General features: G+C 37.0%; 5 protein-coding genes across 12 annotated transcripts in view; 1 reads left to right on the top strand and 4 right to left on the bottom strand.

The window, feature by feature from the left end:
• Positions 1 to 8,531, top strand: part of LOC105052379 (type I inositol polyphosphate 5-phosphatase 10) — a 12,942-nt gene extending 4,411 nt beyond the window's left edge. Inside the window, exons 2-14 of one of the 5 annotated variants that reach the window (XM_029266818.2) lie at positions 1,516 to 1,832; positions 1,919 to 1,984; positions 2,753 to 2,865; positions 3,041 to 3,116; positions 4,221 to 4,289; positions 4,382 to 4,469; positions 4,575 to 4,679; positions 5,411 to 5,981; positions 6,086 to 6,279; positions 6,385 to 6,493; positions 6,727 to 6,875; positions 7,281 to 7,493; positions 8,229 to 8,531. In XM_029266818.2, the coding sequence (XP_029122651.1) occupies positions 2,836 to 2,865; positions 3,041 to 3,116; positions 4,221 to 4,289; positions 4,382 to 4,469; positions 4,575 to 4,679; positions 5,411 to 5,981; positions 6,086 to 6,279; positions 6,385 to 6,493; positions 6,727 to 6,875; positions 7,281 to 7,488 (1,599 nt within the window). In that variant the 5' untranslated portion in view covers positions 1,516 to 1,832; positions 1,919 to 1,984; positions 2,753 to 2,835 and the 3' untranslated portion in view covers positions 7,489 to 7,493; positions 8,229 to 8,531. The remainder of the gene's footprint in view (positions 1 to 1,515; positions 1,833 to 1,918; positions 1,985 to 2,752; positions 2,866 to 3,040; positions 3,117 to 4,220; positions 4,290 to 4,381; positions 4,470 to 4,574; positions 4,680 to 5,410; positions 5,982 to 6,085; positions 6,280 to 6,384; positions 6,494 to 6,726; positions 6,876 to 7,280; positions 7,494 to 8,228) is intronic. The other 4 variants (XM_029266819.2, XM_029266817.2, XM_073244422.1 and 1 more) reach the window with 4 other exon arrangements.
• A 3,528-nt stretch (positions 8,532 to 12,059) lies between these two features.
• LOC105052421 (protein ETHYLENE-INSENSITIVE 3-like 1a) lies at positions 12,060 to 13,935 on the bottom strand. The gene has a single exon (XM_010933216.2). It carries the CDS (start codon positions 13,875 to 13,877, stop codon positions 12,060 to 12,062), a length of 1,818 nt encoding a protein of 605 aa, XP_010931518.2. The 5' UTR covers positions 13,878 to 13,935.
• Positions 13,936 to 28,123: 14,188 nt separating this feature from the next.
• On the bottom strand, positions 28,124 to 34,321 carry LOC105052380 (non-specific lipid transfer protein GPI-anchored 2). 2 transcript variants are annotated; one of them, XM_010933168.4, is made up of 4 exons: positions 33,841 to 34,321; positions 33,411 to 33,491; positions 33,115 to 33,237; positions 28,124 to 28,484 (listed from the first exon to the last, which is right to left on the bottom strand). In XM_010933168.4, the coding sequence occupies exons 1-3, from the start codon at positions 34,193 to 34,195 to the stop codon at positions 33,116 to 33,118; spliced, it is 558 nt and encodes a 185-aa protein (XP_010931470.1). In that variant the 5' UTR covers positions 34,196 to 34,321; the 3' UTR covers positions 28,124 to 28,484; position 33,115. The 2 variants fall into 2 exon arrangements, with proteins under 2 accessions (XP_010931470.1, XP_010931469.1); XM_010933167.4 differs by having other exon boundaries at positions 28,124 to 28,521; positions 33,841 to 34,320.
• A 1,772-nt stretch (positions 34,322 to 36,093) lies between these two features.
• Positions 36,094 to 48,657, bottom strand: LOC105052381 (mitochondrial import receptor subunit TOM40-1). The gene is made up of 11 exons (XM_010933169.4): positions 48,350 to 48,657; positions 44,934 to 45,015; positions 44,749 to 44,848; positions 44,527 to 44,622; positions 44,392 to 44,442; positions 42,640 to 42,705; positions 40,676 to 40,777; positions 38,011 to 38,079; positions 37,843 to 37,926; positions 36,663 to 36,758; positions 36,094 to 36,436 (listed from the first exon to the last, which is right to left on the bottom strand). Exons 1-11 carry the CDS (start codon positions 48,513 to 48,515, stop codon positions 36,380 to 36,382), a joined length of 969 nt encoding a protein of 322 aa, XP_010931471.1. The 5' UTR covers positions 48,516 to 48,657; the 3' UTR covers positions 36,094 to 36,379.
• Positions 48,658 to 63,791: 15,134 nt separating this feature from the next.
• LOC105052383 (uncharacterized) overlaps positions 63,792 to 72,089 on the bottom strand; it is a 9,167-nt gene continuing 869 nt past the window's right edge. For 2 of the 3 annotated variants that reach the window (XM_010933173.4, XM_010933170.3), the window contains exons 3-12: positions 71,697 to 71,774; positions 71,314 to 71,429; positions 71,106 to 71,159; positions 70,028 to 70,115; positions 69,850 to 69,942; positions 67,538 to 67,578; positions 67,057 to 67,110; positions 66,650 to 66,813; positions 65,721 to 65,790; positions 63,792 to 64,112 (exon numbers count right to left, since the gene is read on the bottom strand). In XM_010933173.4, the coding sequence (XP_010931475.1) occupies positions 63,987 to 64,112; positions 65,721 to 65,790; positions 66,650 to 66,813; positions 67,057 to 67,110; positions 67,538 to 67,578; positions 69,850 to 69,942; positions 70,028 to 70,115; positions 71,106 to 71,159; positions 71,314 to 71,429; positions 71,697 to 71,774 (884 nt within the window). In that variant the 3' untranslated portion in view covers positions 63,792 to 63,986. The remainder of the gene's footprint in view (positions 64,113 to 65,720; positions 65,791 to 66,649; positions 66,814 to 67,056; positions 67,111 to 67,537; positions 67,579 to 69,849; positions 69,943 to 70,027; positions 70,116 to 71,105; positions 71,160 to 71,313; positions 71,430 to 71,696; positions 71,775 to 72,089) is intronic. The other variant, XM_010933172.3, reaches the window with a different exon arrangement.

Here is a 72,089-nt window from a genome sequence, read left to right as displayed (position 1 = left end):
GTTCCGTATTTGATGTCTCAATAACTTCTTTGAATTGACTATTTTACCCCTACTCTCTTTGTTACAAAGAAGGACCGTAGGGGCAAATCCGGGAATTGGAGTTCCTCGAATCGTTGGTCGTCAGGAGCTTGGAAAGTGGGAAGTCCGCATCAAAAGGGCTCCAAACCTCCTTAAAAAAATTGACGCCGTAAATTATCTTCCGTTGGGTTCCGTTCTCGAGACAACTCGTGGGGCAGTACGACTTCCCTGAGCCCACCCCCACGGCCCCGCCCTCCTAAGTAGCTGCATGCACTATTTATCCCCTAAATCAAAACCAACCTGCCGCGTTGGCCTTTTATTTATTTATTTATTTATTTAAATTTTTTTAGAAAACCTGCCGTGTTGGCTTGGGAATAAAGCGGGAATAAGCTTTGAGACTTCGAGTGGCTGTGGAGTAAAGAAGGGTTCAATGGATTCATGGCCCCTATTTAGTTTCACTTTAGTTGTTCGACGGATAGAGGCATGTTCTACTTGACGATGCCAAAATCCAACTTGATAGAATTGGATGAACTGAGGAATAATGATTAGTCGGCTTGTGATCTGCTCAGATTGGAATGTCTGTTTGCAGTAAAAGTCTGGCTTGCAAATAGCGAAAAAAGACATTGAAAGTTGTTGGATTTGGTCTAATGATAGATCCTTTAATGTCCAAGTTAAACTGAGTTTTGGTGAAATATGAAATAGTGGAGACCTTAAAGTACGGGCTATGTAAAGTAGAATAGAATGAGAATAAATATATTTAGATGTCCGCTAAATCTTCATTATATAGAAATATATGTTGTGACCATTGAATATGCCATAACCATCCGATCGTGCAAGACGGGTTGTAACCATTCTGCAATATGTCTCATAAAATGTACAGATTATAATTATCTTTAATGTACTTTAATTAAATGATATATGGTACATTATTATTGATCAACATGTCTAGTCGATAATGGTTGCAAATGATAAATCTATATTATATCAATATTTTTGTAATTTATTTCATTCTATTCCACAGAAAACCACTGTTTTACGGTGGAATAGAAAAATTTGGCCTACGAGCACTTTTTAAATTTCTAAAAAACTTTTATTCCATGAACTTTCAACATGGAGCAAAAATGTTCCCCAACAAATGGTGGAATTGACTTATTCTTATTCTTCATTGTTCCTTCATTTCTTATCTTATTCTATTCTTCATTTAATTTTGATTTTATAATTGTTCTATTTTTGCAATGAACGGGGCCTTTGCATAGGGGGAATAAAAGGAAAACTTTTAAAAAAAATAAGAAATAATTTATCCATCAAATTTACTTATAAAAGCTGTCATAATTAAAAGATCCCACCCCACGAATGCTTATCAACCTTTTTATTTTTATGGACAAAAGCAAAACGTTCTAAGCTTGGCAATATTTCAAAAATTAAATCCAGACATAATTAGAATTGTCTAACTATTCTTATCCCACTTTTCTTGTTGCCGAATGGCATAACATCCAGAGCGAGTGCACCAACCAAAACACAAGGTAAACAAGGTCCCATTTATCAATTTCCAAAACGAAGGCCTGCCTACGCTATCGGAGTTGGGGAGAAGGGGAAGCGCAGACGGCGTTCCCCATGCTATATTCCTCGAAGACCCCCGATTTGACTGCGTCTTCGCGCGACCCACTGCTCGCCACGTCTCCTCCTCACGTTGCCAGAGTGCCGGCGGCGGCCCCGAGGCGGAGGTCGCCGTCTTCGATGCCACAGGGCCAAGAACATTCGGGCCCTCTGCTCTGTTATTTGGATTACCCTGTGGTTGCTTCCAAAATGTCCAGGTAACCGTTTTTTTTGTTGTTCTACTGTTTCTGAATAGCTGGAGGCTGAAGCAAGGGGTCTGGGATGGTTTGGATTCGTGGGGTAGGTGTGAAGCCACTAGAGAGGTTTTGAAGAGGATTGAAAGCTTGTTTCTGGGATAAGTGAAGCCAAGGTAGGCTTATCTCTTCTAAAGATGGAATTTTGGGATTAGATTTCGACACAATACTAGCAGCGGGTGTTTGGGTTGATGGATTCTGTTGTATTGTGCATTGGATTTTTTTTTTCTCAGCTTGTTTCTGGATTAAATGAAGCGAAGGAGGGTTTTGCGCTTCTGAAAAAAAAAAAATGATAACTTGGAAATTTGGTTTGACTCGTTTGTTGGCTATGTGAAATGTTGGATCTGTCTTACTTTTCTGAAAATGAAATCTTGGTTCGAATTTTTTGGAGCTAACAGGATGGCGGGAGTCTGGGTTAATGGAGTTTTTTGTTGTATTGTAGTGGAAATTTGTTTCTGGTTATTTATGGACTAGGGGAAGTCAAGTTCTGCCTTTCTCTTATAAAAATGAAATCTTGATAGATGAAGGGTGTTTATTTTTAGAACTAATTTTATGCTCTGCTTTTGTTATGGTGATTTTTTTGCATGGTGGAATTGAATTTGCTCTGAAAGTGTATGGCCTAGCGCTTTATCATTTTATGCAAACAATTTGTAGGTGCTTTCGGGACCATCGCCGCCCTCCACCAATGCTGGAATCTGCTGCTATCCATGTTTTTATAATTTAGATTTGATTCCATTTGAGGCTATTTACACAAGTTTTTGTATTAGCAGCAGGACAAATGACTATTCTGAGGCTTCTGTTACAAACTACTTATTGCTATACTTAACCTCAATTCTAAGCATTTTTGGTTTTTTGAGTTATATTTCATAGTTTGACGTTTACAGGTACTAGTTTGGGGGAGTGGATTGAGAGGGTGCTTGTAGATTCTGAATCAGCACCAGCAAAAGGAAGTACAGGTGTTGAACAAATGACCTTTAGAAATGACAGAAGAAAGAAGGTATGTGTTATTGGCTCATTGTTGCTTGTGCTCTTCCTTCCTTTTAATTTGAATAATTTTTCCAACATGATAATTTTCAAGGAATTGGTTTGGAGTCGACATATAATCAAGTTTTTCCCCCTCTTTTGAAGTGCATGAGATCAATTTTTGAAATTCTAATGGGTGGTCATTGCAGTCTTTTTTCCCAAAATACTTTGGGATGAGAGGGAAGAAAGCATCAAAGAGAAATGAGGTCTCACTCAACTCGTCCGGTATGTTCTTATGGACTTAAGTTTGATACCTTAGTGTTTATGTATATTGATGAGTTGGTCTTGTTTTGCATTAAGGAGACATAAAATCTCTCTGTTATTTCAACAAGACAAGAGCAGCAATTTATTCTTTACAAGGAGACGTTTTGGCATTAAAATTTCTTCCATACCTTTTTGGCAATACCTAAAGTAATCCCGTTGTTTTGGAAGAGAAAAAGTGATTCTGAGAATCTAATACTATAGTTAGGCTGGAGAATAGGATTAAAAAATAAACAAATGATAATTGTCACTTTCTGCTTTGAGGGAGCTCCATCCAATTGCTGTCACCTATAGTTGAGTTTGTTCTCTTATTCCTTCACTCGAAGGCTGAAGTGACTAATGTAGGATCCTTCATTTATATCAAGGCATAAGTGATAAGATACAAGAGGCTGTTGAGACTTGAAACAGCCATTCAAGGAGTAAAATGACATCCATCAAAAAAGGAGTAAAGAGACACATAACAGTGCCCGGACAAAGATTGAGAATCTGTCTAAACTGCAGAGAGTTCATGGGTCTTCTAGAATAATTTATCTTGTAAGGCCAACATTATTCTTCTAGTCAAATGCAATTTTGATCGTGTTCAGATGGACAGTTCTTGTGTCCATAAAATGAGTACAGAGACAATTTCTTTTCTTTGGGGAATTTTTAATAAGACAGTTATTACATTTAGTTAAAACAGCAATTAACTTTTTGGTGGAAATATATGATTAACAAATAAGTGGTTCTAACATTTAGATGTTTTATCCCATTTAACCAAGGAAAACTGCACAGGAAAGTTGTGAAAAAAAAAAATCTCATTTCAAAAGGATAGAATGATAAAGCAGAGGGTATTAGCAGAAACTTAGAGAAATATAAAGCATATGGATTATGGAATCTTTATCTTGTCCTTAATATTTGTTCATGGTTACTCTTTTGGGCTTTGAAGTTTACATTCAAGCACGCTGATTTAGTAAATGTCACATTTAAAATTATTCATGGTAATATGTTAAGACATATTATCATCTTTTTACAGATTCTTACCTTACCTGCTTGTTCTCTAGTTATAACTAACTGTGCCCTTACAAATAGTAGTTGATGTCCGAGAGTGCCCATCTGTCACAACAACTGCCGCTCCTGCTCTCATGAAAAGCTTCTCTGGTATCTCGTTTTCTAGTTTTTATTCACATTTGACATCTCGTAAGTTTTTTCACATTCTCTGTAACTCGATTTCTTTATATTCCATTTTGAAGACATGAACTCTAATTCAAGGCAAGGGAGCTTAAGTTGCAATGAATTCTCTTCACCATTACAAGACGCTGTAAATACCCAGGCCCTCAGGTGCCACGCTAATTTCTCTATTTTATCAGTTTTTCCTTCTTTTATGTTTTGTAGTTATTTTCTCAGTTTCATTCTATGCTTCTGCTTTGCCCCTGTTCTCTCTAGGATATTTGTTGCAACATGGAATGTCGGAGGAAAACCACCTCATAGAGGGCTGAATTTTAATGATTTCATTCCTGCTGATGATCATTCAGATATATATGTACTAGGGTATGTATTGTAGTTTAAACTTGTGAATATATAATTACTACCTTCTTGATATTCATGTATTTTGATCAATCTTTTAAATTCCATGGGATGTGGGTGTCCCGATTTCTCCATGGAATGGGATGCCTCCTATCCCACCTGTTCTAGTGGCAATATTGGTCAAGCATCATGATAGCCATCCCTTTCCTTTTACTTCCTTTCTTTTCTTCTTTATTTATTTTCTTCCTTTTTTTCCCTCATTTCTTTATTTTTCTTCCACCTTCCATTATTTTTTTCCTTCTTCCTTTTGTTTCTTATCCCTTTCTTTTTTTCCTTCTTTTCCTTTTCTTCTTCCTTTCTTTTTTCTCCTTTCCTTTTACTGTTACTTTTTCTTTACCTTTCCTTTCTTTCCTCTTTCTTCTTCTCTTCATGTGTGGATGGGTTTCGGAGTTCCAACTCCTGTCCCATTCCCATTTTCTCAAAAGAACAGGATGCCTCTTGTCCCATTGGGACTTAAAATCTTGATGTTGATTCATTTCTCTTAACTTCAATTACAATTTTAACCATTTCCTCTTACCCTTGTTTAGTCATCTAACTTATATTCATTTCTTAAGGGTTATGAATATTTTTTGATGATATGCATATTATAGATTTCCATGTTTGTTGTTTTTTGCGTTTATAGATTGTAGCCTGGTCTCTGTTGTATTTTTATTGAACCATTCTGTTTCTCTTCTTTTCTTTGGTGATGTTATTAGTTTTCAGGAAATAGTCCCTCTGAATGCTGGAAATGTGCTTGTCATAGAAGATAATGAGCCAGCAGCAAAATGGCTAGGTCTCATCAACCAAGCATTGAACAGATCAACAGCGGATACGGACGTGCCATCTCCATACACCAACTCTTCTCAAGCTTCTAGTTTGAATGCTTCTGTTTCTAGAGATTTGAAGAACAGCAGTGATTCATCATTCTTCCAAAAGCAGTCGCTAAAATGTGGAAGCAAAACTTTCAACATAGTGCAGGGAAGACATCTAAAGACATGCAACTGCCCATCGGAAGTGGCAAGGACATACAATAGAGACTCTTGTTTCAGTTGTCCCCTAGCTTATATTAGTGATGATGACTCCTCTGATGAGGAAGAGGAGGGAACAAGTAGTTTTTCAGGTGCAGTCTCTGTTAGAGATAACCAACATCGGTATAGCCTCATAGCTAGCAAACAGATGGTAGGGATCTTTGTCACTATTTGGGTTAGAAGAGAACTAGTCCAACATATAGGCCATCTCAGACTGTCCTGTGTTGGGCGTGGAATCATGCGCTATCTTGGTAACAAGGTGAGAGTTGAGTAAGCCATGCTTTGTTATGTGCTCTCTCCTTACTTTTTTTTAGTTAAAGTTTCTTACCATTGTTTCAAGAGATTTCCTGTTTTGGATTGCAGGGGTGTATATCTGTGAGCATGTCTTTGCATCAGACAACCTTTTGTTTTGTCTGCAGTCACTTGGCTTCAGGGGACAAAGAAGGGGATGAGCTCAGGAGAAACTCTGATGTTACAGAGATATTAAAGAACACAAATTTCCCAAGGATTTGCAGAATACCTTGTCGAAGAATTCCTCAGAAAATTCTTGAACATGAGTAAGTATTCCCCTTTATAATTGTACTATCCATATATTAAGTCAGAAATTTGGAAACTGAAATTGATTTCCCCATTCCCTCCCTCTTTTCCTTCATATGACTCAGTCGAGTCATATGGTTAGGGGATTTGAATTATCGAATAGCCTTGAGTTACTCCGAGACCAGGAAACTTCTTGAAGATAATAACTGGGATGCTCTACTTGAAAAGGATCAGGTAATTACTCTTGATCACTTAAGTTTAAAATGGGGTTTTCAGCACTGTTATCAAAGTCAAATATAATCAAATGCTTCACTCAATGAAGTCTTATTCATTGTTGAGTTTCTTCCAAGATGATCTTTATTCTACTATAAATTAACAGACATCCTATAGAGTTTATTGATACCTTCCTCCAATATCCACAGAACTCCATATATTATAATTTCTTCGATCTGGTGTTCTTTTGACAGCTGAAAATTGAAAGAGAAGCAGGGCGAGTATTCAAGGGATGGAAGGAGGGGAAAATCTATTTTGCTCCAACATACAAATACTCCAATAATTCAGATGCCTATGCTGGGGAGACTGTAACATCAAAGAAGAAAAGAAGAACACCAGCATGGTATGCGAGACCCTTTGTTCTAGTGATTGTTTTTGTTTTGAGAAGCAAATGTGTTGCCCCATCTGTAACAAGACTTAGAAGAGGTTCAAACCTCTGACCACATAGAAACAAGCTTTAACATTTTGATCACTGAGATACCTGTTCTAATGCTTGTCTGAAGGCATAGCTTTAAAAATCACAATGATGCTTGAAATTGTTGATAAACAGCACATTCATTTTTCATGTAAATTCGTTAAATTAGCTTATTAGTTGATCACTGCATTTTGGGGCTACACTGTATGATTTGATATTGCTTAAAATTTACATAATATTGTTAATTATTGAAGCAATTCAATTAGTTATGAGAGGGAAATGTATTAAGTGCCACTTAACAACTATCACACTGGATGCTTTCAATGATGTCAGGTGTGATCGCATACTATGGCATGGTGATGGGATTGTACAGTTGTCTTACATTCGTGGGGAGTCGAGATTTTCTGATCATCGCCCAGTATGTGCAGTTTTCAGAGTGGAGGTAGGCATGCTTAACAGTAGTTTGAGCAAGCGTTTGTCCACCCCCAACATGAAAGTTGGTGTGGAAGAGCTCTTACCTCCAAGTAATAACTATTCCTAATGGATGTGAGTATATACAATCTTATACATACATTCAAGCACTCACATCTGATTTTTCTTCTTTTTTTTTTGTTAAAATTAGTCACATCTGAAAATTTTTGCTTCACAATTAAAATGTTTACACATATCAATGTACATGTATGACACCACACATACTTATAATGATACAATATTGTGCTTTTATGATCTTTTCAACATCATGTATGACTTCTTAGTTTTAATTTGGCTCAAGGTCAGCTTCTTAAATGTTGTTTAACCCATGTCATGGATCAAAAAAAATAACTATACCAAGAAAGGTGTACCCCGCCACCCACAAAACCAAAAAAGAAAAAAGGAAAAACGGTAAGTCTTCCTAATAGCTAGTTAGCCTTTAGGTTTTTAGTTAGTCCCTTCTAGCACATTGTTGCATCAGCAAAGATCTCAGCAGCAATTTGTGCAAGGTTGATGTCAGGTTAATAACTAGTCATAGAATGTTCTTAAGCTTTGATGTATTATAACAGGATAGATTAATAACTCATATACTGATCAATGCTTGCTGGATAGATCTATACGTACAAGAATTAATGAGAAAAAATATTATTTTTGGCCTAATCCTTTGGCTTATTGAAGCTTGTGGACTAGCGAAGGCAATAATTGTTGCATTCCTGTTTTATCTCTAATGTTTTTCTCCTTCTACGGTTACAATCATAGTAACGAATTTCTTTTTAGATGATACTAATCTGGTTCTCCACCATGACTCAGGTGTTGACATGTGAGAAGAAACAGTGCCTGTCACAGAAATTGTATATGTGAATCTGAAGAAACTATCACAGAGTCAGATACAAGTGGCGTAACTTATTACTAAGTACTAACAATATAATTGGTACGTGAGTTTGTTTGAAGGCTATACTTTCATTGGTGGTCTCTACCACCATTTTGCTAAAAAAAAGGTGAAAAGAGAAAGAAGGCTATGCTTTTATTATTATAAATGTTCTCTTCATGGATAAAATGACTCATGATGTCTTGATGCCTTGTGCAAGATTGTTTCCTTTTGCATTGACTCTACTTAGAAGGGACTGAAATCTAAGCTCATACTGGGGAAGACATCTCCTGTCTTGTTCCTCCTTTTTTTTTTTTTTTTGTGCCCCTTCTCTTGACTGAGAGGATATATGAATTCTACCTCTCAGCATATACTGAGTTTTCTTGGGGGGAGGAATGCATGCTTAATTGAGGCTTTTCAGAATGTACAAATTACATTTCAAAAGAAGAAAAAGGAAAATACAAAACTATGCGTTAATATTTTATCAAGAAAGGTAATATCTTTACTTCAGTGATAATGAAGAATTTCAGGAACAGCATTTTTCAATGAAGAATTCCAGGAACAGCATTTTTGGATCGTTTTCTTAATTGCCATATCCTTCTGACTCGATGGGATCCCTGTTCAGAAACTCATCTCTGATTGAGAGGAAATTAAATCTTTTTTAGCTATTATCTAAGCTAAAGCCTTGGATATAGAGTTCATGTCGATCAGTTATTCCTGATGAGGTCTAACCAGACAGTTTTGCCCTTTTGGATCAGGCCAGCATTTCTGAGTTCTGACTCAGGAGGATTGTATTTTTTCTGTTTTTAATATCACTTTCTCAAGGCTCATTACTTCTTCCTGGAGGACGTTGGGGAACCATGGTGAATTTAGAGCCATTATTACCGCATTAGGTAGATGCACCATTAGGGAGAGCATGCATAGTTTTTTTACCTTTTTTCTTTTTTCTCTTTTTAATGAATTGGGAAGCAGCAGAGCTGCCACAAAGAATTTATTAAATAAAACTGTACAAGAGAAACAGAGCTACAATAAGCAGAGAAGCTGCTGACCGAAGGAACAGAAAATAGAAAACAGGGAACAAGAAATCTAGAAGATCAATACAGAGTTTTCAGAGAAAACAGGGCTCCTTCCTGTTTTTGCTGATATATGGAGTGTAAAACCAACTTACAAGGAAAGACATTAGCCAAGCATTCAAACTGTCTGCACATAGGTCTTCCTTTCTAGAGCTGCAATCTAAGATCAAAATCTATTTTCAGTATAACAAGGGGAAGTGAGCGAAAACACAGCTTCAACCATCTGAAGGAAGTTACAGCATTTGTCGCAGGTTGAAAGGCTCTTTGATAGAATAAACAATTTGATTTGCTAAACTTTAAATTTGGAGGGGCATCAACAGATTGGAGTGGAGGTTTTAGGTCTGACATGAAGCTGTCTTCAGGTTCAGGTGGATATTTGAAGGGAGGTGAGATACCCATGAAAACAGCACTTAACCATAAGGAGAACAAAACAATGGAGATTGAAGAGATACACACACAGTCTGTTCTTTGAAATGGGGTTTAAACAGGTTCATTATATAAAAGAGGTAATCAATCCTGAAACAAGCTTGGCTCATTCATCACATGAATTAAGCTCGAACGAATCTCTTGTCAAGCCGAGCTGAGATCTTACTCATTTTCTGAAAAAATAAAATAAAATAAAAACCTATATTATGGTGCTAGTTGGCCCTACATTCCCTTCCTATTCGATCTCCTCAATGTGCATCTAATATCAATTATGAATCAAAAACCCCACCTGCTTGTCTTATTTATTTATTATTGTCTATGTGTGTATATATGTTCTTCTCAGGATCCCCTTATTTGCTGAATACTCATTCCCAACTATTCAAATGCATCATAAATGTCAAATAATATGCCATCAGCTAGCTGCATCACAAACATCCATTAAATATGATGATTCAAAATTAACTAGTCTTGGACAACATTATATTTTATCGATATTAGCATGATCATCCATTATTAAACCCATTAATTCACCAGCTTAGTTTATCAATAAACACATTTATTCACCATTACTGCTAACAATAGACATTACTGTAAACTATTAGTATAGCAAGTATATTGGCTGTCTAATAAATGTTGCATAAGACTGCAGATACTCTGCAATATCTATAAGAATTTCATAATTCAGGGGCTTTAAGTAACATAATATCCATTAAGGGACATATAGGTAAATTTTCTGAACATATTTTATCTATGGACTGCACACACTTGTAGTCCTCTTGTTTCTTAAAAACCTAAAATTTGGCCCATAGGATTGCTGGCATGCCAAATCGAGTGGATTGATCAAGGAGTTTGGTTAAGTTAAGAGGCAGGATTTGGTCTTGCCTCAGTAAAAGGACTTTCATAATTTTTAGTAGAACGAGAATTGTACAAAGAATAAAAGAAATAAATAATAACTCTTTGATAAGTAAAGCAAATATGATTATAGGAGAAAACTGATAAAAGATGGATTCAAAAGGAACATCTCAGTTATGGATTCACTGACCTATCAAAGCTGACAACAGAGGAGAGAAGAGCAAGCAATATGATGCTAACAACATAGTATCCTTTAGGGACTGAAACATAGTATCCATTAAGGGACATGGGGTTAAATTTTCTGAACATACTTTGTCTCAAGACTGCACATACCTGTAGTCCACTTGTTTCGTGAGAAATTTAACTTTGGCCTATGGGGTTGCTAGCATTCCAAAACGGGCGGATTGATCAAGGAGTTTGGTTAAGAGACTAGGTTTGGTCTTGCCTCAGTAAGAGGACTTTCATCATTTTGCTAGAATGGGAATTGCTCAAAGAATGAAAGAAATAAGTAATTACTCATCAGTAAGTGGAGCAAACTTGGTTAGATCCAAAGGGAACATCTGTATTATGGACTCAGAGTCCGAGAGTCAAAGCTGACGATAGAGGCGAGAATTGATAGAAACAAGGCTAGGTAGTTAAAAGGACAAAAAGAAACTTTAATTAAATGATATGAAGTTTCAGACCACAGATGTATAAGCAGCATTTCAGTGCAGGAATAGCTTACAGAACCATAACCCATCAAGCATTTTACCAACTATTGGGGCCTGCTTTGTGGATATTCATTCACCAAGAATTTCTATTTATATCCGATATAACATCTTGCAATGACTAGCCTGGACTTTGTATATTCAACTCTTTAACATTTCACAGTCCAATACCTTATAAGGCAAAATGATGGATAAAAGAAACCTCACATTCAGGAAATATAATGAACATTTAACATTACAAGGAATAGCATACAACTTAATTTGCAGAAAAGGCTAGATGTTTAAAAATTATAGGACAAAAAGGAATACTTTAATCAAACTATATGAAGTTTCAATGACCATAGGTACATAAGCATTCTATGTGGGAATGATTTATATCCAATACAACAAGCTGCAGTGACTGTTGTGTCTTCTTTGTATATTCAACTCTTAATACTTTACATTTGGTACCTCAAATTCTGATGTGTGACAGAAGACCTTTGGGATAATCTCAAAAGATGACCTAGGATGGAAATTTTAGTAAGCTTTATTCTGAAAAAGAAGAAAGGTGTTGGGGGGAGGGATGGTTCTTGCTTGCTGAATGTAGAGAAATCATAACCTGAGCCATGTATTGATGCTCGATAATGATGTCTAAAAACAAGTATCAAACTCCAAGAATGATGACACAAACCTGCATGCTGCTTTGTGTTCCAATATTTTGCAAGTCATCTGATAATTAAGACCTCCAACTATTTCCAAAGAACCAGGAAGAATCATCCTTTCTTATCAGCGAGCCCCCCTGGTTGGTAAAATTGAAAGGAGAATCATATATGAAGTCACCACCAAAACCACTGGGCTGGTTCTTGAATACTGATTCAGAAGCAATAGTTTGAGCAGGAAAACACTGAGGCGGCCGCACTGCTTCTATGCCTTGCCCAGCATGGTCATAAGAAGAATTTGTATCAATTGCAGGTTTCTGCAGAAGAGGGTACAGATTCGTAGTAGCTGGTTGCTGAAGACAATTTTGTTCCATCCTAGACTTTGGCAGCAGATAATTTGTACCAACATGTGGTGTCTGTAGAATGGTATTTGGATTCAAAACGGATTGCTGAAGACAACTTTGTTCCACAACCAAACCAGGCATTGCCAAAAGACGGTTTAGACCAACACTCGGTGTCTGCAGAACAGCATTCAGATACACAGTTGGCCGTTGCTGTGCAGGACCAGAATCTTCGACCGGTGGCTGCTGGAGAGAATTCTGATCCACACCAGTTTTCTGATCCATGAGAACTGACTGAAGAGGATTTTCCCATACAGAACCATTCTTGCTCGGTATCTGCTGCAACTCATCAGCCACACTCTCCTGAGAACCCTGCTGCAGCTTGTTATTATTCGGAGGCAAAGCCATTAGCCCCTCCTTCCTATCATCATCAGTATCAACAAGTCCACCATCTGTAACACCAGCATAAAATGCATCATCCTCAATATCAACATCATATTTAGTAGAGCTGCTGCTAGAAGTCACAGCCTCCTTGTGGAGGGTCAGTTGAGGAGCATCAGGGTGGAGCTCCATGTACAACTTTATCTCCTGATGAAGCACTGAAGACCAAAGTGTTCTCTCCTTTGCAGACATTTTGTCTTGGAGACACCTCGACTTGTGCAGAGTCCTCTGGATGTGATCGAAATCCGGGGAGATGTTCTTGATGACTGCAATGAGGACACTGACCTTCCAGGCTTTTTTGAGGTCATGCGGCTTCCTGTAAGGCACGGGCCCCTGGCCCCTGGACAACCCTAGCTGGGGCCACCAGTCCTCCTCCATGGTTGGCCACCATGGCGGCGGAACTTGCCGGTCCAATGGGAACCTCCTCTGAGGAGGCTCACACTGCTGCATCAAGGAAGACAGTAGGGACCCGAGAGTTGAATCCTGGAAACCCATCAGTAGCTGTGGAATTGAGACTGAGGTATACGTCCCATGCGATGGAATGTTATGCTCAAGCCGATATCTTTCGGCCGCCACTGGGCCATTGTGATCAAATCGCACCTTCTCCTTCCACCAACCTCTCAGATTATCGGAGGCGCCGGTTACAGGCTTTCCTTTCTCTGGGATAATACCATACACAAAACCCCGAGCACCACCTAAATCCATTAGTGTTAGCATGTACTCCAAGACCTTATCATGAGCTCGCGACATCTTTTTCCTCCGAGCTTGCTCTGTCGAATGTTTCTCCTCCTTTCCATGTGGTTGTTGCTGGAGCTTCCTCCGCCGTCGTTCTATCAACATGCTGGTGTGAAGTATACGTGTCTCCAGCTCTTCTATACTAACATCATCATCATGATCGCTAATATCTTCATCATCTGTATCTATATCATCAAAAACATCAGTGAGATAGTTTGGTGGTTTCTCCATGGGAACTCTCGCACTTTTAGAGGACCTAGCTTGGTTGGTAGAGGTGACTGGGCCACAAGCTATAGTCCGAGTGACCGATGGATACTTGGTGGTTGGCCTAAGACTTCCAGAGTACCCAGCATTTTCTGATGGTTGCCCTTGCATCATCTCAGACTCAGAGAGACAAACAGGCAAAGAAATCAAGTGATCCACAGAGTTTGGAAGAGTTGGAAATGAGATGCTTCCTGCAATACACAGGAAAAACTGCTTTTTAGTATGCCAAGAGACAATATTTATCGATGGGATGATACATGAAAAATAAAGAAACTTATCAAAATAGGATGAAAACATCTGACGCAAAGGTTGATTGTTTTTTATAACTGGTAAGATGGATTTTGAGCACAGAATAAAAGAGAATCCTGTAGTAGCTGTTTTTTATCATGCATGCTAAACATATAAACTTTTGATTGGAGCATAGATTTGTAATAATTTTTTTAATATATCTGAGTGTAGAAACCTTTTCCACAAAATGCCCATTTTTAATGATCAATAGAGATGGAGATTGTAAATCTTATTATTTGTTCTTATGTTTTTGATGGTGGTGCTGGCAAGCCACTTTGTGTCAATTAGAAAGGAAATTTGCATTAAGTGCAACATGCGCCATAAGATATTAGTATGGTAAAAGCAAAAAAGAATTATGCAGCCTTTACTTTCACCAGTATAAAAGCATAAACCATTTCACATATGCAAATGATTAAATTAGATGATCTTATTTTTACATGCTATAAAATTCAAAAAAAAAAAAAAATCCTCAACTGTAAACAGAAATTTAGACAACATCATATCTTTCTCTTATTTTCATAAAATGATTTCCTTCGTAACTAATAAATTAGGAGCTATAAAACGATGGCATCATGCAGGCCAGAGTAGTGTATGTTGCCATTGTAATGCAAGTAATATCAAGGCAGCAGATGAACCAAAAGAACAACATAATTCCAAAATAAAATAAGAATAGGGAAAGATAATGCTTTTCTTAAGGAAACCTTAGCAATGAAACTGAGAAAAAAGAAATAATATCACATCTCTTCAAGAGCAGAAGTTACTATATAGGAAAAAAAAGAGAAACATGACCTGAATTAGATATTAATATTGTATGCTGCATAAAGAATAAGGCTAGAGCATGTAAAGCCTTGTTCTCACATCTAAAGGTTCTAAACCAACATTAGAAGCATTGCCAATATATTTTTGTCTGATTAAAACTACAAACAGATTTTAACCTACCTAGCTTGGTCCGACAAGAACCTGCTTCCAACTATATGTTTTTCTTCTACTTTTTGTGAAAGGAAATAAAGTGGAGTTTTGCATCTTTATGTGAAAACTGGTAAAATAGAAGAATCACAATTAAATATTAATTCCACATATGAAAATGAGAGTAAGAGAATCAATCAAAAACATAATGCAATTACAAAATATGAATACAAAAAGAAAACAGTACAAACAAGAGAATGGCTCCTTTTCTTATTTAAAATATAAATCTAACTGAGGTTTCAGTTTAAACACATACACTATCAAGAACAGCAGAGGACAGACATTCTAAATGAGAGGAAACAAATCCATGTTAACTTCCAAGTGAGCAGACATTGCTACCTAACCTCAACACGAATGAAGAGAAGAAAAGTAGAGAAAAAAATAGGCGAACTTGAACTTTTGCCAACCTAATGTATTTATGAATGCCACTGCTTGGTGAAATATAATAAAAGAAACATAAGTATAAAGCATACTATGTTCTATAAAGGAAAAACATCAAATGAAAAAAGAGTAATTTCTAAGAGAAATGATTTTTTTTTTTTTTGAGTAAAAGGTGAGTAGTTGGGTGAACCCAACTACTCACCTGAAGTTTTATTCAGATATAAAGATCAAAATAATTATAAAGATGTGGTAAAGGATACTACAGAAAGAAGTGAAAAAATACAAGAAGAAAAAATAGAAAAAAAAGAGTACCTAACAGACAGTGTATAAACATTCAATACAAGAGTTCAAAAGCAGTCTCTTGCAAAAGACAGTGGGATCAAAATTTAAGAGGAGACTTAGGAATAGTATCCGATCCCAGAAAATATTAGCAGCAATTGGATCATAAGAAAATCATCATGCTGCCATCCCTTCATCATTGTTTCCAACCTCAGAAAATGCCCAACATATCATGAAAAACATCAATATAAAAGCTTAAAAGCATCTACTTCTAAGAGACAAGGAGATCCAGACTAAAGAGGAGACTCAAAGAGAGTAACATCTGTTCCAAAAAATAAAACAGCAATTAGATCCCATGAGAATCACATGTTGCCATTTCTCCATCCTTATCTCCAATCAAAGGTTCATCAAGAAGTGAGAGAGAGCCAAAGGAGTAAGATCCTGAATGATCTTAAGATGTGGTAAAGGATACCAGAGAGATGTGATAAAGGATACCACAAAAAGAAGTTAAAGGATACAAGAAGAAAAAATAGAAAAGAGAGTGCCCAACAGATAATGTATAACACTCAATGCAAGAGCTCAAAAGTACTCACTCCCACGATGTAGGGGGATCAAAATTTAAGGAGAGACTCGGAAAGAGTAGTGTCCAATCTCAAAAAGCATCAGCAGCAACTGGATCATAAGAAAATCACCATGCTACCAAACCATCATCATTGTCTCCAGCCAAAGAGAATGCCCAACATACTGTAAAAAATACCGTGCTGCCATTCAAGAGTTCAAAAGCACCCATTTCTAAGAGACAAAGCATTTGTTCCAAAAAATAAAGCAGTAATTGAATCCCATGAGAATCACATATTCCCATTCCTCCATCCTTGTCTCTAGCCAAAGTTTCATAAAGAAGGGAGAGAGAGCCAAAGAAGTAGGATCCAGAACAATCTCAAGAAACTTCATCAGAAATAATAACCATAGCAACAACACCACTTGGAGTGGCAGCAAGGCATTTAATTTTGTTCCATAATAAATAGAGGCCAGGCAGAACTTGTCATTTATAGATCAAGGACCAATCATTAAGAAGATGAATTATACTTATGACCACTTAATGAGGATCAAAAGATTTATAAAGGAATACTCTATATTCCTTTCTTTTCAATAACACCAAATTACAGCTGCGATCAACATGAAGGCAGCTTGTTGCAAGTTTTTAGGGAAAGAGCTACATCTCTAATAAGTACAAAGATTCTAAAGGCTTCTAATAGGATGAGTAACCATACGCTGGTTACAAAGTAAATTCCAAACAGAGGCAGCAAAGGGACAAGAAATGAAAAGATGCGAGACCGACTCAATTGAGTAGTCACAAAGGGGACATCCACCCAAGAAAAGGCTAGTTTTTCTTTACAAATTTCTCTGGTATTAAGTTTGTTAAGTAGGCCAAGCCAAAGACAGCATCTTACTTTAGAGGGAGCATTAATCCTCTAGAAAGAGCTAGTGACCTCCCATTTGGCACCCTAGAATTTATAAAATTTTAAAGGCAGTAGAAAATTGTCTGGAGGAAGAGAGTTGCCACTGGATACTGTCAGAATTAGAGATAGGTTGAAACCTCTCAAAAGCCTCCTGGAGAGTGGTCAATTCAGCTTGTGCCGCCTGAGACAGATTTGAGCCAACTCTAAGGTTCCAAGAATTAGATCTAGAGGAGTAAAATTTGGCTACCACACCAAATTTCAAATGGTAGGCTTGATAGAGATTTGGAAGAGCCTTGCAAAACGAGTAATCAAAGATCCAAATGTCTTTCCAAAATAGAACATCAAGTGCATTTCCAACCATAAATTTAAGACGATTCTAGAAGGGTGGGAGACTCTTGATAACCTCCTTCCACACACTAGAACATCTGCGACGTAACTTCCAAGCAGTAAAAAAAAATAATTTTTTTGAAGTAGATGCACCTCAGAAGTTTCTTTCAAAGACTATGATCATGATTGAGTAACCTCCAACCCCATTTAGCTAGAGAGCTTGGTTAAAGGATTTTAAGTCTTTGACACCTAAACCATCCTCTTCTTTACTGATACAAACTTTATTCCAGCAGATCTTGCAAGACAGTCCATTAGCAATATCCTTTCCTTTCCCAAGAAAAGATCTCCAGATACGATCAATCCTTTTGATAAGCCATGAGGATAACTTGAAGAAAGACATATAATAGAGAGGAATAGAAGATAAGACAGAGTTTACCGGAACTAACCACCCATCAAAAGAAAAAAATTTGCTAATCGAAGTAGCAAGTCTTCCTTCAACTTTGAGTAGCAAAGGCATCCAATTAGATTTTATTAATTTTGAATCTCTAAGTAGAAGACTAAGGTAGGTAATAGGCAAGGAAGTAGAGGTGCAATTTAGCCATGAGACACAAAGATGAAGATCATCAACCATGAGAAACCGACCAGGGCAATAGTGCTTTTTTTGAAAATTAATGGATAATCCAGAAATAAGCTTGAAATAATAGAGGATGAGTTTTAAGATTGTGATCGAATCTTTATCAGATGTGGAAAAGATTAGGATATCATCAGCAAATTAGAGAATAGGGATTCCACCCTCAATCCAAGAGGTACCAAGACCATGAAAAAGATTGTGAGAGGCAGCCCTATTAAGAATCTTCACCAAGGTGTCCACAGCCAAAATAAAAATGAAAGGTGATAGAGGGTCTCTTTGACGAATGCCACGATTGCACTTAATCCAATCCTCCACCTCACCATTAACACAAACAGTAACTTTGGAAGAACATAAAATATTTTCAAGCCAGCCAAGCCATCTATTAAGGAAGTATCTATGCTTGAGAAGTGAAATCAAATAAATAAGATCAAGCCTATCAAATGCTTTACTGAGCTTGCATAATATTCTTTTTATGTCAACATACCTCGCATGATAAAAGACCTCATGAGCACAGAGGATATTATTCAATATCGATTAAGCAGCTTAGACAGGGTCGGTTAAGGAATTTATAAAAGCTGCAAATAATTAGCAAGCACCTTGGAGATAATTTTTATGCATCTATGAATTAAGCTAATGGGTCTAAATTCAAAGGGATGAGACACTGCCTCCTTTTTGGGAATAAGGGAGATCAAAGCATAGTTGATTCTTGAAAGATCAAGGTTGTATTCATAGAGTTGTTAAAATAGTACCAACAAATCTTTCTTGATTATATCTCCAAAGGATTGAAAGAAGCATATAGTGAATCCATCAGGACCAGGACTCTTATCTGTCTTGAAGCTAAACACAGCTAGCTAATTTAACTTCATCCAGAGAGAAAGGTGCATCAAGGGATGTTAAGTCAATTTGAAAACAAGTGTAGTACTATTCCACCTAAGATCAATAGCAACTTTTTTTAGGATGAAAGAAGAGATCTTTAAAATAAGATGCTAAGGCCTTAATGATAGCGGATTGTTCAGTATAGTGCTGGCCATTATAAGAAATGTTAGCGATGAGGTTGAACTTTTTCCTCATAGAAACCATTTTATGAAAGTAGAAGATATTATTATCCCCTTCCTTCAACCATTTCATCTTGGGTCTTTGTTTCAAAAAAATTAATTTTTAAGACAAATGATTAAATAGGGATTTTGGTCACTCACGAAAAAATCCTGCGGCAGAAAGCATGCAAAGCTCCAATAAGAAGCCAATGATGCCAACCGAACAGATAAGTGTTAATTTAATGTTCTGAAATTAATTTTTTGGCATCCACTACAATGGGCCGTAAACTTAACCAATAAAGCTTTGATCAAGTGATAGAGGAAGTAAGAAAAATAATTATAATATGGATGTGTTCTAAACTATATTTTAAAACATTTGAACATACTATGCGCAAATATTTTTCTGATCTGAGGCATCGTAAATGAATTAAAAAACTATATAATCAATGCCAAAGAGGAGGACAGGATATGTTTGATGTTTCTGCTTTCCTGCTCATTAACTCAGATATTAGGACCAGATGGAACCACCTGCACCTATGCATTTATACGATCAAAAAGCTAATCTAGAAGGGAAATAGACAGCAAAAATAATTGATCTTTTTTTCTAAAAAAGAAGAGGGAAAAAAAAAAAAGAATAAGGGAGAAGCAGGAGGGAGAGAGAATGTGTAAATGAAAAAGGAAATGATTGGGATAATTGAAAATGCTTGAAGGAGATGGGCTCAGGATAAATCCCACCGTGAAGTTTATATGAGAAGCAGATGAATGCTTGAGAAGAACAAACCTTGAGACCGATGACCCTCCCAAGTATCCAATCTCAAAAAGATTGGTGATTATTTGTTTGAATTGAAAGGTGATTTATCTTCCCCTCCTTTTCCAACAACTCTTTGGGATCAAGATTTTTGTAAATAGAAACTTTTCTTTCCAACCAATGCTAACATTTTTCAAGCTCCAACCATAAAAGAAGGAAAGAGGTGCTCGGACAAAAGGAATTAGGGGGATTGGAACAATTAATCCTAAAAAATCAGGATTATTAGTTCTGTCTCAGAGGTGTTTTTCTCTTACATGAAAGGCTAAGGATTGTAATCCCATTATGGTTAAATGTTCCCTCATGCATAACTTCCCCTCAAACTACATTTTTTTGGCTGTATATCAATTGAAACACATCTCTCACCGAATAAGAAGCTCCGGCGTTCAAACATGACCAAAAACTTGCAAGATGTCCCATAAATGCCCTCATCTATGATCATCATATCAAACCTACTTTTTATTCATCATCACAATTCGAACACAACAGCCACCAAATGAAAGAATAAAAAAAAAAAGGAACATTTTATCCTCTTTAACTATCATATCAACCAATTGTTTTACACTATTGGATAAGAAGAAGAAGAAGAAGAAGAAGAAGAAGAAGAAAGATTGTTAAAAGAAACAAAATGCAAAAAAACCAAGACAATTAGAGAGGAAAGCTACAGAAAAGGAACTTTTGTAATCTAAAATCACGTAAAAATGGAACTTTTGCAAGAGAAAATATCAATCAATAGCATCGTAGACCATTGCAGAAGCTTTCAAAAGCAAAGATGACAATATAAAACAATTACGAATCACAAATAGAAACAAAACTCAAAATAAAGCATAGAGAAGGCATAGAAAAATAACATCAACTTATGGTGATAAGGTTAATAAAGAGAAATAACATCAACTTCTGGTGATAAGATTAATAAAGAGAAGAGGCCAAGTTCGAGCCTTTGAACGATTTCCTATACCGCTATAGCTCCTCCTCCTCCTCCTCCTCCTCTCTCTCTCTCTCTCTCTCTCTCTCTCTCTCCCCCTCCCCCCTCCTCCTCAAGCTCTGGTACGTAGTGAGGGGAGTGGCTTTATTTGTTGAGATACATGGAAGCATAGGGACTTTAAATAGGTGCCAAATTCCTCAATCGTGGTAATTTTTTACCCAGGATTTTGGCATTGTGGAATCTAAGGCACCGCTTCACTCAAAAAAAAAAAAAAAAAAAAATCTAAGGCACCGAAATCGCACTTGAAGGATCCAAAATTACCATTTTACCCACTACCGTAGAAAAACATGCGCAGTAAAACTGTGTACTCAAATTTAACCAAAGCCAGTAGATTAAGCATTAAAATAAATAAGATTTATTCATTAGATAGTTTAATTAGTTTAAGTTCTTAGAAAAACTATAGATGTGGAGAATATTTTGGAGAAAGAATGGTTGGATGCATGCATGCCCACGTAAATACACAGTGCAAATTTCGGCTGATGTTGTCAAGATTTGGGAATATATAGTAATTTCATACGGCAATGATATAATAGACATAGTTATTTACATCTTTTATTGGAAAAAGAAGTAAAGAACTTCAAGTTGATACCATGCAATGATAGATTTGTAGTATCTAAGAGTTGATTTTTTGTGGGGGAATTGGACTTGCATTATAAAAAATAATTATATTCATGTTTACAACAGGCTTAGAAGATTTTCTGGGAGACGAGATCCTCCAATATTTAAACTAGAGAAATTATTTATATTTACAAGCATAAATTACAAGATTATTAAAAAACTAAGTTGCCTGGAAACTAACTAATGGATGGAATCATTTAGCATAAACACTACCAAAACACATACAACTTGTGGTAGAAGGGAAGTTACACTACCGTATTATTGTTACCTTTACATTTACATGTACAAAAGTTTGAAATAATAAATTAAAAAGAACATCAAATATAGGTAAATAGGGTGAGTCCTATTCAAAGCATGAGCTAAATTGGCACAAGATATTTGTGGGTAGTATTATATTCATTTGTGCAAATGCCACTATGGTGGTGTAATATTCTGCATGGTTAACTAGCACTCAAACAGATAAGGATTATAATCTTCTAGCTTGATCCTACGAAGTGTTTGGGGGTAAATTAGTCCTTTGGCAAATGGGTAACTTGTTCATTTTGTTGAAAGCCAAGGATATTCTTGTAAACTGACTAGATGACTCTTAAGTAAAATAGGGATTTGCCTAAGATCTACTCTTAATGAAATAAATCTTCTAAGATTCACTGCGTCAAAATCTTTGCCCATCATATTGCCAACAAGTTCCTCTAATTGGAGAGCAAATTGCTGCATTATTGACTTAACTACTATATCAATGAAACGTTAAGACCAGAGATATGAATTTAGAAGCTTTCCAGAGATACTTTCTTCTCTCAAATGCAATCTAATTATTATCGTTATTAATGCAGTCTAATTATTACTGTTGTTATCTTTTGAACACGAAAAAAATATTGCTTCTCTAATTGTTTTGCATTAAAAGGACAACTTGATGAATTAAGACCTAAAGAAAAAAGACGCCATTTTCTCCTGTTCATATGGGCAAACAATTAGCTTATTCCCTATTATACATTCCAGTCGGTGGGCCATGAAGAAAATGCATGTGGTCATATTTCCCATTTAGAAATCAATAAATAGCAGTTTCTTTTTTTTAACCTTAAAATATTCACCTCAAATTGGATGGGATTATTTAGTTTGGTCGGAGAGATCCTGGTCGTACATGACCACCTTGATACATCCCAGCCATCCATCCTCTTCTGCAGTGAACCCAATCATTATTTAGGAAACTCATTTGAATTTTATAAACCATGCCAAATATTCCTCAATCAAATTAGGATATTGTTCCTAGTTACATTTGAAAGGAAATAGGTAACCCATTTAGAACTGCGAATTATGATGGGAGACCGTAGGTAAATATAAATATAGGGTGTTAGCCCTTTTTCTACTCACAAAATGCTCCAAGGGGTCCTTGTGAATCCACCGTATGAAGTTGGTGAGAAAGAGAGAATGGATATGTCACGTAGTCTCTGGTAGGCAGTACTTCTAGCTTATTTATGGTATTGAAATGCATGGGATGGGATCAAGGCCAGCAAAATATAATATACTTCATCCATCCAACTCATGTTCGAACCATCGTAAGTAAATTTAGGTTAATAATTTTTTTAATTTATTTAATATTTAGATCAAATTTAAATTTCGAATATCTAAACTATTTAGATCGAATTAAGTCAGATAATCCGTTTAACTTATTTAATTTATTTAATCCATTTAAAACCTATTTAATATATTTAAAATCAATTTAATCTATTTCTAACATATGTAATCGATCTGTTTAATATGTTAAAAAAAAATTAATCTATTTAATCCGTTTAACTTAACTTGATCTATTTAATAAATAAATTAAGTGGATCGGATCAGATTATCTGTTTAATAAACATATCTAGTTCAAGTTTGAATTTTTGATCTGTTTAACAAATAAACCGAACTTGGATTGATAATTTTTTAATCTGATCCGTATCTAATCTGATCCAATCCAATTGTCACCCTTAGATGGGTTCATGGTGTAAAATATGTTCTCAACCTCATAAAGTTGTGATTTTGTATGAACATATGATCATAGGTCTTAAGCATATAAATTACTATATGTGCAAGAAGAATTTAGTGAGGAATTCGGATAATAATTGCTGAATAAGTTTTCTGTAAAAAAATTGCAAACACCGATGTTATTGCAGTCTCTTTATGAAATTAGTAATTCATGGTCATGGATTGTTAAATAATATGGGACCTTCGTAGAGTCCTAAGAATATTTTTTGTTGAACGAGTTTGACGTTAGAGCCGAGATTGCAGTGTTTGTATGCACTTAATAACTTAGGATGCATTTAGTTATATTTTTTAATTTTTAATTTTTAAAAAATATTTTTTATTTTTTATTATTTTTATTTTTGTATAAAAGTAAAAAAATAAAAAATATGTTTAATAACTACGTTATTATAAAATAAAAAATAATATTTGGGGATGGCAGGTGAAGAGCTCTACAAGAAAAAAGAATTCAGGAAGGGAGGGAGAAGGGAGTGGGGAGGTGAAGAGCTCGACATAGGAGAAAAATTCGGACTCTTTATTTTTTAATTTGATATTTTAGATATACGGAAGTAAAAAAAATAGAAAAATAAATTTTGAAAAACAAAAATTTTTTATTTTGCATATAAAGTAATTTTTTTAATTTTTTTAATTTTTAATTTTTACTTTTTATAGTGTTATCAAACATTATTTTTAAATTTTTATTTTTTAAAAATTAAAAAATAAAAAATAAAAATTTAATGACTAATCAAACGCACCTTTGGGAATTGGTACGTGACACATAATATTTTTAGGGATTTGGTAAACATTTTTTTCGAAACAAATCTCATATAAAGATGGTAAACGATGTGCGGTCTTCACATTAAGGCTTAAGTAATTGCAATCTTTTTCAATAACCAAGGGACCTTTACATAACGAAGAATATTATTATGAAATTATTGGTAATTTTTCTATAATGGATCTCTCCCATCTTCTCTTCCTTAAAAAAGAGCCAAGCCATGGAAAACTTAACCAACATTTCAATCTCGCTCTCCGTCTCAATATCCCACACGGTCTTGGGGCCATCAACCCAAAGGAACCTCGAGAACTGATGCATGGTTATCAAAGCTCCTCTCAGGCAATGATTGATAGATCTTTGTGATTTTGGAAGGGCAATCAACCTAGGGTTTGTGCAAGACCCTAGAATCTGAAATCTGGATTAGGTTTAAATGTTCATATTGAAGATGAATTTAGACATTCTAAGAAGATGGTAATTTTCCCAAAGTCTTAATCTTTCCATCAAGATCACATTTTATACTATAAGCTCGATTGTGTTTCCTTGGATTCTTCTGCTTTTTCTAAAAAAATTTAATAAATTATTTAGACTTATTCCTTGTGAGAAATTGGTTCAAATGTTGGAAATTTCTCCAAATTTCTCATCTTTTCATCCGGATTACATTTGGGTAGTGTTTAGATGTATGGGAAATCGTACATTTTTTTCAGAATTATAAATTACAATTCTATTTCTTTTAAAGGAATGAACTGGGCAACCAAGCCTGATTTTGTGATGTCAAGTTTCTATTTGGGGATGAAATATTGAGAAGATGCTAAATTTATGTACCAAAAAATAAATGCATCCAAAAAGAAAATCCTAAATTTATGAAATCAAACATTTTTATTTTGAGTTGAAGTTCTGAAATTCATGTTTTTTTTCTCCTTATCTTCAGTTTTTTTTTTTTTTTTTTTTTTTTTTCTATTTTAAACTTTCTCCTTTTGCAAAGCAAACAAATTCATAAAGAAATTCAATCATAATTTTTGAATATAAAAACTCCAAATGCAACCTTGGTGATAGAAGATAAGTGAGTGTAGTTAAATCTTGTTATGTTGTGTTTTTGTTCTCATTAAATCTTAGTTCCCTTTGACTCTTTGCAAACCTTCCTTCATCTAAGATGCCATGCTTCCATTCACTAGTGTTTGCTATTATGAAATCAAATTATGAGACAAATATAAAAATTCACTATATTAAAAATTTAAATATAAAATTTATCATGCATGTAGAAAAATTTGCATGATGAATTGAAACCTTTTAAGAAGTGCTATTGTGTTTAATTTCACTTGATTGTCACTTAAGGTCCGTTCTTTTATGAATAAATATTATAAAAAAAATGATCATTTTTTCTATTGATCAACTTATTCATGTTCTCACATTTTTCAAAATAAATGAGTTATTTTCTATGGGTAGCATTTATCCATAAATGGAAGAAAAATCTTATCCACCTAAAGGGTGGCTAAATCATTTTTTCATCATATAATAAAATAGGTATTTAATTTTATTCTTAAAATATTCCATCCTCATTTTTAATATCTCATCTATTTTTTTCTAAATCTAAAAAGTATAAAAAGTATTATTATAAATATAGATAAATTTTAGCAATTTATCTAGAAAAGTAGTAATGCAAAAAAATATAGGTAACAAATTTCGAAGCCATTTTTCTATGCATAAAAGAATTTGGATAAAATATTTTTTCATCTAAATATTATCTAAAAAATATTTATTTAAAAAAATATAAATTTTCAGATAAATTTTGTATCCACAGAAGAGCAGGCCCTTACTATTAGCTAAGATGACAGTGAACCTGGGTTGGGTTGGATATGGGTCCACTCAAATTTGGATCAGGCTGATGGTAGAACTGCCGTAACAAGCCAAGGCAAGATCTGCAAATCTATTTTGGGGCTGGCTTGATTTCATTCAGATCCCGATCACCGCCGCAGGCTCGACAGCATGCAAAATTATACAAACAATGGTAACCTCGTTTTGCCGCCGCTCATCAAATTATAACATCATTTTGCCCAAGGCTTTGCTCGCCATTGATTAGATTAAAACTTGTTCAGATCATCCAAGCTAGAGCTTAAAAATATAACTTCTTGAGCATGCATGTCTTTTGTACAAATTTCTTAACCAAGCTCAGACAGAAGATTAAGTTTGGAAAATAAGAAGAGCGAAGGCCAAGATAAATTGCCAAACTATGGCCACCCAACAATGAAGGAAACCAAGTTGCTTAAATTTTTGGATCTATAAAATCATGTCTTTTTGCGTAGACTAGCAATTGAGATACCATAAATCTTTCATGCTTCGCTCGATCGTAAGAATTGTACAAGAACCCTCTACTTCTTGCATCTAAATCAAGAAATTTTGATTCACCAAAGATTATTTATGACCTTCTCCATATCTGAATCTTTTGCAAGCTTTACTGCCAATGCCTTGGACATCACATTTCAATCAAAGATGTGGTGGTGGTTGAAGTACTGAGTTTCACACGTCCAGTGAGTCACAGGGGTGGCGATTGACCGAGCCCAAGCCCAGATAGTCCGGACCAGAATTTTCAGGCCAGAGCCCAGCCTAGCCCGAACAAATCAGAAGGCCGACCCGCCAGGGTCTGGGCCTTAAATGTATGTGAGAATTAACCACAAGGACGGCCTAAACTCCTAGGGGCTGGCTTCTGGGTTTTGCTAAAACAGAAAAATTACAAAACATGATTTTTTTTTATTATTATTAAATTAACTTTCATGAAAAATAAGGACGAGCTTGTTGTTTTATAAAACTTGTTTTTCAGGTTTTATCACTTGTCAATTTTAATAAAATAGGTTCCATATAAAAAAATTGAATAATTATTTTTATAGAACTCATTTAATTTTAAGTTTTTAAAATATATTTTACTAAAACTTGACGGCCATGTAGTCTCATCAATTCATACGAGAATTCAGATAATGTAATTTTTTTTCTCTTTTTATTTTAGTAAAAATTTTTTTATTGCAAAAAGGCTTTTCCAAAGAATAGACTGGCATCATGGAGGTGCATTACATCATATTTTGTAATCTAATTTTTTGGACTGTGCTCACATTAGAATAATATAATCATCTGGATGTATCAAAAAAATAAAAAAAATAAAAAAGCCGGACAGGGCCCAGAAAAAGGATGCCTAGTTAAAGATTCAGGCTCGCTCGTGCCTAGCACCACCTATCTCATCCAAGGGGAAAAAAAAAAAACATTTATTAATTCTTTTTATGAAACAAAATTGTTTGCAGCACCATAAGAGTTGCTTGGAACTAAGAGATGTGACATCCAATCCAAAAATATTGGCTCCAGGAGAGGTCCTCAGAGAATTCATTATCTTTAAAGATAACGTTACACAAAATTCAGTGGCCATTAAGCTAAAGCTCAGGTCACTAGTCCCATAGAAATTACTCCCAACTTCTATAGCTTTATTGGTGGTGCTGTGGTTTAGGTAATCCACCACGCCATGCAAAACGAATTACTTTTTGTCTAACAAATTTAACGTGCATTGTTTATTCGCATATTTGGTTACCAAATTGACAGGTAGTAGCATGGTACACTGAAATCCTAAGCACGACGGGAAAGTTAGTAGTGAGTTCCCCAGACTAAAACTTTTAGTATATATATATATATTTTTTTTTCCCCCGATGAGAAAACATCTTCGCTACATATTAGATACAGCACTATTTACAGAGTCCATCAGCAAGCTTATTCCACCATTATGACAAAGAGTAAACAGAGGATGATAACCATACTTACAGCATAAAGACTGAGAGATAAAAAAGAGATACATCATATAGCTTCCAACATAAAAGAAAAACAGAGGGGCCTACCCCAAGGTTGCTGAACGTATAATGAACTACAAGGACGCATATAGAGACTTGTGACACAGTAGCAGTGTTGACTCCATATCAACTGCATCATCAGGATCAATTTCTTGAATATGCACATAAGTCACGGAATGGCACAAAAGAAATACACTAACATAATATAGTAAACTGAATATGCCACCATAACATTGATACACAAACTGATACTAGCACAGGTACAGATGAAGCATAGAATGAATCAAATCCTCCAGACTTGTATTTGTACCAAGCAACCTAAAATCCTCCATATGATTGGATCAGCATGCCGTCTGGTGCAGAAAAAGAACCATTCATATGTTGTTAATTCTGCAATGTAATAAACCAAGCCACCCATGAATAATAAGCAACATAAATAGAATTGTTCAGATTTGTGCTCCCTTACTAAATCTTTGGTGCTAATTGGCCCCCTGTTAACCAATGTATAGCCCATTAAGTGAAACTTAAAGAGTCTCTAAAGTATCGGCAGGACACAATCATTTAAGTTAGACAGTGTAGAACAAGCAATCAGCATATTAAACAGTTTGCTATTCATAAATAACGGAGAAATAGACAGGAAATCATGTAGAAAACAGCTACAAGATCCAACTGCATATTTCTCCTGGGCCATGTGATACCATAAATTAGGCACGCTATGAACCTGTATATAGATAACAAGCTCATCAGAATATCTACAGATAAATTCATAATAATAGATAACAGAGAAATAAGCCATAAACATAAGCATTAGAAGCCAACAAAAATACTCCACTTTCCAGCAATCCACCTATACTATATCATAGAGCTGTGATGGCAATTGAGCATAAGGATATACATCAAAATCCCCATTCATAGGCATCCTTGCCACATAGTCTGCAGCCCGGTTACCTTCCCGAGGTATCTGAGAAACAATGCAATTAGGGGAATTGTTTAACTAATGTTGAAGTTCGCTTAAAAGAGGAGACTGCTTTGGCTACCTACCATTCACAGCCTTCACCCAATTAACTACGGTGATTGAATCACCTTGCAAGTGTATAGTCTGGCCCTGAATTTCTGAACGGGCAACATAGACTCCAAGCCATGCTGCAGTTAATTCAGCATAAGATATTGTAGAATGGGATAATAATCTGCCACCCGCTCTAAGGAGAGAACTAGATGAATCCCTGATGACAAAGCCAACAGTCACCTTTGAATCATCAACTCGGGCATCAAAGTTAATCAAGATAACTCCAATGGGAGGAGGTTGCCAAGAAACCATAATATGATTGTTGGTTGAGAGGAAAGAAGAATGACCACCTCAATACCATAATGGAGTTTTAGTGGAACTGATTCGAGACAATAACAAAGTATCAGTTATAACTTTCCTAATCAGGTGTTGAAGAGTGTGTACCTGCTGGAACAATCACTCATTACGAGCCAGCTAAATTTGAGATGCCACATAGGCACACTTGAGCCTTCCCTACACTCTCTTCCCGACTTGTAGTCAAAAACTGTACTAATGCCAGCAAGGAAGGAGGAACAAAACTCAGTCTGCTAGTATATTGCAGTAACATCCAGCATTGTGTGGTATAAGAACAGGAAATTATAATATGTTGAGCATCTTCTCGTACATTATGACAAAGGTCACAAAAATCCTATGTTGAGGCAAAATCCTTCTCTGATAAAGCATTTGCTTGCAAGGCAGGCAATCTCACAACAAACACCACCAAAAAAACTAAACTCTTTTTGGTACTTTGAGTTTCCAAATCTAGGAATAATTAGTAGAATTTTAAGTCTCTCTAGGATGCAAAAAAGAATACATATCAGACAAAGACACCTTATGATGTCCATAAGATCTCCAACATAAGCTGATCAGCCCAATTCCCACTTGGCAAAAGAATACAAATGATTTTGGTTATCATTTCAGCTGAAAAAAGATTATATAATTTAGGAATATCCCACTTTCAATCCCGAATAATGAAATTTTTAACAGCCAAGGGCCTGCCAAGACTTTCAACATTGATCATAATTGGCTACTGATTGATAGGAATCGAAGATAACTAAGGGTCCTCAAGAAGATCAATAGCTTCTCCATTACCTATAATCCAAAGAAAATTAGACTGAACATGAGAGCAAAATTTACAGATTTTTAACCAAATATTTGAACAGTTATGGGGGCTTGTGATATTCATCCTAGCGACCTTTAAAATTATATTTTCTCTGAACAGTTCTAGCCCATAAGGAGTTCGGATTTAGAATGATCTGAACTCTAAGTTCAGAGACACAAGCTTTTCTCCTAGTTATTACGTCCATTATAACTTTTAGTATCTATTAACCGAAACTTTAACATCCTTCTCAAGTTTAAAAATTTCTTTCATTTACAGTCCCAAGCAGCTGTGCATAGTTACAACATAATATGTACATAATTATGAATAATTATGTACATACAGATGTAAATATGTGCATAGATAATATAATTGTGTATAGATAATATGATTATTTACAAAAATTATCATTAGTGTATGCAAGATAAGTGTAAGTGTGTGCCAACATGTGCATGCTTGAAAATTAAGTGCTAGTGGGTTTTTTTTTTTTTTTTTTTATAATGCGAACAGTGTAGGGAATGTTAGACGTGACATTTTTCATCATTTCCATCCATACTATTTGTAATGTGAGGAAAGTCACGTTCGCTAGTTTGTGAGATGTGACATCCGATCACAAGCCAAAACGTTGGCGTGCAAGCAACCCAACCAATGCAAACGAGCAGCATAGCATATACGAATGCTGGGAGGTAGGCTGTCCTCCTGCGAGCTTGTAATGCCAGCGCCCTTTTTGACCATCTCCTCCCCTTGTCCCACAAAGCAAATTTCCACCTGATTCTGTCTTGCAGGAGCGCCGTTGGTAAATTACTATACTAAACTCGGTTTTGGAGCACTTTAGCCCATAAATATGTCAGCCTAATATTCATATTACCATGTCATTTAGTGTAATTTGTTTACCATGTCATTTAGTGTGTTAATATCTTCCCTGCAGTCATTTCTCATCTTGACCGGTAAAATCCAATTCTTTCCATGAATCCATGAGCCCATCTTATCCCACAGTTTAAATGGTTGGGAGGAACAGCACTTTTAAATTGTTGGTTGGATTCCCATTATCTTATCTCCCCTCCACTGATGAAAATGTATAATAGAATTTATTAGAGCCCTGGACTTAACTAGAATAGAAGTATATATATATTAACGGTGAAGTCTCCCGCAAAGCCGGAAAGTTAATTATGCGATTGCTATCAAAAATAAAATATGTATTTAATTCATAATTAGAATTAGAATTAGAATGAATTTTAATAAAAATTAAAATAATTTTATATTTTTTTAATATGTTTGATTTGTGATTGAAATCGGAATAAAAAAAATTAATTATAAAAAAAATATTTTTAAAATTTAATTATATGGAAGTTTTTTTTAAAAATTATTTTTTTTAAATATATCTAGTAGAACGGGATATCAGAATACCGAAGAAAATTTTGAGATTGAATTTTAGGTGATTGAAATATATTTTTATTTTTTTTAAAAAAAATAAAATAAAAATGAAACTTTTCCTAATCAAATAAGTAAGGTGACAGAGTCAAATATTTTTATTTTTTATTTTTTTTATTTTAGACCGCAACTCTTATCAACCAATCACATCCTACAAGCAGCCCGTGGTGCTGGGTCCCGGTATATCTGACCGCTAATTCCTATTTTGGTGGGATCTAGAATAGGTAGGTAGTCCTATTTCAAATGGGGCTAGTGGATTCAGTAAATACAGATGCTCTGGTCCTTGATCAGTGGGTATGCCTTGTCCTACCTTGATAGCCGACTTGGGGATCGTCCATCATCGTAGGATTTTGGTTTTTTGTGTACCTATTATAATCGGAAGTATAAATGGGTCCAGTTGCTCACGGGCGGTTCGAGTCGAGGATATAAATGAGTTGGATTACTTGAATTTAATTTAAATTTAAATTCAAATTAACTTAATTATTATCAAATTCAAATAACAAAATATTATATTTGAAAGTTTATGAATTTATTCGAATTTATATATATTTTAATAAAATTATTTTATTTAAAATATATATATTGATTTATATATTAGTAGTAGATTAAAATTTAAATTTGAGTTTGAATATGACTCAATTGATATTTAAATCAAATCGAGTCAATCTTAAACTTTTTTTTTATCAAATTGAATCAAATTTAAGATATTAAAATTTGATCGATTTTGAGTCAAATTTTGAATCGAAGCATTTTGAATCAAATAAAATTTGAAATTCTACTTAATTCAATTTGACTCAATTGCACCTTATCCAGTGATTGACGTTGAAGAGAAAAAAAAAGGAGTTACAATAAAACTTCATAATATTTTTATTTTAACAAAAAAAAGTTATCATTTTTTTTTCAAAATTATTTTTTATATTATATATTATCTTCTTTTTGAATACCAAGGTATATATTGATGTTTATTCTTCTGTTTGTTGATTGCATTGTTCCAAAACACAGCCTAGATTTTCTTGCTATCTCTCAACCAACTTCCGTATAGACTAAGAGACAGTTGAGAAATTAAACGATCAGTTGAGAAATTAAATGTAAGGTCACATGCACCAATTGAAACTGCCGCCTACCACCAAGAGAGCTGGGGACGCGTCCACATATCAGCGCCGATTATTTTAATGTCCACCACCTCGCTTGCCACCAACCTCACTGCTTTCACATTACTACCATTAAATAAACCCAACCCTTATTTCCAAGCAAATAAATTTATTAAAATAGATATCTGAGAAAGGATAGAGGAAGTGCAACAAAGTACTGCCTGTATGTTAAAATGAAGACACAAACACAATCTTTCACAATGAAAAATTTAGCAGACTTTTAAATCATGGCAGCACAAATCAAACCATTTGGCAACCTTAGAAAATTCCGACGACGGCGGCGACGATGAACGAAAAGCTGGCAAGGAGCACGAATTCGATGCCATTGAAACATGGGTTGCCATGGTTGCTGGTCGGAGGTGAAGAGGGTGCCGATCCCGCTGGAAATCCATATAAGAGAGGTGAGATTATTTGAACATTTAGGCCAAACAATTTAGATTTGCACGGCCGGCCATCTAAGGATGACTCCAAACCTACTAGATGTGTGTTTTTGGACCATGATCACTTCATAGATGATTCAATTATGCAGTTCTGATTCGTAGAGAGCGCTTACCAGGTAATTCTGGGCCTCCACTTGATGGAGATTCACTACTTCCTGGAGCCATGGAAGGACTAGAAATTGGAATTCCAAGAGCTGCACAGATGAATCCAAATACAAAACTTTGGGTGATTGCCGGTATAGGAAGTTTGAAACCAAACCACTTCCAAATCCTTTTTTATTATTATCATTATTAACCAGTGTTAACTCTTGCTCAAAAAGGAAAGGTAAACGAAATGGGAAACGCATAAGGGGCATCACCACGAGATTCCATAAAATCTCGTTTCCGAGCATTTCTCCCTCATATTTTGGGGACCCGAACCCGGCTAAATGCGTTTCCCAGGCGGGCTCCGAAGCCCATTCTAAGCAAACCTTTACGGCAAAAGCTAACGTGCGCCGGGAAAATCGTTTTTTCCACTCTATGGTGGGAACCAGCATCACTGACCTGAGCAAGTGCTCACCGGCGGCGTGGTGACGTGGCAGACGGAGGGAAGCTTGAGGGCCCTGGCGGTGTCGATGCTGATGCCGTAGGAACTGGCGGCGCCGCCGAGGAGCTCGCAGAGGCACATCGGATAGTTGTCGACGAGAGAGGCGATCTCGGGGCAGCAGTTCTTGTCGGGCACCTTCGCCTTGCTGCCTGCCTGCACATACGTCAGGCAGTCCGTCGCGTTCGACACCGCCATCACGCAGTCCATGCCCGCCGGCGCCGGCGCCGGCGCCAGTGACTGTGATCGTACACCATAAAATATGGCGCATGCGACGATGATTGCGACCACTGGTGATCGTCTGATCATCGACATGGCTAAGCGTGGAGTTAGAGATGGAGAGGAAACCTTCTTTAAGTCACCTTCTGCTCCTGTTGCCACTCTGTGGTAAAGAGCTATCCTTTAAGTAAGCGGAGAGAGGGAGGCTAGGCTAGGTTTGGCCTTAATTCGTATATACGTGACAGAGTTGGGCTGGTCATATCGATGACTGCCAAGTGCCAACCTACCAATTAACTCTTGGAGGTATGGGCTTCAACTTGTTCGGCTAAGCTTTTTATTAATGTAGGGTCTAGATGTTTACCATAGATTCTTGGAGTACTACAAGTTGCCATAGGATAAGAAAAGATATTATGAAATAGAAAGATAGCTTTAGGATATGGAAATGGAAATTACGATTTGAATGTTTTTCAAAAATAAAAAATAAAAGTAGCGAAAGGTGCAGGGGATTGGCCTATGAGTCATTTAATTCACTCAGGCATGGCACAAATAACAACCAACCATGCATTGAAGGCTAGCTAGCTGTTCAACTCTGGTGCTCATCATATATCATTTTGATGGTTTGATATGGTGATGGTGCACACCAGAGGAATGTATATGCGACGCACAGGTACATCCATGCGCATCACATGAACAGGGGCAAAGCACCATCCAAATTATGCATCTCTCTGTGCTTGATGTGGACTTAATACCATATCAAACTGTTAATTATTCTGATGAGCGTCAGTGCTCCAGCTGTTTCTGCCTCATTGGCAAGCATATTGAGGCCCTATCAATCGTTGTCAATTGGAATCCATTGGAGTCTTCACGCTTAGAAGCTTGCCAGACCTATCAATGGGACCAGCAGACGTAATGTTTTCATTTTTTTTTTTCCCTTCTTTTATTCTCTCTTTTATATATATATATATATATATATATATATATATATATATATATATATAGGAGTCAAGAATTGCACCACGGAAGAGACCAGCTGACATATCCATCTACTCATAAAAGATGAGATAACTGTGTAGGCAGATGATGACTCCAAAACCATCTTCCACCGTGAAAAGCAGCGAAGGAAATCCATCAGATTCGTACAGAGATCTTGGCCGTTTTTCTCATATACCAGATTTCTCCTGCTCGCTCTCTCTCTCTCTCTCTCTGCCGAAGCTGCTTTCGAGATATAATTGTACTCTGACAAAATTTTTCCAGAATTGTGATCCAATTTTCTTTCTCAAACTAAATCACACAAGTTAATGACATGCTTGTCTTAAATGTTGGTAGCTCTCCCATCTTGTTCACAACTTTATTCAGACATGACCCGTTATGACGCTTGTCAAGGTGCACTCCTGGAATTGCAAATGGTTTCAGGCCTACTGCTAACGGTGTTCATCGACACTGCACAGTTATCAGGGACTTTTATCAACTTCCTTAGGTAATGACTCGATTTTTAAACCAATACTTGGAACTGATTCATAGAAACTACACCAGCTCAATATCATTCATAAACAAATGCTGGTAAATGGCAACCGATCCTTTAAACAAAAGTTAATAGTTTATAAATAGTGCTCAAAAATACCTGATAGCCTGATACAACTCGAAGTCTAAAAAATTTATAGACAGTAAAGTAAATCAAACGAGTGCATATTTCAAAACCAAATGCACATGGTGTCTTCAATATGGTTCTAAAATCTTTTCTTTAAAAAACATGGATCCAAAATAACTGTTGAAGATGCAATTAAGGACTGAAGGTGGCCATACAATTACTGAAACAGAACTACATGAGTTTTCCTATTCCTTCCACCAAGTGGATTCGCCAGCCTTCTCTTTACTAGGAGCAAAGCAACAGGTTGAATTCAAAAAGCCAGTAAACTGGAAAGCAGCAGGGTAGTGATACCTGATCAGCAATTAAAATGCATCAAACAGAACATTAAACCAGTGCAGCAAACATGTGATGCTTCTGTACAACCTTATTTCAGGATATTCACAGACAATTACTTGAATGAGCATGAATATGTGACTTCATTTTACTCAAACCAAAAATCATGGCCTTCAAGTGCCACATTGTCACATGGCCGCCAAAAGAAAAATCAATAACACGAACTCGAGAAAATACAGAGGGTCTCTTTTTCTCACTGGACCTCAATTTGACATGGATGTCACCCAGAGCTTGACCAGCTAAATAGAGTCAAGAAAACCAATAACCCCTTCTTCTATAAGAAAAGGCAATAACAAAGTTCACTCTCCAACTGTCACTCCAAACCCAAATTTGTAGTCTTTCTTCCGATGATCAATCTGCACAAAATCCATCCCACTGAATACGAAGTTCCACACAATATAAATATTACGGGCATACCATATAAAGCATAATTAGTTAGTAGAGTTCCATTTTCAAGTCGAAGAAAAGGATCCACTTCAAGCTCATCCGGTTTTATTGAAAAAATGAAATTTAAAATAGTTAAAATGCACTATGAAAAGAATGAGTCTATAGGAAGACATTATGTATCTATGTCATGCTCACCTCTGCAGAAAGAATGAAATTGACACCCATATTTAATCGTTCTTCTAGGAAAGCAGCCACACAGCCATTGGAATCGAGTTTTCCCCTTAAACGACACTGCAACAGTTCATCCATAATTAATAGACTGATATATTGTTCGGTAACAAGAGTCCAAAATTATAGCTCTTTCCATTCAATTTATAAAATAGAAAAAAGTAATTCTAAAATTAGATATTTCTACAGACATGTAGCACAACAAGGGCAAGGTTTTCATGATTTCATTAGTTCAAATCTCCATGGCATTCACTGCCAACGTACCACACAGGACGGTACCCTACTTTTTAGCAAGATCTTGAATTTAAAAGAATGAATTCAAAGTTGCAAGAAAAGGGACAATTTAAGTAATTAACATACATTGGGGCAGAAATGACCCACATACTAATCTCTATGCAAGCTTTGATATCTCCTGACCACTCTGTTCTGGAACACCTGCTTGCAATTAATTATCAGTGTGGGTCATATAAATTTGAAACCATGCCATCGATCAGTTGACACATCTCGACACACATGGACCCACAGACAAAATGATTTTGATTCAGTCATATCAAACCATTATCTTGTAATTGGAATTTTGCTCATCTTGTGACCAATTGATGATTAAGAAGCCTCAAGAACAAATGATATTTTTTTCAAGTACTCTAATCTTGGTAAGTTAAGGTTCAAAGTGTAAATTTTCAATATAGGTGGCCCATATATTGCACTGGTAGGATCTGAACTCAGGTCATACTAAAAGAGTTCTCTCCCAACGATATTTGTATTTATACGACTTCGAGAATTTCATAGTGGAAAAGAATCACTTCATGCTGATTATTTTGTTAATTCTAAGAACAATGGGTTATGAATATTCTCCAAGGACATCAAAACCAATATTGAGTTTATTGATGCATATATGATAGCAACATATAGAAATTGATAAGAAGATTAATCCAAAGAGACAATTTACATATCAGATAGCACCATAAAGAGAATTGTATTTATTAATTGCAAGGTATCTAGAACCCCAAAGGTTACAGAAACACTTTCTGCATGTGATCATCAAAGTGCATGATGTCCATGGACCATGCGATATTTTTAAACCAGAAATCAAGATCAAAACTGAAATAGAATGTCATACAAAGGAACCCAACCAGAAATAAGTTACCTGCCGAAGGATATAATCATAACCAAAACTTGAAGTTACATCTCTGGTCATGTGATTGTACATGAAATCAGAGGCAAGGGAAACCTGCAGGCAGATTATAGAGCTATGACATATATCATGTAAGATGAAAAAGAAAAGTGATATCCTCTGATATTGTTATATGGCTACCTTCTCAGAAACTTTCTGGACATAGCTCAGCGCAACTATTCCAGCACTTGCCACTTGTGCTGTTGCAACCTGCATAAATTGAATCAGTACCTAGTAAGTTACTTTCACCACAAACAAAAAAACCCTACCAAGTTACCAGCAAGCAATCTCTTTATGAACAGTCATATCTATCACTTTCTAAAAGAAATAGAAAACCTGTCTCACAGTTGACAGTGAGAACTATAAAGGTAAAATGAATGTCACTGGTGGTAGTAAGAAAATGGGGAAAGATCCTTCAGAAAATTAGAGATAAAATCCTTGAAACAACACAGGCAACAATTATACATATATGGATTGTATCCACTAACATCATCCATGTCTCAAGATTGATAAAATTCAGCTTCTTGGCCATACTGAGCACTTACAGAAACAGTCAATAAGATGGAAGTGCACGTATCCATAGTTGAGCACTTGGCCATAGGGCACCCCTAAGTTATGCAATGGGAGCATTATAGCCAACCCCTATATGTATGTACGAAGATTGAGGACAGACATGTGGAATGCTTGACAAAAGACAAAAGTAGTTATAATAGTAGATCACTTGGCTTACTATAACCATAGTCAATAGTCCTTATCCCATCAATATATAGTGAATTTTGTAAAATCTCCATTCCAAATGAGGCTACATGTATGGAACTTTTCACATCCTTTTCCACAACTTTCATCCATGTTATCTTAATACTCAGCCTCCTCTCTCCACGCTTGTCAACAGCTCTCCCATAACATCCAAGTTACTTCTCGATCTCTTTCTTCTTAAGCAGTACCAATCATCGCTCCCTTTGATGTACTCCTCATGCTGTCCAAGTAATCTGTACCACAAATCTACCTCAACAACAACATCTCTCCCACACTTATCTTGTGTGCTTAGCTCCTCTTTGTTGCACAATATTTTGATTGATTCCCAGATTATGGAGATTGTTATCTTGATATCTATCAAGATAAAGGGGACAGGAAAGACTTGATTTTTCCTTTTTTTCTGGGATTGATACAATATAGCAACCTCATTCTTGTTTGATATGCTTTTATCTTAAGCTTCAACATAGCGTTACCTAGGTACTTGGCATGGCTTGCAAGTGTCCAGGTGTCTCGTGTCACTAAGTGCCTGTCACTTTAAGTTCCAACGCCCCTAACAAGATGAAACTACCAAATAACACAATTTGAGCATGTATCACAAACGCGTCGACCACTTGCAAAAGTTAACCAGTTGAATAATATTCATACCATAATAACAGAATGAAAAAGAAAGAAAGAGGCACTTTAAATTGATACAGTTAATAGTAATATAGTTAATGTTGTCAAAGGTGCTCCAAGTGCTTGCTTCCATGCTCAAGGTGAGGAAACCCGAGAATCTTAACAATCCATGGGTAAGGTAGGTTTGCTAAGGGAACACCTTGGTGAGTGCCTCAGACAAAGAAAGGCATTCAGGCAAGCACAACTCCAATGTCTGGCAATATTCTTCCTAATTCACCCATTATTTTGTAGCTCTGTTAGTTTGTATTTTGATGTTGATTTTGGTCTATTCGAGTCCTAGCCCTCATAAACAGAGGGCCGCTCTAAGATTTTTGGTAGTCTACTCTTTTGTGCTATGCGTTATTTAGCAACATAAACTATGTTTTGAGAAGCAGTATTTTGCTTGAAGCTACTTTTAGAATGTTGAAAAAAAAATTGCTGTGTTCAAAAGCAGGTCGTGAGAAGTGGCATTTTAATGTCATGTTTAATAAGATGCGAAAAATGATATCTAATGTTCAAGATGATCATAATTTAGGATGCTAAAACCTGAATAACTAATCTTATGATGTTTGCATCCCTTCCAAATAGAAATAACATTTATTTCTAAAACAATTATTGAACTTTTCATAAATTAGCACCTTGTTTTCTTCAAATTGAGTGCCTAGCGCCTTGAGCAATATGAGCATCTTGCTGCCTTAACGATGTTTTTGCTTTTGACAATCTTGAACATAGTTAGTTGAGAATTCAAGTGTCCTCGATTGTAATAATGCTTTCAGCTAGGACCCTCGAAAAGATGTGTTAGGTGCTGACACTTCCAGCTGGCATGAGTTGATATTCTATTTTGGAGAAAGGATTAAAGTACCATGTGTCATGCTCACCATGCTGACGAAATGGTGGGATCAACGTTTGAAATGCTCTCTCGACTTAAAAATACTAACTCTCAAGATTTTTGTACAATAAATTCAAATAATCAAATAGACATTCAGTGGCATTTCTCATTCATCAATTATAAGTGGCCTCATTTTTTGTTAGTCTCCAGCTAAGGTTACACTTATGCCTTACTGGTATCAATTTTTATCCTGTAAGCATGTTCTATATATGTCAAGTTTAGATTTAACTATTGGTACTTCTTCTCTCAACTACTACTGAATGTAGACATGATCATCAAGCTTTCTCTCAACCACTCCGGCCCAGATTTTGATGAATTTTTTTGACAATAATTGCTAGTCTATCAGAAATTATTGCAAACTGCTTAGAAGCAAAAAAACATGTGAAAAGATAAAGATGCTCAGAAAATATGCTGGAAGAACTTATAAGCTAAACCTATAGTATTACTGAACAATGAAACCACCCAGAAGACAAAAGATACAACCAAGATGATGAGGAACCAGAATACCATCTTGTCTGTGTTGTAACGAGCAGCAAAACCTATGCCAGACTTCCTCTGATGACCAAGCCAGAAAACTTCGCTTCCCAAAGATAAATGTGGCGTGACACTCTGCAGATTGGGGAAAAATTGTTAAACAGAAGGATAAGTCAATAACAAAATATAAGACAAGGAAAAAAGTATTAGTAGATAAGGAAAAACAAAATATCATGGCTTTGCCACAATGGAGCCTTCAGAACCCATGAACAAAGAAAAAGAAACTTCTAAACAAGCAGAAGCTGTAAAGTTCCCGAATTTCATATAGGATAATCAATCTGTCCCTGACAATGATTTGAGCGAATGGCATCTATTGATCTAATTGACCTTTGACATTGTACATGGGATCCACAATCACTATTTTATTTTACCTGAGCTACCAGAAATATTTTGCTCACAATTTCTAAGGCCCATTTGAGATGTGGTTTATCAGGTGCTGATGGTGTCCACTATCGTAAATCAACTGGACCTAACTATCCATTTTAGTTATTTACTGTTATACATGACAAATTTATTCACTAAAAATGGCAATTGAATAATGGGTGAAATGATCTAAAAGACACAATTTCAACATGCAATCAACATATGAGTAAATGGACTTTAAAACATCGTTCATCATTTCAGACTGTATACATAATTAATGATTGACAGAAGTGAAAGAGGCCTAAGTTTTTACTGACAGTCTATCAGTAAAAACCAAAGTCGCATAATCTCTGGATTATTTGGTAATCATTTTTCGGAACTTTTTTTCAAGAATTCTTAACCGCCCTGCATGAAGTTCTGTTATTGGTAAAGAAGGATTAGGAAAACATAAACTTTTCTTTGATTTAGGCAGACTTCACAGCTAGCTTACAGATTTCTACAAATGATAATTAATTACCTTTTGGCTTTATTGAGTTTTGACATCTGATGTGCAAAAACATATACTCCCATATATATACTCTTCAATTAATGATATTGATGACCACAGCCCATAGCACATTAATAGTACATAGGTTTTAAGCATACCGGAAATTAATTTGCAAAAAAAGTAGCATAAAGGATACTGTATGGATGCCACCAGATAAAATTACACCACCTTATTACAACAGCATGTGGACTTTCGACTAGAGAGTTGGCTCACTATCTTCCTTAGAGTTATCACAAGCTCATAAAGTTACACGTGTGTTTTTCATGGAGCTAGCATACATTGTGCCCATTTTGGATAATGTTACCTATGACAAAGTTTGAGCATCATGTATAGGATACTCAAACGTTATCCAACAGAATGTTCTTTGTTTCATACCCAATGATAATGGCATCACCTTTCCATGTCGGTGCACTGTACTCTAGCATAATGATGTTATGCTAATATAAAACAAAATTCTTCTTGGATTTCATGTGCCCATGGGTCTACTGCTAATATGTTGTAAGCATAGAATCCAACACATTCAGAGCAAGCAAGCATGTGTGCATACAAAATATCTGTCAGTCGCCTAAACATAATGGATTGCAAGGAGAAACACAAACTGTCCTGATCCACCCATACATTTGGCTGCCAAAATCCATCATTTCCATCCATGTTATGGACTTGATGGCTTCACAAGGGACATGCTGATAGCAGATCTGGGACCTGCATTTAAATACCTCAATGCAAGCCTCCTAATAAAGATAGCATTTTTCCAGAAACAAGTCCCAGATCATCCCACCAGTCAGAATTGACAATATTAATTTCTAGCTAAGGCAACAAACCCATATAAACATATTGCTTTTGATTTTTAACCAACTATTTTCTTAGTAGCAAACATTTGTTGCTGAACTGGCACTTAATTTCTTTTCCGACGTATAAAAAAGTTTAAGAAATTCCCTATAAATTTTCTTCCAAACTATACCAAATTCAACCCCATTGTGTCCCCCAAAACTGAAAAATACACTGCATGGTAAAGCAGATCAGTTACCTGGATATAATTGGCCCCATAAAAGGCATTGTTCCCCATTTGATACTGAGCCCTGAAATCTTTACCCTATACAAAGAGTCAACAAAAACTAAGATAACGGGAATGCACCAGACTTAATATTAAAATAGATAAAGTTAGGTATCTTTCACAAATTTACCATCATTTTATATTTGGTTTTCCAAATGAACTAGAAACTTCATGTTGCACATACAATCATTTTACACCGTTACCAGTTTTCAGAATAAATAAGAAACTTCATGTTGCATCCAGTAAAGCCAAAGGAGAATGAAGAACACAATCTGCATATATATATGTGCAGACAACCTAGGCAATAGGAAGCAACCAACACAAAACTTGACACAATGCAATCAAGGGCTTTCACAGATGTAAAACATGCATGGCTAAAGAAATACTAAATACTTGTCAACAGAGTAAAGGGAAAAGGCAGGTTAACCATGTTACAGCCAAGATCACATATTCCAAGAAGGTATTTCTTTAGTTGCAGACAAGAAGAGCAATATCTAGTTAAGTGAACCCAGATCTCTGAAGGCAGATGTTATGCCAGAACGATTGCATCAAGTTCAGTTCCAAGAGCTGAGTCAGACTAACATTTTCAACCGTAACATATAAGTTCTATTGCAAACAGAAATGTCTGTAGCTTTGAATGTCAACATCTATATAGGTCAAACAAGGATTGCTGCTCATGTCACTAAAAAAAAATTGGTATTACCTATGCAAATTTTGATGCTGCGGCAGAATTGCTAAATAAGAAGAGGCATTATATTGCCATTCAAGTCACCAGACTCACATAATGTAATACATCATGTAAGCAAATTTATCTCTAAGAACAATGTGGTGATTGCATTTTGCCTCAACTCAGCTAAAAAACTTGCAGAACCCAGAAAATATCACAAGCTTTGGAATCTGAAAGATTTACCTTGGTGACTAATGTTTCAATTTTACATGACTAATATATAGTATGGTGACTCAAGGAAGATTCTCTACAAAGATGGCAATAAGACCTATCTGCAATGTTGTATTAATTTAGTAGAAACATCCCATCAAGTACAAGAAAGAACACAATAAAATATGAAAGCTGAAATTTGCTTCTATATTTTATGTTTGTGCGCATTCAACAAGAGAGTGGGGGAAGGAAGAGGGGAGGGTAGATTCTTCTACCAAGTGATGCAAGTAGGCAGAAAGCCTTTGATGAAGTCAAACTCAGAAGCAACCAATGAGGTAGTGACATAGAGTTATCACAGTAACCTGATTCATGTCTATCATTAAAGATGTCATGTGTCAGAGAATGAACCTTCACAAAATGACCCAATCGTATGCACTAATAGTCCTAGAATTGTTTTGAGTTCAATAACATCCCTCTGGCAAGTATGTTGGGAGGATAAAAATGTGGAAACAAAACACGGCATCATGCATTAAATGGATACTGGATCGAACAGAGATCCACACAAGCTTCTTGGAAAAGGGATAGCATCATATAGTTACAGACATATCAGAATTATCGTATCTTTCCCTCTTGCAGGTGTCTTAGGTAGTGGACTTTCTGAATAAGACTATGTTAGTTTGCTGTAAGTATCAAGAATAAAAAGTGCCTACTATCACCAACCAACCATGTCGATACTCAAACTACAAATAATAAGATAAAAGCAATAGATGGCATGGATGAACTCTTCTATTAAATAAATTCACCAAGTTGTATAACATGAAATATGAGAACATTTAAGGAAGACTAACCTTGTAATCAAAGTTAAACATGCCTTGAGAAAAATGCGGCTCATTTGTGATCTGTAGAAAAATGCAACAGGAGTCACTAACCTGACGGTTAAGAATATGCCGAACATCACTAAACCACCAACAAGAATAAGATACCTGGGCAGTAATCTTCAGAGTTAAATTATCAGTTAAATCATATTTGACCCGTGCATTCAATCTTCCATCAGTCAATACCCTCCCGATAAGCATCAACTGCAGAAATGTCAATAAATGTTTCCACACTTTGGATGTATCAGATATATTCCACAGAAATATTAGCCTCCAAAGATTAACACTATTGTTAAATAAAAGAAGTTGATAATAAGGACAGATATCAACCTTTGGATCCAGAAAATTAGCACCAAACTCATAATGTGCAGTCGGGACTTTGATAGTGCCTGAAGATGGAGAAGGAACTTCCATGGATCCCATAAACACACTGTTAGATGGTTGCTAAGTCAAAGGGCTTATAATTAACAGCAGCAGCATATCAAACCAACCAATACAGATCGAATAAAAGCCACCTGTGACTGAGTGAAAACTTCTGATTAAGTCCCTTTGTGAAGTCAAATCGCAATCCTTCAAAGAGCTCTGGTTTCAAAGACACTGCAGGAGTAATTACAAACGAATGTTTAAATTGAACTGGATAATGTGCTGGTGACACCTTGATTATCATTATCTTTCCTATCACATACCTATATCTAACTGTTTGGTGCACCACAGTAATTTTATAAACAATTTTTAAGCAGCATGGCTAGTTTTTTTAGCTATGGTAATGGCATATTCATACATAATCTTTTGTATAGATTATAGTCAGTGCCAAGGCTCTCTACAACAAACCATACCGGGTATACCATATCAACCCAATATGGTATCAGTACTGTATGAAGACTCAATGTACTGACAGATTGTACAACTAGGTCTTACCCCTGGCAGCATACCATGTGACGGTATGGGAGTGCACCATATGAATCCAACTCATACCACTAAGCTGCCAGTATGAAGTCCACTATCAAGATTGAAAACCTTGGTTGGCACAAATTGGCAAATGACTTCAGAGCTTCATGAACATGAGGCTGCCATTTCTTTTACAATGTCCCATGAAAACATTGCACCATCTTGGCTCTAGAACAGTAACATGATTTTGAATGTCCACTACAACCATTCTTTAAGTTTTAGCTTCACAAAAGAAATTTTGTGTATAGAATTTTTTAGAAAAAATATTGCACTCAAGAAGATTGCTTCTAAAATCAAGGGACTACCAGGCATCTCTCTAAATACTACTTTGGAAGAAGAAATTTATCAAATACTTTAAAATTTACCCCCTTAGAAAGTGACATTTAATCCCAGATATAAAAAGTACTATGAGGGAAATCATCCCCTTTAAGCACTCATTAACATACCAAAGCAATATTTAAAAAATGCCATACATAGTCATTACAGAAAACCCATTTTGCACAATGCATGATACTCAAGCATCTCTATTAAAGGTCCAAACCTGTCTTACTAAGACATTTGTGTCCAGCTCCAAAAGGCAGTGTCGGACATGCATTTGAACCAGATACATATCAGACACTTGGATACTTATAAAGTTTTATGATTATCACTTTTAAAGTGGCAAAGAGTTGAACTCTTCCAACAATGAGATTTGCCTTCCATTTTCATGTTAAAAATGAGGAAATATTCTTTTTAGGTATTAAAATAACTTTATAAAATGTTATTTTTCTTATATCTTTAGGTTGATTGAGAAGTTTGAATGGGAAACATGTATATTGAAAGGCCTTGACAGAAAATATTTTCTTAATGTTTAGTTTCAGTGCTCAAACAAATTCAAATTATAAATTATATAATTTAGCCAGAATTATAATTTATCTTATGTATCCCTGTATCTTCTTTTTCCATCTTGCCACCTCAAACACTTGGATACATATCTGAGTCTGATTCTCATATCTATATCCATGCAACACTAGTGCAAATTCACAAAATGGAGGTAGCAATTAACACCTTCACACTAAGGAAATAGATTTGCGCACATACTACTAATCCAAATCCAAACTATCATATAGAAATGTTTAATCACATAATATCCCTGGTTAATTAAACCCACAAAGTATGCCTTACTATGTAGCGAGTGTATCTGCTTTAGAAGAAAAGTGCTCACACAAAAATGAAGACATCTCTCAACAACAGTCATACAAACGATATTCCCATCCCCATTCCTGTTAACCAGACCAAAGTGCATAGCATGCATTACAAGAAACCCTTAACCACATCATACCACTTTCCGAATTACTAACGCTAGATCACATTAAGTCCAAGAAAACCCACCCAATGCAATACATTGCACATATCTGTCTTGCAATCAAGAGTACACAAGAACTTTAACCTCAGAAATTAACATGTTCTGAAACCTTCAATCTACTTTACATCCTCTTTTAGCTATGAGATGCAATTGGAACAATGAACCAGATTATAGGTACTGAAAATTTGATCAAAAATTAAACAACACAGCTTGTACAAGTATTTTACCGGATGAAGGGAATGGCAAGTTTTTCAGTGGTCATGAACAATGACAATATACATTACTCAGCTAAAAGCTAGAATTTCAGCTGTCTCATCATTGAAATATCATCTAATGACCAATGGGATGGAGAATAAGGTTGTTCTTCATGAACTCCAGCACAAAACTTTTAAAAATATGAGACATTCTTTTCCTTATCATGGTTATCAGACTGACCTGCAATGTGACCCCTAGGTTCTCAGTATTCTCACCAGACTCTTTTTTTTTTTTTTTCTGAAGGAACATTGGACTTGGTAAGTTAGCCATTTGAATTTTAAGTTCTAGGAGTCCTTTAATTGTTTAAAAAAAATAGTGTCCTATTTTGAGTCCAGGTTAGGAAAATATCACTACTTATATCAAGTTTAGAGACCGTTCTATGACATTGTATACACCATTAATAATAGAGAAGAATTTAGTAGAGATTGCAACAAAATACAGGCATCCACTCTTTTCTATAGTGTGACCCATGATGGTCACAGCTCCACCATTGTAGTTTGGAATTCCTAGTGCCCTTTAGAGAGGATTCTGCCATATTTTCAGTTTTTCACATACAAAACTTGCAGATAAGCATCATTTTCAGTAATCCATCATCTAGACCAATGTGCACCTTATGCAAGCGGAAAATCGCCAAGCTTTTAAATATTTCATCTAAAACCAGCAACTTGCTAGTTCAGATTAAAACCACATGAACACCTTAGAGGCTTTTTTCCCCCATTTACTCTGGCATCTACCTAAAAGCAAATCAGCAAACTTTAAGAGTTATGTTGGGCACTAGACAAGGCTGGAGCACATGATTTGAAGAAAGAAAATCTGGAACAAATATAGTGCAATGTAAAGCTCAGGCTTGAAAAGGAACTAATAAGAAAATAGCTCAGAATTTGTGTTAAGGCTTAGAAGAAAGAAGGAAAGACTCATAAAAATCCAAGTGGATGTTGTGGGGAATGAGTCGGATACGCTTGCAGACGAACAAGGTAACAATTTGCAACAAGGGACAGCAAAATAAGAAACTTGTAAAGCCGATACTATATAGTTAGTGACAATGTCTAACATTTATGATCCTTCCCGCACCAAAGACTTGATTTTTGTTTCCCCCTTAAAAATTTCATTTCACAGTCAAGCGTAACGAAACGGATCAATATTAAGTTTAACCACCAAGATGTAACTCTAATTTCCAAAGAATAAATTGTCATTTTTCTTCAAGAGCTCCACTGAACACACATGCATCGTCAATCTGATCTAGAAAAGAAAATTTTCGAGTATAATCTGCAGATATGACACATGTATCAATGAACAGAAACCTAACCGTCGAATTAGAAAAGAATCAAAGATCGATATCAAGAACAAGCAACATGGAGAAACCATCGGACGTCAAGAACTTACTTAAAGCTTCCCGCTGGTTTTCCTCAAAGGGAACGGGGCAAGGGAGGTTCAGATAGTCGACCTTCTTCTCACTTTTCTCCTCCACCTTGGGTGGAAGAGCCACCGCCAAACCGACCGGAGGCGGCGGTGGCGGAGGGGCGGCGGCGTGGCCGACGGACGATCCCATCCCTCGGGGACGAATGCGTCCCGATGGGGAAGAGCAGGCCGGGAGAACAACGAGATGATGGAGGAGTAGGGATGACCAGATGAGCTGGGCCGCAGAGGAGACGAGGGTTTTTGGAGGGTTTCTTTTTCAGTTTACTTTCGTTTTTTGGGCCAATAAACCGAGAAACAAGAAAAAAAAAGGCTTTTTTTTTTTTTTTTTTTTGTTACATGAAAAAAAGGGCTTTTCGATGCACCATAAAATAAAAGATTTGCTAACTATTGTATTGGTGTCCGTGCCGAAGATGTGCACAAATGATAAGGATCGGCAGCTCCGCTGCCGGCTATACAGATGATGAATAGCAACTGCCGTCTCTACGAACAAAAAAAAAAAAAAAAAGGGGGTGGCGGGGCGGGGGGACCCATGGAAGGGGTGGGGTTTGAATAGTAATGGTTACAGTGCTTTTGTCGATGTGCTTTTAAATTTGTGCTTCGATCCTAATAAGTGAGATCACCAGCGATCTATCAAGCCAAAGCATGCGATGTATGTCGGAGGGAATGTCAAGCAAGCTAAGAGACCGCCCTACAGCCTCAAAGACAGATGATCGGTCAGAAATGAGCTGAGGAGAGCAGTGCAAAATCAGATGGTGTGGATCTCATCGGAGCTGACGACAGAGGAGGTGAATAACTGGATTCGATGGTTCTTGGAGGTTGCCATGCCTCCGAAAGAGGTCCTAAGAAGAGCTCGGAGTATTGGACGGCCACAGCGGTGGTTACGAGGAGCTTAGACCGACGGGTGACGCCGAAGCTGGTGGCTAAGGATTTTTGGTTTTGGGCAGGGCTAAAGGGAGAGATGGCGGCATACAGGCCGAAAAAAGACTTCCTTCTCTTCTAGTTCAAAGGAGGTCAGGGAGAGGGACCTGATACTCCAACAATTGTGGGTGGTTGTCGGACAGATCTTGGCTGTGGAGCCGTGGCGGCTGGGGTTCTTTCTTGGGGAGGGTGTGATTGGAATGGCCCTGCTTTGGGTCTAGCTTCCGCGGCTTCTGTCGGAGTTTTGGGAGGAGGTGATGATTCGGGAGGTATTTCATCTGATCGAAAATTTGACTGTGGTGGATGACTGCACGACAGAGCTATGATGCCTTGGCTTCGCCCAAACATGCATGAAGGTCGATCTCTCTTGGCCATTAAGGCTGAGGGTGCTTGTCAAGGAGCCGGCTGGCATTTTTTGGCAGAGGTTCGTCTACGAGAACCTCGAGGGGATTTGTTTCCACTTCGGCCACTTCCACCTGTCGGAGGAGGTGTATCGGGCTGGGGGAGGCAACGGGATCTTGCCTACGGGACCCCGAGCTGAGGGAATAAATGGGGGACTGGCCACGGAGGGACCGCAGCTGGGGCCTCGGTTGGTGGTTGTCTGTCGGTGGCAACCAGAGACAGAGACTCAAGGTAGCTTGAGGAAGATGGCGGCCGGGTCGACTCTACCAAATCTGAAAATGAGTCAACCTGGACCAAAAGCGGCTAATGGGGACTCAGATCGGGCCAACTCGATGGTTAGATCCGATGGTTAGATCCAGCCCCCCAAAATCATGTGGCGGTGATCTCCGATCAGATCCAGGCCTGATCCAACGGCTGGATCTGATGTAGGGACCTTGGAGATGCATGCGAAGGCCATCGTAGGCTTGAGCCCAGGCACCAACCACTTTGGGCCTTTGACTAGGGCCACGTGTGGGTTGTCACTAGGTCAATGCAAGGGTGTGGACCTTATTAATGGCTGGCAGACCACAAAGGTGGGATTGGACTCAGCCCAGCCCAAGCACGCCCGATGCCCTGATTTTGATGTGGGTCGAGCACCTTTCAAGCCCAATGGCAAGGATTTGGGTCTTGAGGGGCCCAAAAAATGTTCCTCAAGGAAAAAGAAGGGAAAAGGTCAGGCTGTGGCCTCTTTGGAGACCCATGTGTAGGCGGCAACTAGCATTGATGACCCTGGAGTCTTTTTCTTCTCGGCAAGAACTTCTAGGGAGGAGGGGGAGGCTTCAATCTGGATGGAGAAGGGGGACTATGCTTCAGGGGGCCTAGTGGTGGAGGGCGGAGCTAAGTAAAGGATGGAGATTGGAATGAACATGGACTTGGTGCCTCTGAGAGGAGTGGACTCTACTCACATGGACGCATCGATGGAGGGCCAGGATCCTACCTATGAGGTTGCTATCACCGAATTACGGCAAGCAATCCAAAAGGAGGGAGAGTGCCCGTCGCCGATGGATTTGATGGCTTTTGGGATTGAGGTGGGCTTCAAGATGAGGGGGGCATAGGTGTGGGCCCCACTCCCTGTGAGTCTTCACCATGAGGTTGCTAATCTGGAATATCTGAGAGGTAGGGAAGCCCTTATTCTGATCGACTTTCGATCGGTTGGTATAGCAGCATGGTCTTGATGTCTGTATCCTGCTTGAGACCTATCTTTCTGGGATGAGTCTAGCAAGGGCTAGACATCTGATTCTGATGGCATAGAGCATATACGCAATGGAGTCTAGAGGGTTGTCCGAGGATATCCTAGTAATATGATGTCATGACTCGGTCAGGATGGATGCCTTCTATAGATGCAAGCAGTAGGTGGCCTTAGTCATCTCAGACCATATTGGTGGACTTTGGCTGCATTCTGGAGTCTATGCGAGCATTGAGTATAGGGAGCAAAGAGTGCTATAGTTTGAGATCCCCAAAATGGTTATGCAGGGTTTGCCTTCCCTCATCGTTGGAGATTTCAATTACATTGTAGGTCCTATGAGAAGAGGAAAGGTAGGCAGTTTGAGGATAGTATTGACTCTAGAGAGTTTAAAGATTTTATCAGTAATGTGGATCTGATTGATCTCGACTATTCAGATCCCAGATTCATCCAGTGCAACAACCGATAGGGAACAGCTCAAGCCTGGAGAGGATCGATCGAGTGCTTGCCACTACGGAGTGGATCCAACAGTTCTCAAGGCACAAGGTTCAACACCTCCCGAGGATTGCATCGGATCATTATCCGATTCTCATCTTAATAGACAACCTTCACTTGCCTAAGGCCCCATTCAGGTTTGAGAAGTTTTGGACCTTCTACCCTAGATTGTGGAACCTGATTCGAAAGGTATGGAGGATGTCGGTCCATGGGGATGTGAGGTACCAGATGATCCGAAGGTTGGAGGTAGCCAAGCGTAAGCTCTTGTGATGGAACCATATAAAGGTTAGTGATATCTTTAGGCACCTCAAGGGGGTGAAGGCGGACATTACAATGTTGCAACTGAGGAAGGATCAGGAGGGGGGCCTTCAGGAGCCTAATTTGATAGAGCTTTATCATAAGCTCTTGGTGCACTACTTTTTACTGCGATAGTAGGAGATGCTGTAGAGACAGAAGTCTAAGATTCAATGGACCAGGAGGGTGATCGAAATATTAGATTTTTTCATCAGTCCATTATATTCAGGAGGTCCGTCAACCATATCAAGCAGCTAAGAGAGAGCGACAGTAGAATTATGGATGATAATGAAGAGATCAGAAAGTAGATACTTCAGTTCTTCAGATCTCATTGAACAGTATCCTTGGGTAGTGACCTATCCCTTCAGAGGTCCCAACCTGCGACCCATGTCTCTATCTGGAGAATGAGGCTCTGACCTATCTGATGTCGGTCGAGGAGGTGCGGAGGGCTCTTTGATCTCTCGGAGAGGATAACCCCCAAAGTCGGATGGTTTTTCCCCACTCTTTTTTCATCAATAATGGTCTATTGTCAGAGAGGAGGTGGTAGAGGCAATATAGATGATCTTCGAGTCCAGAGGCATTCCAGAAGAGTAGAAGAAGATGCCGATCATCCTTATCTTGAAGCGGCAGGATGCATCGACTCCAGGACATTTTAAACCGATCAGTCTCTATACCACTCTCTACGAGGTGTGTGCCAGAGTTCTGATCGATCGTCTGAAGTCGATTATACCTCATCTAATTTGTCCAAAGCAGGGTGCTTTTGTCAGTGGCTGAAATATCACCGATAATGTCTTATTTGCCCAAAAATTTATACATGATCTGCAGCATGCTCTCATTCATCAGAGTCTCATGGTGATTAAGCTAGATATAGAATGAGCATATGACCGGATGAGCTAACAGTTTCTCAAGTAGATCTTTTGGGAGTTCGAATTTCAGAAGAGATAGATTGATCGAACCATGGATTGTGTGAAGACTCCTAACTTTGCTATCCTGATTAATGGTGCCTCAACAGAGTTCTTTCACTCGACCATCAGGATTCATCAAGGTTGCCCACTCTCCCCTTCTCTATTTAATTATTTTGTGTGCTAATGCTTTATCTTAGGTATTGAGGGTAGCAGTATAGGGTTCCGTGTCGAAGCCTTACTAGCCCGCCCCTGGGGCACAACCACTCTCACACCTTTTTGCAGACGACTACTTTCTCATTAAATGAGCCTCGATATAGAACGGGAGGTGTTTTGCATCCATTATTGAGGCTTACTGTTGGACGTCAGGCCAGCTTGTGAACTTGCAGAAGTCTATGATTATCTTCTGCCCTAAGATGAAAACTTAGGTGAAGCAGATGATTCAGGAGCAGTTGGAGATCTCAGAATTGATCAGGACCTTGACCTATCTGGGCATTCCTATCACCAATCGGCATCTCCGAAGGGCTGCTTGTAGATCTTTGAGCAGCGGATTCAGGATCGACTCAAGGGTTAGTAAGCCAATGCCCTCTCTATGATGGACGGGATGGCTGTTGTGAGATCGATGCTCAGTTCCATCCCGATATACCTCTTGGCCAACACGATCGTCTCAAGTTCCTATCTCAAAGGACTGGAGCAGTGGTTTCAAAATTTTCTATGGGGCTCGGGGAATGACAAGCATGGGATCCACCTGCTGTCTTGAGAAATGATTTGCCAGTCTGTGAGAGATGGTGGTCTAAGGATTCAATCCCTATTAGTCTGGAGGGAGGCTATGATTTTCAGACATGCTGCCAGATTCTTTATCTAATATGGAATGATAGTCTGAAGATTCAGTCCCTATTAGTCAGACTATTTTTAAAGCAGGGTGATCAAGATCCAATATGGGGTGTAGAGCCAGAAGTCCCAGATCAAGACCCCCTGTGGTTTTTCTTTCTTTTGGAAGGAGATTTGTGCTCACGGGCCTACTATTTGGCTCAAGTCAGATGGCTGATTGAGGATGAGACTTCGGTGGTTGTGAGCCAGGATGCTTGGATCTCCAGTCTTCTATTTTTTCAGTGGTTGGCCTATATTAGCAGTAAAGTGGATGATCATATGCGTGTCTGTAACCTATTCAACACCGATAGTAGGGGCTCGAGAGTATAGGAGATCATCAGATTATTTGGCAGTCTGCTTGCTGATTGGATTCTCGCCACTCCTATTCTGATTTACCATAGTCAGAATCTGAGGGTGTGGGGCCAATCTTGCTGCCCTAAGATTTTTTGGAGGGACCTTTTCGAGATGTGCGAACTGACGATGGTTAGAAGGATTGAGGTTGCTTAGATTTGGAGAGTACCCACCCATCCTAGAGGGAGACGCTTTCTCTGGAGGCTTGCATGGGACCGACTTTCAACACGTACGCTTCTAAAAGATAGGGGCATGGAGTTGCCAGTTTCATGTCCAATCTATAGGTTAGAGGATGAGTCAATAGAGCATGCCATCCTACACTATTCGAGGGCCAGGTTGATTTGGAGGAGGGCAAGCAACCAACCTTGGGAGACGACTGGGGGTCATTAGTTGGTGTCTTTCTCAAGTGCGATCCATCGGAGCACAGTTGATAGGATGACCTCCACTTAGGAGGGGCAGATTGGTTTACATCACCTACTAGGTTTGGCTTTCAGAAACAACCTGATCTTCGAGGGCATGATGGTTCCTGCATACCGAGTGCTCGAGAGAGTGATCTGCTTGACTGTGGAGTTCAGTCATTTTGATGCTGCTAGTCCGTCCCTTTATGCTCTCATTCACTGAGACTCCCTTGTTGCTCCTGTAACAATCCGGAGGGTCATTTTTAGTTCATGAGAGCCCTCTCCTTAGGAATTTGTCAATGTGAACTTTGATGGTAATGTTAGAGATGAGAGGGGTGGTGTGAAATTTATCATTCAGGACCTAGATGCTAGACTGTTGGCGACTGGAGATTTTCATCTTTTCGAGCCTTCAATTTCAAGAGCTAAGCTTCATATCGTCTGGACGTATTATCTTTGTCGGGCATGAGCTGCGAGCAGAGAAGATTTTCATCAAGGATGACTTTGCCACCGTCATTGGATGGATTTGTGACAGCAAGAGGCAGCCAAAAGTCTATCCACTCCTTTATGACATTTGGGTTGCATTTTGTCTCCCAACTGCAGTAGTGATGCGGTGTATCTATCGAAAGATGAACAGCATGGTAGATTGGGTCACATCTTTTGTTATAGAGTACTCTGAAATCTGGACTTGGCAACAGGATGGCAATATCCCACTGGAACTTTTATATTCTGACTTTCTGGACTGCTCTTACATCAAAGTGGTATGACCATTTGCATGTACCAAAAAAAATTTATATATTTTTTAGATTTTCCTACACCATTGCACGAGGATCGGAGCAGGGTGAGATTTGAATAAGTTTTGCATGTGAACTCAAGGATGGCGGCCAGCACTGTGTTGAATTAGAATTTTATTCCAGGTTAGATCGAAATAAAAGTTAATTAATATATTTCTTCCAACTTATTTGATCGAATAGCACTTTTTGAGAGTCAAAAAAATAGTTTTGTATGGAATAAAATATATTTTCTGAAAAACTAGTATCTAATAAATATTTACTCATCTCCTCAGTATGTATTTATGATTTACGTCTTTGCAAAGATAGGTTTTTCTTTGGTTTTTTTGGTGTATTTTTTTGGTTTTTTGATGTATGAAATATTGCTGTAAGCCTTTTGTTCTAACCCAAGTTATGCCTAATCTAGCTTATCAATATTTTTTTTTTGAAAAAAAAAATCGAACAAGAGGGCACAAAAGATGATGATGAAAGATTACCTGAAGTCAAATGAAAACTTAACACTGCACCTTCTGATGTGATTGAACATCAAGGAGATTAGGAGCAGGTATTTCCACATAAGAACATTTCAACCTCAAAGTACAGCACCTAACCACATTGGGTCTGCAAGCTTCCATGCTGCACAACATGCATCACAAATGCTTCCAGCATTCCAGAGTCAATATGTGACAATATCAAAACACCTCAATTCAGGAACATCAAAATCATGATAATTTTACTTAAATAATGTTAATTTAAAAAAAATTATGAAAATAATACTTTTTTCAAAATATTTATCAAAATACTATCCAAAATAAAATCATCCTATGATCGGATGATTTTGTGTGCTGACGCATCCAAATTCATACCACATAGATGGTGGAGTCAGCAATGTAGAGTCACCCCATTGTAGGGTGGCTTAGTAAGTCATCCTACAATGAATTGCTCTATGATAGAGCGATTTTGAGTGTACTCCATATAAATAAAATTTTCAATTTCAATCTCTAATAGCTTCTCTCATTTAAGATTTGGTATTATTTCTTACTCCATGTAAATGAATTTTTTAAATTATCCACTGACCATGATCTCATATATAAGAATTTTTGTAAACATTTTCAAATGAAAGCCTAGTAAGCTCACAATGTTGACATGGTAAGTGCAACACATGCTAATAACCTTGATGATGAATTCCTTACCATTTCCTTTAAGATTATTCGAGATCTTTACTACCACTAGATGGCTATTATCAAGCTTCTCTTTATACATTGCAATATGCCTTAACCTATTTTGTGACTGAAGGAAGAGATTATCTTTTTCACATCGGAGTATCTATATCTTATTGGGCTAAGTGTCTAAACTTCTCCATGAAAATTTCTAGCTTTGGATTTTTTCTTGACCCATTCTTTCCACATAAGATTGTATTGAAATTCGAGTACCTGAAAGATAATAATTAGAACAAAAATCATGCTAACGACAAAAATTATGGGACAATCCCAAGCTTCAACCATGTAATCTGTATCAAGATCAACAATAATTTTTTTGTGCAACCAACAAAAATTATAGCATGTGCATTCAAATTGAAAAATTTGTAATATTAATTTCAAATTAATGCAAACCAATAATTGATTATTACAAAGTTTGTTAGCAAAAAAAAATATACAACTAATATAACTATCGAGAGGTGTATATACTAAGGTACTGAGGCCTCCTCCATATCTACCTCTCGCAGACGCGTGTTACCTCTGGCCGTACAGATGATAGCTCAGGCACAGTATTGATCAATGGAAAGGAAGGTGCCTGACGTTTGTCTTGAAAAACCTTCAGTCTATCTCTGTCTCTGGCCCTCCTATGCGCATGATCAATGTGCTGCTCATCAGATCGATGCGACGTGTCTCTCAACTCACTAATCCTTTGTGACAGATGCATCATCTATGGAGAGGTTGAAGTCCGAAAATGCAGAATATGAGATGTGCTGAGTATATGATGAGGTACTCGAATCATCCATCAATGGTACAGTATGAAGTCATCTGTCCTCAGAGACGACTCGCATGGCATCGATAAGGCTGTCCATGACATCAACAAGTACTCAGTCCTTGCATTCAACAGTAACGGAATGAAAGCTGCTCCTTGCCCGGTAGTATAGTGACGTGATCCTCTAAAACTGTCAGTATCAAAGAGAAAACAATAAGTATAACAAAATGACATAACAAAATAAGACAAAAAGTAAAATATACTTACCACAATGTCTATTACACTGTTCGATGGATGAAACCTCATCTCAGACTGGTCCTTCATTAATGGCAAGATGAATCACCTTGTGATGCTCCTATACCATAACAGATGTAGATCATAATAATCCATCGTAAGGAGTATAAGTGGACTAGCTACAATCAAATCCTTTCATCGCTCCCATACATCAATATGCTCTCGGTACTCTTGAACCCCATCATGGTGATGCTGCTCTCGTCGATCTACACTTTGGAGGCTGTCTCGAGTGTCGCATGGTGGGGGGATGCCTTGATGCATGCCAAACCGTCGCTTCACGCGCTTCGGACAGTAGATCTCCATGATATCAAAGCAAATGAGAGGTGTGCGTATCCTCCATACATGCTGATCATATCGACATACCTTAGACAATGTAGCCAATATCTCTGTTGTGTAAGGCACCCACACCATCTGATCATCACGCTGCTAGTCAAGCTGATCCATATACTATATGACTGTATGCGGCACGGATTGCATGCGCAGTCAGTCGAGTCCTCCACCTATCCAAAACAAAGTCAATATGTTATTCCATGAAAGCATTTAACCATTTATCATAAAAAATCAGTACTACTAGTTACATACCTGCATCCAAGTGGATCAACCTGGTCATACAATATCCTGCTAAATGAGTCCTCAATACCAGCATCGTCCTCATCTAATGGGCTATGGCCTACTACATCATATCTTGGTACTGGCTAGTGGACTCCTACCCTAGGGAGCACCTTATCTGACCGTCCGATGTGTAAAGCTCCTATATCCAAAGCTACAATAACACTAATGGCCAGCTATTTCATGCGCATCTGGCCTGATGGCTCTACAGAGTATGCAATACAAGAAGGCCAAAGTAGCACTATCCCAACTCATCTACCCACATGTGTAGAGATCACGTAGCAGGGGTAAGTATAATAACTACACGTGGGAATCAGACTATTTGATGAATAGATGGCCATCGATAAGACATAGAATGAATACTCGAGCATGCCTCTACACAGTCTCGTCATCCAATAAGTGGTGGAACATATCGCAAAGCTAGTGAAATCTCAGTGAAGATCCCGATAATATCGTCTTTGGTGGTCTAATCCTCAATAATACCTCGCAGAGGTCCGACTAGATGATCTACAGAGTACTGATGATAGTCAGCCCATGCATCTATAATTTAAGGAGAATGGCAACGTCCTGCAATGTGATCATTATCTCCTCATTGTGGAGGTGAAAAGTGTAAGTCTCCTAACGCCATCGCTCTATCATGATTGAGATGAGGGCCCAATCAAACTGTATGTTGCAAACTCTAAAAACTCTATAAAAATCAGCCACATGAAGATACTCTACGATAATCTTATGTGGCCGCCAAGCATGCATCGTGGTCGAGCCTTTTTGTGTCTGCAACGTAAGGGCCCCATGTCCTTCCCAAAATATATATGGTCACTATGATGTCGGATCTGGAGATACAGTATGGTAGGATCAGTCAGGCTCGAATGCACATCAAACTCTGAACCAGCCACGTCTGAGGCATAAAATGCAAAAATGAGCTAATGACAAAGATAGTAAAAAATATCAAAGATGATAACAAATATCAAAGATGATAAATAGCCAACATTAACAATAGGATCATTTCACAAATTTTTTCAAGTATTTACACGACATGATTACATAAACAAAATAGTTTAAAAAGAACACAAGCGATACATAAAGATAGTCTACATGTCACATGAAAAAAAAAGATAAATCAGTACCTTTTTGGGAGCATCTGCGTCGGTTGTGCCCCATCTATTTGCACAATCCACAACGAACCACATTTTGGCTCTCCATTACATCTATATCATTTTGAATCCTCCTCGATTGGGGACACTTCTTTTTATGTTGTCTTGTGGACGAGTGCGGTATGAGTCTTGGTGCAGTCCACTTAGCCTAATAATGAGGACTCTTTGGAGGATAAAAAATAGATGCATAGGACTGCTCATAATGGCCAATAGTATAACAGTCATCAACAAATTGCTTTCAAAGGTTCTTACTAGCACATACAGCGAACAAATGAGAGCATGGATAGTGTAATAACTGCTACTTCCGAAATATGCATATGCCCGCTCCTAAATCAACTGTTTGTGTATAATCATGTTCATCGGAGCTATAATAACTGTGTCTCAACTAAATCTCATACAAACTCGGTTGATTGTTGTACTTAACTACATCATGCTCCCTAGATTTCAGCTGACATCCATTTAACTTACGTGTAATTTTATCAATGAACACCCTACCAGCCTCCCTCCTCAATGCTGCTATTGCACATCGCACACTAAATCACTTCGACAAGCATTCAAAGGAAAGACGGACAAGTGTAGTAACTGACAATGGTGAGCTCCTTTCAACACCTTATTGAAATTTTTGGATAGATACATATTCATTATTCCATACCTATATCCACCTGTGTCATGCGCTAGCAACCATTTACTCGGATCATCAAGTGGATGTCTTTTGAGGCATTGGAAGCAATTGGACCATGTTTTCTCAACGTGTTGCATACTTCAATCGAACTTCCAAGACTGGTTTTGCTCTGCAGTTTGATGAAAATAAACAAAAAATACCGCATCATGGAATCGACCATTTAGATTTACCTCAATATATCTAAGGTACAATATGTGATACCCATATAGTACTGTCCACCCAACAAATTCATTTGAAATAGCAGCTAATATTCTCTTATGCCAATCTGAGACTATGCCGATCCCTATTCAATCACGTGCCATCTAATAGCGCAAACACCATAAAAACTACGACTAACTACCACGGTTCTCATCTTCACAAATGACAAATGTTAGAAGATAAATACTCCTATTTCCATCTCTCCCTACGGCTATCATGAGTGTACCTTTATATCAGCCGTACAAATGCATTGCATCGATACTAATCAATGGGTGGCAGTACTGGAAGCCCTGAATGCATGGCCCGAATGCTCAAAAAATTCACTAGAACACCTTGGTATTCAGCTCTATCGTAGGAAATTTTGTAAAATCTACCACAGTCCCCTCGTTGGCACAACAAACTGCAGCTAGCCAAGGACCTAATGTGTTGTAAGATTCGGTCCAATCTCCAAATAACTCACTGATAATAAGTTGTTTAGCTATCCATATCTTTCTGTAAGATGTCATGTACTGTCATGTATCACGTATATAAGCCTGATAGGCTAACATAGATATGGATGTCTCTGTCCTAACTGATCCTCTAATGATATCAACAATCATGCGTACATCAAGCTATGGATGATCTTGCATCACATCTGTATTCGAGCATATGTGTGGCCTTTTATATACCATAATCTTTCATTGCTGTGTCTTAGCCCGACAGTATGCCCGAAGATGCTAGTTGTAACTCTCCGACTGTTTACACACGATGCTCTATTTAATTCTATTTAACTCGACAACTTTGAAAGGATGATGGATGCGAATGACATATTATTTCATAGTACATTGGACTTGTTCTTTCGATCCAAATATCATTCTCTTTCTTAACTCTTCATTCCCATCAAAGAATGAATGTTCTGTCAATACTCCATAGGATGTAGCCTCATCATCGTCGGATGCATCAACTAGCCCGAATTCAGGGACAAAGGATACCTCATGTGATGGGACATCCTCTTCTGCACTAGACTCTCCACTATCACTGCCATCAGACTCTGCATCGTCATCCTCATCTTCATCCTTAATAGGATTAGGATCATAACTAACAGCAGCTTCATTTTCAAATAAAATTGTATCAACCATTGTGGTTCCCAATCATCCAAGTCTGGCATATGTTGCATGTGGCTGATTAAGTGATATAGGATCGTAAGATTCGTGCTCCATATGCTCCATGATAGCTACCATATAACTAGAACCGATCTCCATATCATCAAATGTGGTGTTATATGGATATTGATATGCAGACTTTGTCCTTACCATGTACTGAGAACTATCAGTTACAGATACTTTTAGTCCACCAACGATAGATATAGGGGTGCCTCCATACTCATACTCAGCTTCATCAGCCATTGGAGTGCATCAGGTAGAGATCCCCCCATCTCCGACTATGCAAGTGGGGTACATACAGCCTGAGACACACTCACATGCTGTTCACCACTACTTGAAACTCCTACCACTGCCGGCTCAATGAAAATCTCAATCGTTAGAAAAATCCCCTGTGATGGGATGCCCAAGACAGTGTTCATGTTTTGATTATCTTTAATAGGTATAACCAAATACTGTCCAGCAATATAAATCAAAAATCTACATACTGAAAAAACTCCATAGTGATTGGGGTTTCATCCGATGATAGTATAGCAGACTTGCACAAGTTCTTGATATATTGCGTTAGGTCCACTATGATCATCCGGATCCTTTCACTATCATAATATGTACCATTAGTGTCACGACAGATCTTCCAATCCCGATGGAAGATAACAGTGATAATAATTGAATCTATTTTATTAAAAATTATTGTGAGAAGTAACTGCATGAACATATGAACATTTATTTACCAGAAGGAAGTGATTAACATTTACAATGACTTACATAATAAATCCATCCTATGATAAACTAATAGGTATAGAAGTTCTTATCTCATTCAAAAATTGTATTAATTCTATAAGTTAATTACAATAATCAAACGATACACAATAGGAACCGAAAGAAATTTTGACAATATTTTTTCTTAGTTTTCTCCATATGGCTGAAGATGTGTGAGGAGAGCTAAAAAAAAATACTGTCCGAAATTTTTTTCGAACCCTCAACATACCATTTGATTACTGTAATTATCTATAGAATTAATTATAATTTTCAAACTGTCCAAACTGAACAGTCAATTGGCCAATGTACATAATTCTTCTATCTGTATAAAAATATATACATGTATGGACACCGTAGAATATGTTCATTAATCAAAAGATGAATTTATGGTTCTATGTAATGTAAAATTTTTAAAAACAAATGACCGAGTAGAAAAAAAAAATGAAGTAGAACAAAGCATGAGCAAAAAAAAACTTAGAAGATGCAATATCTGTTCTAATAAGGATCATTAATTAAAAATCAGCAATCCAAAAATTTTATTATAGTTAGGGCTGGAACTGGATCGGACTGGAGCTCGAGCTCGGCCCGAAAATATTTTTCAAACTTCAGATCGGACTTCTGTATCATTACTTGTAAATTCTTTATAGACAAAAATAAGTTTCTATAAATTGAACATACTTATGTATGCTGCGTCGAAAAAATCTCTCTGGTTCAAGCCTAAAACATGTTTTCTTATAATACAAAATATCCAACTAGAAGTATTGGCTTATGAAAATAGTTTTCACTATGTAGTTCAGAACTATAAAACCACTTAGGACTTGAAATCCGGTCCCAGAACAATGACCGTGTTCGGTGAATTACAAGATGGGAATGTTGTGCATACTAAAGAGGGGCTCGAGGAGGTATAGGCCTTTGATTTCCAGAATACATGCTCATCTAATATTCTAATACATTCTCCATCACATTTCATATTATAATTTCTTCTCTCTTCCTTTCTATTATATTGTTATTATAAAAGAAAAACCTAGTCCAACAAGTCTAAGCTCTCAAAACCTAGTCTAGCAAGATTAAGCTCTCAAAACCTCGAGTGACCAACTCACTGTCTTGAGAGAAAACCCCAACGAGAACCTAATAAACTGCTCCAATCCCCCTCAAGTGCTCTCCTTCTCCACATATCTCCAAAAAAGAGGATGAAATAAAAAGAATAAGAAGCGAAAAGAAAAAAATAATGGATCAATCTACGTGAGTAAAGATCTTACCTTCTAAATTTTTCCAATCTTCCACTTTTTCATTGATTTTTCCTATTGTCTTCCTCCAATGGAGAGAAGCAAAGTGAGGCCGCTAGCAGATGAGAGATGGAAGAGGCATGAGAGAGAGAGAGAGAGAGAGAGAGAGAGATAGAAGTTGAGGGAGACTCACAGGTGGAGGGAACCCTAAAGATGGAGAAAGAAGGGAAAGGAAAAGCTTGATCACGATGAGAGACAATCGAAGAAAGAGAAGAAGACTGCGTAGGGATATAGCGGCTAAGTGAATTGTCCTATGATAAGATAACTCATATATTCACTCTATCATAAAACGACTTATTGAATCGCCTCATAAAAGAGCTACTCTTAGTTGCTGATTCAGCCTTTCATATGACATAAAATTTGCTCGATCAGCATAAAAATTCATCCTATGATGGGACGACTTTATTTTAAATAGTATTTTCGTAAATACTTTAGTCAGGATATTATTTTTATAATTTTTTAAATTAATATTATTTAGATAAAATTATCTCAAAATCACTCATAAAAAATAAAAAATAAAAAGCCGCTGCGAAGCAACTACAACAGTTTATCTGGAGGTGCATTGTGACGCCCATAGCTGCTGCTTACCATTTCTTATAGCTGATCAAACCATCCTTGGCAACAGAATATTTCTAATACCAACAAAGTTTTCTCCAAAATTACCAAATTTTAAGTGAACTGAATGACTTGGCAAACATCGATCACAGAACACCATTTAGACCATATATTTGTCGAAAATTTCAGCTAAATGATTACAAGAGAAAATAAGGCAGTAATCGAAATATCAAATAGACTCTTGGTTCCTACCCAGAAAATGAACGACAAAAATTATTCGGTGCCTTTGTCAGATTCCATGCACCAACTCATCATCATATTGCCCTCCTTGATAATAGGTTTCACTGAAAAAGATCCTGAAGATCGATGATATCAGCAAGGACTCCAGCAGCTGTAGTGTCATTCCCTGCTCCGGCTCCTTGGATCACCAAAGGCGAGTCCTTGTAACACCTGCTGTATATTTCAACCTGCAAAATCGAATATACGTTGTGTTTGGTCAGCAATGTCTAAAGGAAATTCTTCTATATGATCAAAGATGAACACAGCATCAATGGGCACACAACTGTGGCTTACAATGTCAAAAGACAAAATTAGCACACAGTCTAGCAAGCTAACAGATTTGTTGATATAACATGATGGAAGACCAAAGAAAGGAAAAAAGGAGGGAGAGAGCCATGACTACTGAGAAACATCTAAAATGCAAAAACAGTCCAAATGACAAATTCTCACCAGGAGAAATCTTACAATTCCTATTCCAAGATCTAGATATGCCCTCAAGGGAAATATTGACGGAGAGGATTTTAGCTTCCACCCCCCTCCCCGCACCTCAGCATGGCAGAGTTTACAGCCTAACAACTTAAAAACTTTAAGTTGATAGATGTTGAATAAGGATTTCTGTGTATGACACTGAAAAAATAATAATAATAATAATGGAAAATTAATGAACTTGCCTGCGTATCAATATTCCCACTTTATTGTCAATTTTCTCTTTTTCTTTCTTTCTGTTTTTTTTGGGTTGGGGTTTGGGGTGGGGGGGTGTTGCTCATCTCTAAGTTTCTATTTACAAATTAACAGGCCCAACAAAACTACTTTCTTCCTGGGTCCACTGAGAGATTTTAAGAGTTTGGTGCTGGGCCCCAACTTTTCTCAAAACAAAGAATAAGGTAAAGGTAATGAGCCCCAAAAGATATCTTAAATAATCTTCACTAATGGTCTTGACAAAGTTGCCCTTTCAATATTCAAACTACACCAGATGCTATGATCCTGCCAGGCATAATGGAAGTTTTCAGTTATTATTCGCAATGTTAACATAATTTTTTGGTAGTTTCAAATATTAGTGTTACTTCTAAAATCAATCATGGTTTCATTTCAGGAAAAAAAAAATTACAGCCTTTGCACATTTTTCAATGTCTAGTATGGTAGTTTCCTACACAAAGCAGACAAAAAGCCAGTAAAATATAATGTCTGTCTAGACTCTAGATTTTATGTATAACCATCTTGATTTTCAAATATAACTTTGTGCAGTTCACAGGTCAACCATCTCAGGCATTAACGAATGGCATCGCAAGAAATTTTTGTTGCGTGGTTCCAGCTTTAATGATGTCTAATCTGACATGCATCCCCATGGCCTACTCTGCCTAAGCGTAACATGAAAAGACCAACAAGAAGAATCAGGTTGATTCAAGATGCGGCAATTGAAATCCTTGAGTAGATCTCCAATAAATTCGTTGAGCAGGAATGAATTAGCTTTCACATATGCAGCACACAGAGCTCATCTGCTCTGATAAGAACATAGTTCCATGCCCACACCATTACAAAGATTTTTGAGATATAACCTTGTAAAGAAACTAACATGTGGACTTGACATTTTATTCTGGCAACATTCCACAATGTTGCCATGTGTTACTGTCCTACGCAATGTCTACAAGATTTACCTGATTGCATCCATGTTTAAGAAAAAGAACATGAAATATGTTTGTACAAGAAGTGTGGGTAAATGAAAATCGACCAAATAATAGTGTCATTGCATGAACGACAGAAAAAAGGAAAGGAACATAAAAAGGAAAACAACATACCACATTGTCACTTCCTCTCAATCTCCCCAATGGAGAATCCTTTGGAAGCTCTTGTAGACCAACCTCACACCTGCAAGGGAAAAATGACCCACAAAGATCAAGACAAGAGAACAATATTTGACATCCATATCACTCATCTAAAGTCTAAACTGAAGCTTGTTTCAACATAACAATAAAAATTCAAATGATAAAATTTCATTATTAGGTTACCTAGGTTGAGGAAATGACATGCTATAGACTAATATTTTGTCTCGGTACCAGATCCTACAATGGTACCCTACCGGCAAAGGTTGGTAGAGTAGGGTACAACCCCACACCGCCACATGGTGCAATGTTGGAGTCAACACAGCATATGTACCATATATTGGTTATGTAAGCCCCATACTGCCTGTCATGGTTTGGTACATAAAACCTTGCTATAGGCATTGGTCAACACACTTCACATTGAAATCTTCACTATTGGGGTTTAACATTTTTTCCTGATCTTGTCCATCTCCTCTTTTCTCCAACATCCCAAACTGCAGCCCCTCCCATAGGCCACCACAATTATCACCACCTTCTTTCCTCTTATTATAGTGATCCTCCAACCAAACTTTCTCCAGTGCCACCTACCCATGGCTCTCCCATCAATCACCACAGCCATCATTGCCATCAAGGTAAGGCATAATTAAGCTTTATATACATGCACTACTAAGGATCTTGTGCGTTGTAGATTTCTTGGGAGCATCCCACTTTCACTTTCTAGTTTTAGTCTATGTAACAAATAAATCTAATGGAGGCTTCGAAAGAGTTGGAGAGAATATCAAATCTCTTTATGATTATATGAAGTACCCCCCAAAATAGGTCTTAAAGAAGTCTTGGATACATGGAAATATAATGAAACTTGGCACATTTGTTTTCTCATTGAAAATCATCTTTAAGTAAACTACCTTGATCCCTCAATCATACAAACATAGCGAAGGACTTTCCCTTTTAAAGAAGCCGCTCTAACTTTTTCTTGAAAATCTCTATCCACTGATGAAAGACCACTACTGAGGAAATCTTCTGTGGACATTGAGTTAGGCCCCAATTCATCAGGGTACAAACTATCAACCTGAAAAGCATAAATGACAAAGAAAAAAGAGATTAATATATTATAATGGCTACTTGTAATATTATTTTGTCAGTCAACTTTCTACTCAAGTAATTTCAATTGCTTATGGTATGCTGAGTTCCACAACCTCAAGATTGCAAAAGCACAGTCCATAACTGCAATAAATGCTCAAACTCAGCTTTCCTACGTTGCAAGTTCATAAAATACCTATTGAACGAACAAATAGGAGGGTGTTACATGAACCTTTATGTCATTCAAGTTAATCCGCCGCCCAAGAAGTCGAGCAAGAATCAAAGCCTGTTTCCATACATATCATGAAAAATATCATCGAGGGTGCCGATTCCTTTTGGAAGAGGAATAAATAAATGACCTGATTTTCCAAATATTCATAAGCAATCAACTGAGCCCAATCTCTTGCAATTAACCAACATTTATATTGGCTACGAGTACAGCTAAGCTCTTTCAAGCATGGAAAAGTATAAAAAAAATTGTTGGGCTTGGATGTGTTGGATTGACAGGTACAAACAAGTATTAAGATAAGCTGAAAAACAAGCATAGATCTTTTTGTCAAGCTCAAGCATGACTCACTTGATAAGATGAAACACAAACTCAGGTCCCAATATAACTCAGAAGAGGAATGATCCCTTTATCCACATAAATCTAGAAGAGTAATTAACCAAGAAACCCTCAACTAGTGCAATATATAGAAGACAAATTTTCAGACCTTTCTGGCCACATCCATCCCACTGAGGTCATCACGTGGATCTGTCAACATGAAAAGTAATTTTGTCAACAACATCATCATCCATTTTACGCCCATAATCAAGCAAAACACACAAAATAGCATGAAAAGGCACCTGTCCAAAAATAGCATGTGCTTTGATACTTGTAGCAGGAAGTAAAACAAAATGGGGATGTACTAAGGAGGGACACTCTCTCTTGTTCTATTATTCAGCTAATTTAATAAATGCTTCAGCTTCATTTGACCAAAAAACAACAGAAATAAAACAAACTAAAGAGTTCCTTAGCAGAGAATGATATATGTTTACATTGTCACGGAAAAGGGGGGAAAAAGATTTTGAGAGGACCTCATTGGGCAATCATTATATAAGGACATGGTACATGCATCAAAAAACACAAGAATAGAATGCCAGGAACAACATCATAAAGTAGGACATATAAAGCACAATATCGATAATTGAAGTGAAGCATGCAAGAATTCATCTTCAAATAATAGACTGATAAATATAAGGTTGAGTTATATAGCAAAAGCAACATTAGTGAATGCTGAGATGCGGCTTTACATTATACAGAACACAGAATAGTGGTCATGTAGCCCTAAGAAATAATGCAGTCCAAGAGTAATACAGGAGAAGTCAATAAACACGGTTAGATGGGATGTATCCTAGGTTCAAAAGGGTGGCACAAATGCCACATTTAGGCCAAAAAACTCAGCTTTCTCGAATTGATGTCATTTATATGAGGAAGTTTTCCCACAAAAAAAAAAAAAAAAATCAAGACCGTACAATGACAATGGTGATTTGGCAAATAAAATAATTAAAAATGTTAATACTTTGTGAAGAAACTAGTATGAATTTTTTAGCAGAAAATTATAATAATCATGTAAAGAGACTATGTCGAAAAGTTTTCATGATGCAATAAAATAATACTCATGACAATCAAAGTAAGTTTGTGTGAAAAGAAAATAATAAATTACAACTAAAGATTTTGAGATCATGTTATGGACAATATATGCTACTATGTATCAGGTTATAACCACTCAAAGGTCCAATGTGCCAGCTACTAGATAAATTATCTCATGATATGAGGAAGAGATTTCACAAAAATTGTATTGATCATATAAGATAACTGCTAACTGTAAATTATTAGAGACATTATTTCTGAATCAGTAATAAAAGAAGAATGCAGAAATGCAAATATAAACGATTAAATAAACTGCTGAAATTTAAGCATGAAATCAAAAGCTACATGATACATATAGTACACAAGGTATGCACACGGTCATAATTGGATCAGGAAAGGCATTTTTGTAACAAGTTATGTTAAAACAATGCATGATAATGATGCTTTATACCTTATCATGGAATTTATCGAACAAAATGCAAAGTGATCGATGATAATTTATGAAGTACTAAAGATAAACTAGGTGCGCTGTGCATATCTAAGCTGTCAAAAAATGCGTAAAATAAATTACATGGCAAGTAGAAACTTCATTTAAGCCATTATCCATATTACACAGAATTTAAATTTGTTTCAACAACTCAAGCAAAATAAAGTAGTTTCTTTTCATACATGTATGTTGGAAAACATAATTAACCCCATTCCAGCTGAAAAAAAATTATCGTTTATGTCAATTCAGCCCTCCATTTCAGTTTAGTTGGCCAAAGGGAAACCAGAATTTTTTTTTCTTTTTGACAAAATTTAATCATGGGAGATCATAAAATGACTTCTCTTATTTTTATATGTACAACATCAGAGTCTCTTTTACCTCATAAATTTGGAGAGGTATTTTGACCACCTTGCATGTCTCAAGGAGGTGCATGTGCATGTACCCACATGTACCTGTGCATGCACACAATCTTGAAATTTGAAATTAGCTTGCTGTAATTTTGTGGCCTAGTGTTTCATGTCGGTTAGTTCGCAAATAATGTGTGCATGACTTAGTTCCACTTTACAAAATCTTGCCTGCAACCCTCTTTAGATGAGCATTAACAAGTTCATCAAATGTGCCACAGATAAATCATTTTCTCCTAAGAAAAGAAAGATCCAGGCACAAGAAAGGTGTACTTGACATGGTGAAAGGAGAAGGGAAACAGATATATACATACGTAAACACACACACACACACACACACACACAAGAAGTAGATACCTTTCTTTTCGAATGATTTAATCATCCTATTTAGAACTTTTGCAAGTACCCAGCACATTAAAAATGATTTAAACATCCTTATGATGAATGGGAAACAGTACTCACTGCTCAGAACTAAGATTTACAAGGAATCTTAAATCCTACCTGGCTCTGTGAATCCAAGACTTTTAGCTTCTTGAACAACTTTGCTGAATAACTTCCCAGCCTCAACTTCACTCATAACATACCCTAGTGTACCTTTAGAACAGTTGCAGGGGAAAAAATATGAGAACCATAAAAAGAATGGATTTGATGCATCAATACAGTTATGTTAAATAATTACCACTCAAACTCCCAACGATATGATATATGGGGTCCCCTGAAGCAAGCACACGGTTAACAGAAGCTATTACTGGAAGACCAGCTCCAACCTAGAAATCAAAAGATTACAAAGTTCTGTGCATTAGAATTTTTACTCTATACAAGTAATATCCTGTATACACGATACAACTACTAAGCTAAATGATCACATACCCAAAAAGGTTACTGGCAAACACCTCATAAAGTTAAAAGGAAGTGCGTGGACAAATAGCATGATATCCATTTATTTGGTAGGCTTGAAGAAGAAGATGAACATATGCATTCATTTCCTCAGAAAATGTTGAAATTTACAAGTTTTGATGGACTTCAACATGGAAAGCTGAAGGGAGGGAGAAGAGTAGAGAGAGACATACACAACATGAACGCAATGTAGACCATAATAAGATACATGACATTGACCAAGATAAGGTATGTAATTACCAAGAAATACAACAAGTAATAGAACAGGCGAATTCCACAATTATATTAATATCTAAATAACATAACAAGCATTCATCATGACAAAAGGTTATTATAACATGAGGAATGGTGAGTCAGTGCCTTCAGAGTATTTAACATCCAAAAAGAATAAAAAGAACAGACAAACAAGAGGAAGAACTATGGTTGGTGCAATTTGTGACCCCCCAAAAATCTTAGAAAAGAGAAAAGCCTATGTCGTGTAGAGGAGAAATGTTACTAGCAAGTATTTTGGTGGTCTTCTCAGCAATATTGTGCTGCAGAACATCTATAACTCTAACCTTGGGAGCAACTAGAGGTACCAATAAAGCAAAAAGGTTCTTCTAAGAATCTATAGAAGGTGATAATATCACCGTCCACCAAATATGATAATGCTTTAAGTTACACAAATAATAGCTTGAATAAGGAGAAAAAATGGTTTTGCTTATTGCATAGTTTGTACACTGTTCATTCACATTAAGACGTCAACAAACTCTAACAAAAAAGCAAGCTGAGGGATAAAAGATCTAGCTAAAAACAACAAATAGGACTTATCATTAAATCAGGCAGGAAACCAAATCAAATAAATAGCAATCAGCACATACGGTTGACTCGAATCGAATGCAGCGGAAATTTGAGATTAGCTTTTCATAAGCTTCCTGTAGTAAATGCAACTGCGTTAGTTATATTGCATGCAATGAATCTTTGAATTGAAAGAAGATATAGAGACATAATCAAGATCTAATGTTCAATATATTGACACAATGTTCATTATTTATGATAAATTGTGGAAGAAATCAGAGATGACCATACAATTCCACAAGTTAACGGCTTCTTGTTTGCCAACACAATACAACAACCAAGACCAACAGCTTGTTTCAATATACTGACAGTCTCAGAACTGGCAGAACAATCAACTACTGCAAGACCTGTCAAGAAAGTAAAAGAACCCAAAGTGAGAAGAGTCGAACAACAGAACTAATTGTAACAAACAAAAGGTTTATATGTCTAATATTAACAGTCATGGAAAACTGGCACAGATTAACATGCCAGATGCTAAACTTTCTCCATATGCCTTAACATTATGCATAAAGTTTATCAACATCAGCCAATGCCTGATCAGTTGTTTCACACATTGGCCACAACCAGAACATACCAAAAATACAAAGCAACACCTAAGCTCAGATGCTACGAACCAGTGGATCTGCCAAGATGGCCGGCAATATCAATAATCTTATCCATCATTTCTGAGTCCTTAAATATTTGGCACTGACCTGAAATCAAAGTATCCAAAGCCCAAAACAAGAACAGCTCAAATCAATAAAAGATGCAAACTTCACTTTCCACTGCTAGTTTGATAATCAAAAGCAAATCATATGCATAGTGGTGCCAATAATCAACTATCAGATCCATGTGCTAAGATTATAGAATAAACAGTATAAGACCAAAAAAATCACACTCAGGCATGCTCACGTCTTGTAACTTAGATGACCATTTTTTCCGCAATTTGTAAGATAATCATATTGGTTATGCTGCTAACATTAGATTAATTTCACAGTCCTAAGATGCAAGTCCACAAAATGGTCAGA

This window comes from Elaeis guineensis, chromosome 10, assembly GCF_000442705.2.
Source record: "Elaeis guineensis isolate ETL-2024a chromosome 10, EG11, whole genome shotgun sequence".
NCBI lineage: Eukaryota > Viridiplantae > Streptophyta > Magnoliopsida > Arecales > Arecaceae > Elaeis > Elaeis guineensis.
Note: the sequence above shows the minus strand (reverse complement) of the source record. Positions and strands in the feature narration are given on the sequence as shown.

Coding starts and splice junctions, on each gene's coding strand:
- LOC105052421 (XM_010933216.2), bottom strand. CDS start 13,877: ATGATGCAAGGGCAACCATCAGAAAATGCTGGGTACTCTGGAAGTCTT.
- LOC105052380 (XM_010933168.4), bottom strand. CDS start 34,195: ATGTCGATGATCAGACGATCACCAGTGGTCGCAATCATCGTCGCATGC. Junction 33,492..33,840: donor GCCGGTGAGCACTTGCTCAG/GTCAGTGATGCT, acceptor TCATCTGTGCAG/CTCTTGGAATTCCAATTTCT. Junction 33,238..33,410: donor TGGAGGCCCAGAATTACCTG/GTAAGCGCTCTC, acceptor ATGGATTTCCAG/CGGGATCGGCACCCTCTTCA.
- LOC105052381 (XM_010933169.4), bottom strand. CDS start 48,515: ATGGGATCGTCCGTCGGCCACGCCGCCGCCCCTCCGCCACCGCCGCCT. Junction 38,080..40,675: donor GTTACAACACAGACAAGATG/GTATTCTGGTTC, acceptor CAATTTATGCAG/GTTGCAACAGCACAAGTGGC. Junction 37,927..38,010: donor TCCAGAAAGTTTCTGAGAAG/GTAGCCATATAA, acceptor ATCTGCCTGCAG/GTTTCCCTTGCCTCTGATTT.